Genomic DNA, 72089 nt, shown 5'->3' on the forward strand with positions numbered 1-72089 from the left:
AAAACTGACCATGATGGACATATACTGAAGGGAGAAATAAATCTTTTTGTAAGCGGTGGGGGAAAAAATCTAATTTAGAGCTTCCACTAATTCAATCTAGACTTCCTCCATTTGAGTTAGGAAGTTGGTAAGATATTTTAACTGTTCTCTTTCTGATATTGATTCCTTATACTAGCTCTTCCTTCCTCTACCAGTCTTCCTGACCCACATCCAACACTAGCCCAGCCAATTCCTACTTTCTTATGAGTTTTTGGTTTCACCTTCTCCAGGAAGTCTTCTCTGACCACGGTTGTCTTGTTCACCTCTATGCCAGTCGCTGTCCAGTCGATTCTGACTCATAACGACCCCGTAGGAAACAGAGTAGAACTGCCCCATAGGGTTTCCATGGAGCAACTGGTGGATTCAAACTGCCAACCTTTCGGTTAGCAGCCTAGCTCTTAACCACTGTGCTACCAGGTTTCCTTACCTCTATACTCCTAGCATTTACTGTGGCCCTGATACATAATCAAAGAATAAATTAATTTATCAAAGGCAGTCAATGATGAGTTACTGAGAGGTGGTATAAGTTTTCAATGATGCCTGGAGAATTTCAGGGAGAAGGCGAGATTTTATTTTTAGGAGGTCTGGTTAACTCTAGAAGACCTTTTCTGTTGAAACCACATCACAAATATTTAAAGGGAATGAGAGATTTAACCTAAACTGTTTTTTTTTTTTTTTCCTTCTTCTTCAAGGCACAAGAATGCGGGGAGTTAAAGTCAAATGCCACACTTACCAAGGGACTAATTAACATGGAGTGATTCTGACAGTGGGAGGTTTTTGTTATGTGTTCCGAATGTGGAAGACAGGGTTCTTCTGATGAAGCTTTCACAATCCAGGAGGGGTGGGAGAAGGAGGTACAGGGTCATTGAGAAACTTCCTTTGTAGACCAGACCCGGTTGGATTTAACTGAGATAACTTGATTTATTAAAAGCAGTTAAAAATGGTGCATTTTGAGGCTTTGTGATTGATTTAAAAGTTGGAGCTGCTTCCCTAAAAGCCAGCAATTTGCAATGCTATTGTCGACAGTCTGTGGAAATCTCTTCTGAGAAGAAGGAAGAAGAAGAAGTTGGGGTTTGGAGAGAGGAAATGGTGTGAAATCATGTCGAGGACAGTGGGAGGGAATGGACCAAGAAGTACAATATGATGCTCCCACAGCATTAAGGGCCCACTTGAAGTCTGAGGTCATGAATTTCAAGTACCACTACGAATAACGTTTGTGTGTTTCTCCAGCCATATTCAGCTGCATTGGTACAGGTACTCAAAAGACAGAGCTGAATTTAGCCTGGTTTGTCACCTTGCTGGAGCCCTGGTGGCACACTGGTTAAGAGCTGTGGCTATTAACGAAAAGGTCGCCAGTTTGAATCCACCAGGCACTCCTTGGAAATCCTATGGGGCAGTTCTACTCTGTCCTATAGAGTCGCTATGAATCAGAATTGACTCAACGGCAACAGGCTTGGTTTTTTGGTTTGGTTGTCTTACCAAAGGATTGTTCAGCATCACACAAGCCACCACTAACAGACAGATGGTGGCTATGCATGAGGTACACTGGTCCAGGTCTCCCACACGGAAGGCGAGAATTCTACCATTGAACCACCAATGTCCCCCTGAGTTTCCGTTTAGGGTGATGAAAAACACTTGGAAATGTATAGTGGTGATGGTTACACAACATGGCAAATGTAATTAATGTCACTGAGTTGTAGTTAAAATGCTTAAAATGGCAAATGTTTTGTTTTATATATTTTAACACAATAAAATTTCAAAAAATCCAAACTTTGATAGTGCTTATATTTTAGACAGAGATTCCCAGTGCTTTTTCAGTACGTGAAGATGCCTCTTTCTTTTTAAAGAGAGTCCACATAACCAGTGATAAAGAGCATAGACTCTGGAGCCAGAATTCAGGTTCAAATCCCAGCTTTGCCACTTACCAGCTATATAACTTTGGGCAAGTCTCTTGCCCTTTCTGTCCCTCAGCTTCATTATCTGTAACAGGGATAATAACAGTACTTATAGGAATGTTCTGAAAATTAAATGAGTAATATTTTTAAAGTGCTTAGAAGAGTGCTGGCATGTTAAATTCCCTGGATGGTGCAAATGGTTAAGCGCTCAACCACCAGCCAAAAGGTTGGTAGTTCGAACCCACCCAGAGGCACCTTGGAAGACAGGCCTAGAAAGCAGCTCCTGAAAGGTCACAGCCCTGAAAACCCTATGGAGCAGTTCTACTCTGCACACTTGGGGTCACAATGAGCTGAAATCCACTCAATGGCAGCTAACAACAAGGTGGTACTTGTCTTTTTTGAATCCATGCATTGAGAAAATACTTAACATTAAAAAAAAAAAAAGATTTTTTTCTTTTTTTACCATGAATTCAGTAAGATTTATTAAAATCCTTTGTATTTTTTGTATCACACCTGGAACTGTATAATTTGGCAAAAAAAAAAAAACTGTAGGAAATATGACTTGTTAGTCATAAAGAATGCTTAATGTGAATCTCAGTTATCTAGCACTGCTATAACAGAAATACCACAAGTGAGTTAACAAACAGAAATTTATTGTCTCACAGTTTAGGAGGCTGGAAGTTCAAATTTAGGGCAATACGGAAGACTCTCTGTCAGTTGGCTCTGGTGGAAGATCCTTGTTCCTTGGTGATCTTCATGAAAGGTGGCATCCATCTTCCCCCAGCTCTTCTTCTTAATCTCCTTTTGCAGTAAAACCTGCGAAAGTTGGAAGCTGTGCAAGGTGTAAACCTGTCAGAAAAGGAAAACTCAAATATTTCCCACTAATAGAGAACAATAGAAAAGTGGTAAGACTGCAGCCAGTTGAAGTGGGAAAACTTTCGAGACCTGGAAAAACAAGGCAATCCCAGCAAGTTTCAGCTCTCACATGTGGATGCCTCAAAAGAGATTGACTCAAGACATACCCTACGCTAATATTGCCTCATTAACATAACAAAATCCATTCCCAAATAGGATTATAACCATATGTATAGGAGTTAGGATTTTACAACATATATTTTTAGGGGGCACAATTCAATCCATAACAACATGCAAATGAATTTGCAATAAACCCAAGCAGCTTTGGAGTTCACAATACATGTATACTCTCCAGGCACTGACCCTCAATGTCTGGAAAACCCTTTGTGGTAGAGTCGATTCTCACTCATAGCAACCCTATAGGACAGAGTAGAACTGCCCCTAGAGTTTCCAAGGAGCAGTTGGTGGATTTGAATTGCTGACATTTTGGTTACCAGTTGAGCTCTTAACCACTGCACCACCAGGGCTCCCAATGTAAAGTGGGACTTATAACTGGTAACTGGTCATTTTTAACTGATTGGAATTTTCCCAGAATTTTTATGTGGGAGTTACACTAATATGATCCCCCTTTCCCGCCACTGGAATCATATACCAAGATTGTCCTGTGAAAGTTAAGTAAACAACGCCCACACGTATTGCAGGTTTTTGGCACCCTGGAAACTTAACCCAAGAAATGATTGATTAGACTTTCTGGGAAGCATGCATAGAATGCAATTATGATCAAGAAAATGTAAATCTAATTTTTTCTGTTGCCTGAGAATTAACAGAAGGGGTTAGGCAGGAGCAGAAGTGGGGGATGGTCAGAAAACAAAAGGTGCCAGTGAGCCTCCTGCACCGTGTAGGGGAGAAGGCATCCTGACCTATGAACACATATATTCCAATCTCCTTAACACAAATATCCCTACACTGTGGCGATAAAGACCTGGTGATTTCAATCATTAAAAGCCAGCTGGTTCGGTGGTTGAATTCTCATGTTCCATGCAGGAGATCCAGGTTCCATTCCCAGCGAGCACAACTCCTGCACAGCCACCACCATTTGTCAGTGGGGGCTTTTGTTTTGTTGTGATGCTGAACAGGTTTTAGCAGAGCTGCCAGACTAAGACAAGCTAGGAAGAAAGGCCTGGCAATCTACTTCCAAAAAATCAGCCAATGAAAACCTTATGGATCACAATGGTCCAATATGCAACCGTTTATGGAGATGGTGCAGGGACAGGCGGCATTTCATTTCTTTGTGCATAAGGTCGCCATGAGTCCGGGGCTAAGTCCTTGGCAGCTAACAACGACCACATCTTCAATTGCTCTGTCTGATGCAAGTTGTTCAACAAGCAACATTCTTGTGATAATTGGCTTCCACGTAGGTTTGTCTATGGAGGAAAATATAGTCTGTGGCACTATTTTTTTCATCACAAGTAAATAAATCGGCGTTCTTGATTATTCAGCAGTTGCCAGTGAGTAAATGCATTTAGCATGAGTTCCTGGGGGAATCATCAACTCTGGAAGCCTGGGCAGAATCAGATTCAGCACCCTCAAAAGGACAGACCAAAGGACAAGTTGCTGGAATGAAGGGACCACAGGTACTGCTGCCTGACTCCCAGCTGATGTCCAGAGGTGACATCTCCGTCTCATCTTTTTGTAACCGCAGCACGACCAGGTACAAAACCTCACTCCCAATACTGTTGTAACTTTGAGTTTTCCCTGTAGGAAAAGCCCTCTTCTACATTGTCCTCCCCCAGGAAAGGTGGGCTACTTGAAACTTTGGCAGATGGGCAATGGTGCATTTTCGGCTTGGACCTCTGGTTCTGATTTGGAAAATGCGCCACCTCAATTCTTTATTTAAACTCTTCCCATTACCACTTTCATGCTATATTGATTAATTCAGCTCAACACCCATCTTGAGCATTAGGGAAAGCATTGTTTGGGGATGTATGGCTGTGAAAGGAGCTTACTACAGCCACCGTGAGAACCGGAAAAGGAGCGTTAGCATAGCGTTATGAGAACATAGACTAAAGGGAGGTTAATGCTGACTGAGGATAGATATTTCGCAAGATCTCACGAAGAAACTGACATAAGAGGCCATTATATAATTCCGACAAATGCTTAGATATCGTTTAGCAGAAGCCTCTCAGTGCAGCTTTGAAAAACAGAAGGCACAGGGTTTGGACCGGAGAAGCCCTGGCTGGTCCAGCAGATGGCGCCGGCGCCCTCAGTTCGCCTCCGGGCGCGCAGGGGGCGCTCTAGCCGACCACTTCCTCCGCCTTAACGACCCTTCCTTCCGCCTCCCGAGTACCGCTCTCACCGCTCCGGGGCGCAACTGCGCATGCGACGCCGGCTGGCGCCTGGGCGACATGGCTGCGTCTTCTGGTGCGGAGAAGGAGAAGGAGCGGCCGGGTGGCGGCTCGGGAGCAGCAGGTGGTAACAGCACAAGAGAGCGGCTGCTGTCTGCCCTGGAAGATCTGGAGGTCTTGTCGAGGTAATCCCGCCAGGCTGAGGGCCTGACTGGGGCTGGGCCGAGGCTCCATGACTGACTCGGGAGCTGCAATTGCGCTCATTCCCGGGACTCGGCGGCGAGGGCCGCGCTTGGGAGACTTCTGTGTGGACTCTAAAAGATAGTTCGCGAGTGTAGTGGACTTGAGGTCCGCAATCCTCTGAGACTCCGAGGCGGCATTTTTTTTCCCGCAAGAGGACATTTTAGTAATGACAGTGACCCCGGAACTCCAAGACTGTCAGAGCCTTAGCGGACCGTAGAAATCCCGTAGTCTGAGCCCCCTGGTTCACGGACCCTCTCAAACATTTATGTGACAACTGGGTGCCAGGCGCTCAGGAGATGGTACTGAAGGGGAAGCCAGATGCCGAGTTGGAGGAACCCTTTGTCAACAGGGAGAGACAGATATGTAAACGGTGACCATCGTGCGTAGCCTGTTTTCATCAGAGGTGTGCGCTGGGGCACCCCACCTTATGGACCAGGCGCCTGACCCAGCTGTAATGAGGACAGTGTCCTGGATGGAGAAAGGGCTGGTTGGGAAGAAAGTGTTCACTTATTAGGCGGCAGGTAGATGGAACAGCGTGGGTAAAGACCTGGAAACGTGAGCACGCACGATTTGTTGGTGGAATTGCAGGTTGTCGGGGATGGCTGGAGCGAAGCATGTGTGGCAAAGGTAGGAGGAGAACTGGGAGGTGAGACCGAATGTCGTTGTCCGTATTCTCCCTTAATGGTAGTTGAAGCCATCCTTCAGTGCGTCTCATACTCGTGGATGTTCAAGTTGTAATGTTTTACTCTCTAAAATGTTGCTCACATTTGCCCCCTCACCTGCACCCCACAGTCTTAACTATTTCTTACTCAGTCTGCCAACAGTTTTACTTGCCTTTATGCTTCCATACTTTATTCTTCTATGTTGCCCAAGAGCGGAGTCATCTTTCTAAAATAGGCATCTCATATCACTTCTCTGTTTAAAAATATTTGATAGGTTGGCATTGTCCAATGAGATAAAGTCCAAATTCCTTAGCTTAGTGTACAAGGCCGTTCCCCACCCCCTCTTGCATATCCTTCCCTCCAGCCTGTTGTACTCCCTGGTCTCAAAGCTGGCTTTACTTCCTCATCCTTGGTACCATTCCCATTCCACCTCCAGTTTGGTGCATCATTCATTCATCTTTTGGAATCGCCCTGAAACATCACCTTTTCTGTAGCCAGCATTCCTTGACGATTTTGTTAAATCTTATCTATTGTAATTTGAAATATACTTACCTACTGATAATCAACATTTTATCTTTGCTATAAATTTAGTCTTTGCCACAGCATTACTTACCAACTTACTAGGTCAGCGTGATATTAAGTGATGTAAGAAAAACCTAAAAACAGAGACACCAGAAGTTAAATAGCTTACATGTTTAATGAACTGCTTAGATTGTATTAGACTCAAATACTGCCGGATGACAAATAGAGCGTGTGGGAGTTTCAGCCAGGCAGCGGTCAGTGTGGTGAACAAGAAAATCAGAAGCACAAGGCGGCTGTATTATGTGTTGCCTCTGTGTGAATCATTACACAAAGCAACGCAAGTGCTATTTTCCTCTTTGTCTTTGATGGTTTCGTGATTTGTGGAGGAGAATTTGTCAGTTTCCCCATTAGCTGATCCTCTTGAATGAATACCCACATTATTTCCTAATGAAAAGACATTAGCAAGACAGAGTATTGGTAGTTTGATGTTCTCAGCTGAATCATTCATGTCTCTGCTGTGTATGATTTACTGTCTTTGGGACGGCTAATTGAAGTTTCATATAATTCATATTGAGCACTTACTTTTTGTAATGTACTAAACTCCAAATTAACATCCCATAAACACTTTTCTAAATAGGAGCGAATTTCATTTGAAAAATTTAGTGTGCTCAACCTAACCACATCTCTATGGAGATGTGCCTTTAGAATCACCGATCAGCCAAACTGAGTCTGTGAAATACCTTGAACAGGTAACCATGTTGTTCTGATACAAATCTGTGTTCAGTTAAATTTAGGACAACTAAAGATTAATTGGAAAATACCTGTGTTGCTCCTGTATGAGCCAATTCTTCCTTGAATTCTATCTAGATCTTTCTGCTTGAAATACTTCTTTGAGCTATTTCTTGGAGAATTCTCACCTGAAGGTTGAGTCTAATATTTGGTTGACTTCTAACAACTGTGCTGTGGCATCTTGATGGTGCTGTTGAGTGTGAAATTAATTGAGTTAAGGTATTCTTTATTGTCTGTTCATTTTGACCAACCGTATGGTATGGATGGTATTGATTAAGTTTTCTTTGCATACATTGTGAAGAAGTGACACCCCCTGTGGGAAGTAGTGGCTGCCACCTTTTGTTCTGAGTAGGCCTTGGTCATAGACCTTCAAATCTTTGCCTTAATCTCTCCAATAGACTACTACTTCTCACTCTTCTGCTGTGGAATCCAGTGAATTCTCCTCTGAGCCTTACTTGATGTAACATAGTTTATCTGTTTTGCTGAGTAACCCTAGTATATATTTCATATTCACCAGGGTGATGATCTTTGAGAATTTCTTCTGACATTGGACAACCCAATAGTCAATCTTGAGGTTTTACCTCTGCGTCACTTGCCAGCTGGGCTATGTATCTGAGATGTGTCTTCCTGATGCTGTCGGTACCTGTAGGCATACATATGCTTGGTATCCATGTACTTTTCATAATTAAGTTTAAATTTATCAGTTCTGTTAAATTTGAGACTAAATTGAAATTTTCTTGTGTCTCGATTTGACCAACTTATAGCCTTCCATATTTTTTTTTTCTTGACTACTGAGTATAATATTTACTTTTTGATGAAGTGTGTTTACCCACTGAAGTAGCGAATCATCATTTGAATTTTCTGCAAGAACTTCAGTGTTTCTGAAACGTTTTCCTTCAGCCTTCCAGTTGTACATGATCGACTGAGGTGCCGAGATCTCTTTTGTTTCCTCTAAAAGAAGCTGTAGTTCTTCTGTTGCCTTTTCTCCAGGAGTGCCAAGAAGACCTACTAGTCTCCTCCTCACGGAATCTGCTAACATGTTGGTGATAGACTGCATCTTTCTTGAGGTGCTTTTTTTCTTTTTCCCTGATTTTCTCATGACTTATCTGCCACGTTTTTGTTCATCTCTAAAGAAAGATTGAGTGAAAGTAGATAAGTGAGAATTCACTTCTCCTGGAGATATTTGTGGGCGGTAGTGGAGGAGATGTCACTGTATGGCTTGCCATGGAAGGTTCATCGGAACTTTCCACAGAATGAAGCTGCCCCAGTGTGATTGGCTTTTAGAAAAGCCCCGTAACGTGCTCACTCAGCCCTAGCTGTTCTGTATACTGGTTCTTTGACCCGTGAGATTTGTCATTATCCTGTAACTAGTTTTCATTTTTATGAAAAAAAAAAAAAAAAACTTCTCAGTAATGTAACTTAACTGTGTTTTATGCTCAGCCTCTTGACTTTAGAAAACAGTGGGTTTGGGATTTAGGATATATTTTTAATTGTTAAATGATTATATAACCTTTCAATATATTTCATTATTTTGTACACTAGAATGAGGTAGTCTTTGGAGAAATTTTTTAAATAGAAGCATTTAGATGGATTGTAGTCTAAAAGTTGTACTTAATCTGTTGTTTGGAACTCAGAATTCACTTTCCCACAGAAATCGTCATTGATATTTCCACACCAGCCTGTCAAATCCTATTACCTATAATTTACCTCAAGTGTAGTACTAAATACAGGATCTAAACCCTTTGTAGATGATATTTCTGTGGGAAAATGGGGCTGGATTCTAATTTGGTATGCCAGGAATACAGCTTCTTCCTGTAGCAGCACAGGGCTGTATATCTCAGTCCTGTAACGGAGAGTGATTTCTTCGGTCTGTTTTCACTTTAGGGAAGACAGAGGTTTCCACTTTCTCCTAGTCTGGTATAAAACAATACTAAGTCTTACAGACTCACTCCTTGCTCCTGTGCCTAGGGCAAGCTCTTCTGAGGCTTCCTATGGATTATGCTCCCAGATTCACAAAAAAATCAGAATAGGGCTCATTCCATATCTCCCAACCATCCCCAACCCTATCACCGCCACTCCTTACCCCCAAACAGCTTTTACTTAGACCAAAGTTTCTTAACTGTCTCACCTGTAGGGTACAGGAAAAAGTTGCTATAACATGCTTTTTCATAAAATGTCTGTTTAATTCATCAGCAAATCCTGTCAGCTCTACCTCCAAAATATATCCTATATATGTCCATATTTCTCTCATTTCCATTACTAAACCGTAGTGGTAAGACCCAGTCAGAGCCAGTGTCATCTTTTGCCTGGAACGCTACAAACTGCTGACTTCATTCCTATTCTGGCCCTATTAGAATCTAGTTTTCAGTGTAGCTTCTAGTACAGTGGCTTCTCATGGCTCTTAGAATGAAATACTAGTTCTTTACCAGCTTCCCTGGGTGGTACAAACGGTTAACGCACTTGGCGGTTAACTGAAGGGTTGGAGGTTTGAGTCCACTCAGAGGTACCTCGGAAGAAAGGCCTGGTGGTCCACTTGTGAAAAACCAGCCACCGGAAACCCTTCTGTTCTACTGTGACACACGTGGGGTCACTGTGAATCAGAATCGACTCAAGGGTAACTGGTTGGACCATGAGCTATGAGGACCTATGTCATCTGGCCCCTGTCTGTCTTTATCTTCACATTGTATCCAGTGCTTAGTGTGCTTTGTCCACAGTGCTTCAAACCCATCTTTGGGGCACTGAACCAGCTGTGTCTTCTGCTGAGCATTCTTTCCTCCCAGATCTCATGGCTGGCTTCTCTCATTGAATTCATGTCACTTCAAAGATGTGTCTTTAGAGAGAGCTTCCCTGGCTACCCGATTCAAGTAGCCAACCTACCTCGCCGGACTCCCTACCATAACCCTGCTTTTATTTCTCTTAACTCTTACCACTATAGTTTTATTTATTTTCCTGGTTGTTCCTGTCTCCTATATTAGAATTTAAGTGCATTATTCACTTTTAAAACCCAAGCATCTAGAACAGTGCCTAACACATAGTTAGCACTCAGTAAGTATTTGGTGAATAAATGAACAAGGACTTCCCATTCCCAATCTACTTTTTCTCATTCATACCTAATGGTATGGATAAGTAGTAGTTGTGGAGGATTGGGTCCAACCGTCATCATCCAGAAAAGATGGTATGAGGCTGGCAGGAAGAGAAGCAGGAAACATGAAGGTAAAAATAGCTTGGTGTCAAGAGAAGCAGAAACACTAGGGCTGACTGGAGCAGTGTTGTGAAGCTGTCCCCTCCTGCATAATTTCTGGAAAGTACTGTTTATCAACAAGTTTGAAACTAGTGTATAGATGTTATTGTTGTTAGGTGCCGTTTAGTCAGTTCCAACTCATAGCCAGAACAGAACATTGCCGGTCCTGTGCCATCCTCACAATCGCTATGTTTGGGCCCATTCTTGTAGTCACTGTGTCAATCCAATATAGATACTACCTGCTGCACATTTTTTTTCCTAATCTTTAGAATACTGATTTTCATGTAGGAAAATTGAGCTGTCTATTAATGGAGCATTCTAGAAAGATGCGATTTCATTGCATATGAGAAGCCCCCTTAGCCGGCACATGTGTGGTTAATCAAAAAATTTGGTTGAACTGGAAAATCATTAAAAAATGACTCATGCATTCCTTGATTGTTTTTATTCTACTGTAAAACATAAATTTATGTCATTTACCAATCTTTTCATATAAGATGGGTCAAGAAACTTTTTTTGTAAAGGCCAGATAGTAAATATTTTTGGCTCTGTGGGCCATAAAATTTCTGTCACAGCTATTCAACTCTGCTATTTTAGTGGGAAAGCAGCATTAGCCAATACGTAAAAGAATGTGCATGACGGTGTTCACGTAAACTTTATTTACAGCAGAGAGGTGAATTTAGCATGCGGGCCCCTGATGTAGGTAGGACATACCCATAATGCACTGTCTGCAGTTTCTAGTTTGGCTTCTTTAAGCTAAGATGAGATTTTACACACTTACCTAGCAGTCTTAGGGCAGATGATATCTAGGTTTTTATTACTTTTCCCCAGGTTCTTTACAGTTGTCTTTTGCAGACCTCTATTGAGTCGTTTCCAAAGCTTTCAACTTAGGTTTTCATAGCAACAGTTCTTTTCCATCCCCAATCATATTTGATTGGTATTTATGTAAAGGATCATATTTTATGTAATTATGTTTTTAGCTACCGTCAAGTCAGCCCCAGACTCATGGTGGCCCCACGCACAATGGAGTGAAAGGCTGCCATGAAATTCTGCAGCATCCCCACAATCATTTGGGGATCTGGCTGTTGTTATCCATAGTGTTTTCACTGGTTGACTTTCAGAAGTAGATCCTCCTGGTTAGTCTCAGTCTGAGAGCTCCACTGAAACCTGTTCAGCATCATAGCATCATCATTGATAGCTGGGTGCTCATGAGGTACGTTGGCTGGGAATCGACCAGGATCTCCCGTGTGGAAGGCAGGATTTCTACCGCTTCGTATGAAGTTTTGAAAACAAACACAACTGAGTCTTGGTGAAAGTGTGGTGCAACTGGTGAGAGGCGAACAAGAGGAGAGTAGCCCTGAGTGTTCAGTTCCCCAGAGGGACTGAAGAGTTTTGGTTGAGTCCAGCAAGTCATTTAGGTGGGGGTCAGTTTAGAAACCTCTATTGTATTTGCTAAGGTTTTTTTTGTGTGTGTATTTTTTAGGGAACTTATAGAAATGTTGGCAATTTCAAGAAACCAAAAATTGTTACAGGCTGAAGAGGAAAACCAGGTAAGTGGTTTCTTTCGGAAATTTAAAAAAAAAAGCAGAACTTAGGCAAGCTTTCTGTTTATATTTATTTTGTTTGAGAGCAGGAATATTGGAAATGTTTTAAAGTTATTAATTGAAACTTTTAAATTGATATTTTCTTAACATCATTTACTTAAAATAATTTGCTTAAGAAGAAAATAGTTATCTAAAGGTTTAGCAGTATTTTATTTTCTTTCATTATTCTAATTACTATTATACATTTATTCATTTTTGTCTTCTGAATTAATCAACAAAAGCTTGTTAAATGAAAATTAAAACTATAGGACCAAAAAGTTAATACTCTCATAAACTTAGCCCTTTATTGTAGGCTTGGTTCCCCTAGTACAACTTGAAAATGAATGGAAATAAAAGACTATACCACTGGTAATAGAGGTTATCTTGTGGGTGTTGAGTTTACAAGTAGTTTTTATTTCCGTTATATTTTTCTGTGCTTTCCAATATAAAGTAAACAGATTTTTTTTTTTTCTGATAAAAAATAAGAGAAAATGAATGGGAAGGAAAAACCTTTTCGAAGAAGATACAGGCATTATCTCATAGATACTGCAGGCTTAGTTCCAGACCACCACAATAAAGCAAACACCGCGATAAAGCGAGGCACGAATTTTTTTGGTTTCTCAGTGCATGTAAAACTTACGTTCACACTATACTGTAGTCTATTAAGTATGCAGTAGCTTTATGTCTAAAGAAGCAATGTATATACCTTAATTAAAAAATACTTCATGCCTAAAAAAAAATGCTGTCATCTGAGCCTTCAGGGAGTCCTGATCTTTTTGCTGATGGGAGGGTCTTGCCTCAGTGTTGATGGCTGCTAACTGATCAGGGTGGTGGTTGCTGAAGGCTGGGGTGGCTGTGAAGATTTCTTAAAATAAGACAATAATGAAGTTTGCCACATTGATGGACTCTTCCTTTCACGAAAGGTTTTTCTGTACCATGTGATGTTGTTTGATAGAATTTTACCCATAGTAGAACTTCTTTCAAAATTGGAGTTAGTGCTCTCAAATCCTGCTGCTGCTGTATCAACTAAGTTTATGTAATATTCTAAATCCTTTGTTGTCGTTTCAACACCGTTCACAGTGTCTTCACCAGGAGTAGCTTTCATCTCAAGAAACCACTTTCATTGCTCATCCGTAAGAAGCAACTCCTCATCTGTTAAAGTTTTATCATGAGATTCCAGCAGTTCAGTCACGTCTTCAGGCTGTACTTCTAATTGCTCTTGCTGTTTCTCCCGTATCTCCAGTTACTTCTTCCACTGAAGTCTTAAACCCTCAAAGTCACCCATGTGGGTTGGAATCAGCTTCTTCCAAACTCCTGTTAATGTTGAAATTTTGGCCTCCTCCCATGAATCGTGAATGTTCTTAGTGGCATCTAAAATGAACCCTTTCCAGAAAGTTTTAAGTTTACCTTGCCCAGATCCATCAGAGAAATCACTGTGGCAGCTATAACCTTACAAAATGTATTTCTTAAATAGTAAGACTTAAAAGTCGAAATTACTCCTTGATCCAGTAATGTTGTGTTAGCAGGCATGTAAACATTAATCTCCTTGTACAGCTCTGTCAGAGCTCTCGGGTGACCAGGTGCATTGTTGGTGAGCGGTAATATTTTGAAAGGAATCTTTTTTTCTGAGCAGTAGGTCTCAACAGAGGGCTTAAAATACTCAGTACACCATGTTGTAAACAGACGTGCTGTCGTCCAGGCTTTGTTTTTCTATTTATAGAGCACAGGAAGAGTAGGTTTAGTATAATTCTTAAGGGCTCCAGAATCTTTGGAATGGTAAATGAGCGTTGGCTTCAACTTAAAGTCACCAGCTGCATTAGCCTCTAATGAGAGTCACCCTGTCCTTGGAGGCTTTGCATCTTCTTCAAATATATAGAGAGAGAAGGCTGTTCCATCTGCTTTGAAAACCTGTTGTTTAGTGTGGCCAATCTTCATCAGTTAGCTGGATCTTCTGGACAACTGGCTGTAGCGTCTACATCAGCGCTTGCGGTTTCACCTTGCAGTTTTATGTTATGAAGACAGCTTCTTTCCTTACACCTCGTGAACCAACCTCTGCTAGCTTCCAACTTTCCTTCTGCGGCTGCCTCACCTCTCTCAGCCTTCATAGAATTGAAGAGAGTTAGGGCCTTGCTCTGGATTAGGCTTTGGCTTAAGGGAACGTTGGGGTTGGTTTAATCTGTCCAGACCACTAAAATTTTCTCTGTATAGCAGTAATTTATCATTTGTGTTTTTGCTGGAGTAGCACCTTTCATTTCCTTCAAGAACTTTTTCTTTGCATTTGCAACCTGGCTAACTAGTATAAGAGGCCTAGCTTTTGGCCTGCTTTAGCTTTTGACGTTCCTTCCTCACTAAGCTTAATCATTTCTAGCTCTTGGTTTAAAGTGAGAGACGTGTGACTCTTCCTTTCACTTGAAGACTTTGAGGCCATTATAGGATTATTAATTGGCCTAATTTTAATATTGTTGTATCTCAGGGAATAGGGAGGCCCGAGGAGAGGGAGAGAGATGGAACGGCCAGTTGGTGGAGCAGTCAGAACATATATGACATTTGTTGATGAAGTTCGCTGTCTTACATGGGTGCAGTTTGTGGAGCCCCAAAACAATTGTGATAGTGACATCAAAGATCACTGATCACAGATCACCATAACAGATATAATAATAATGAAAAAGTTTGAAATATTGTGAGAATTACCAAAATGTGACACAGAGGCAGGAAGTGAGCACATGCTGTTGGAAAAATGGGGTCGATAGACATGCTCAACACAGGATTGCTGCAAACCTTGTAAAAAATGCAGTGTCTGTGAAGTGCAATAAAATAAGGTATTCCCGTACAAGATAGAAGAAGAGGCTGTATCCAATAGACCTTTTGTCCCCACCCCTACCCCCTCATTCTTAGTCTTGTGGCTGGTTTAAGAGTTAATCCCCTCAAGGCACAAAGGTCAGATTAGGCGGTAAATGTGTATAAAGCTACCAACTTTATGGGTTTTTTTTTGTTTGTTTGTTTTGCCTTATTTTTAAAAAAAGAACAACAAAATAAGCCACTCATTCTTCAAACTAAAAAACGGGAGCTGAGTATTTTTTAAATTCAATAAATAATAACGTGCGTTGATGTCATTGTATGTAAAGGGTAGAAAGACTGAAAGAGGGGAAGAAGAGCAGATGCCCCAGGGGCTGAGGAAGAAAGACTAGCATCTCCTGCCAACTTAGTTTCTTATTTTGCAGCTAATAAGACCTTCCCAGGGTGGAGGGCTGGCATCCTTTTTTAAAAACTAGCCCATATAAAGTCCACTATATTTAAAAAGTTACAAAAAAAAAATCTAGCCCATAAACCCATTGCCTTGAGTCGATTTTGACTCATAGTGACCCTATAGGACAGAGTAGAACTACCCCCATAGAGTGTTCAAGGAGTGCCTGGTGGATTTGAACTGCCGACCTTTTGGTTAGCAGCTGCAGCACTTAACCACTATGCATCCAGGGTTTCCTTAAAAACTAGCAGCTCTACTAATTACATGTTGTACTTACTGTCTGTGAATTCCATGTAATGTGTATTGTACCTGTCAATACTATAGAGGGACATGCGCATTGGAAAACTTGCTAGCCACTCGTATTTGAATATTCATGATTTTATGTCTCCTTTAAGAGTTAGAAGGGACCTTGGAGCTCTGTGACTTCTCAGGAGATCGATCCCAGGTGGATAAATGAGCTAGAGGTTGATCATCAGCTGGAACTGGAACCTGGGTCTTGAGACTTCTTCTCTCCTGAACAATAAAATCCAAACAAAACCTTTTATTACTGTGTGGTAGTGTACAAATTTGGTCAAATTAACTTCTTGAAAATTGTTATGGAACTAATATGTGTTTTTCATTTTAGTAACTTTTAATATAGTTTTTATGGAAAATGAAAACTTAGCTTTTTCCTCCTGTAATTTAGGAAAAATGGGGAAGGTAGGTCTGTTTAATCAACTCGACAGCAACGGGTTTGGTTTTGGTTTTGAATAGGTCTTTTAAACAAATAGGATACACTTTTAACAGAAAAAGCTCTCTTGTTATTTTAAATAAAATTCTTTTATATATTAATTTTATTGTGTCTTAGGTGAAAGTTTACAGTGCAAATTAGTTTTTCATTGAAAAATTTTGCACACAAATTGTTTTGTGACATTAGTTGCAATCCCGACAATATGTCAGCACTCTCCCCCTTTCCCTTTCCACCCTGGGTTCTCTGTGTCTATTCATCTAGCTTTCCTGTCCCTTCCTGCCATCTGGTCTTTGCTTTTGGGCAAGTGTTGCCCATTTGGTCTCCTATACTTGATTGAACTAAGAAGGATCTTCCTCACATGTGTCACTATTTGTTTTATAGGCCTGTCTAATCTTTGGTTGAAAGGTGGACTTCAGGAGTGGCTTCAGCTCTGAGTCAGCAGGGGTTCCTCCAGTCTCTGTCAGACCAGTAAGTCTGGTCTTTGTTGTTGTTGTTAATTTGAATTTTCTTCTACATTTTCTTCTGCTCTGCCTAGGACTCTCTATTGTGGTCCCATCTGCTTCTTCTGGCCTTAGGCTGGTGCAGGCTGTAGTTCATGTAGCCCCTTAGTCCTTCAGATTAATATTTTTCTTAGGTCTTTGGTTTTCTTCATTCTCTTTGCTCCGAACCTGCTGGGACAAATAGTTGTATCTTAGATGGCTGCTCACAAGCTTTTAGGACCCCAAACTCTACTCACTGAAGTAGGATGTAGAACATTTTCTTTATGAAATATGCCGATTGACGTAGATGTACCCCGAGACCATTGTCCCCAGCCCTCAGCCCCAGTAATCAGTCCCTGAAGGTGTTTGGATATGTCTAGGAAGCTTCTATGATGTTGCCTTGGTCATGTTGTGCTGACTTCCCCTATATTGTGTGTTGTCTTTCCCTTCACCAAAGTTAACCCATACCCATTGCTGTCAAGTCGATTCTGACTCACAGCAACTCTATAGGGACAGAGGAGAACTGCCCCATAGGGTTTCCAAGGAGCAGCTGTTGGATTCAGACTGTGGACCTTTTGGTTAGAAGCTGAGCTCTTAACCCATCATGTCACCAGGGCTCCATCAAAGTTAACAGTTGTCTGCCATCTAGTTAGTAATTTACCTTTCCCACTCCTCCCCTCCCTCGTAACCATCAGAGATGGTTTTTTTTTCTGCTTGTAAATGTTTTTCTTGGGTTTTTATAATAGTGGTTTCATACAATATTTGTCCCCTTGTGATTGACTTATTTTACTCAGCATAATGCCCTCCGGATTCATCCATGTTATGAGATGTTTCACTGATTCATCATTTTTTTTTTATCGTTGTGTAGTATTCCATGGTGTATATGTACCATAATTTGTTAATCCCTTCATCTATTGATGGGCATTTAGTTTGTTTCCATCTTTTTGCTGTTGTGAATAAAGCTGCAGTGAACATGGGTGTGTATATGCCTGTTTGTGTGACGGCTCTTATTTCTCTAGGATATATTCCTAGGAGTGGGATTGGTGGGTATTATGGTATTTCAGTTTCTAGTGTTTGAGAAAGTGCCATATCACTTTCCATAGTGGTAGTACCATTTTGCATTCCCACCAGCAGTGCATAAGAGTTCCAAGCTCCCCGCAACCTCTCCAGCATTTTTTTTCTTGATTCGTGGCAGTAATGTTGGGGTGAGATGGAATCTCGTTGTAGTTTTGATTTGCATTTCTCTAATGGCTAATGATCATGAACATTTCTTCATGTATCTCGTCTCCACCTGAATGTCTTCTTTGGTGAAGTGTCTGTTCATATCCTTTGCCCATTTTTTAATTGGGTTATTTGTCTTTCTGTTGTTGAGGTGTTGAAGTGTTCTGTAGATTTTAGAGATTAGACCCTTGATGCATATGTCATTAAAATAAAATTCTTAATGTGAGGGTGGTGGTTGTAGCTGTCTTGTCTAATGTATGAGGAGAAGTACTGTAAAAATTAGAGGAATTTCATGTCAAAAGGAACTTAAGGATGTGTGTGTTTTTTTAGTTTACCAAATTTCTTAAAATACTTTTAAAATTGATTCTGGATTTTGACTGTGGTTTCCTTTATGAAATATTACCTACTTAGCACAGTAAAGTAAGAGTATTCAGACTACATGTGCGTTCTGTGGTCGGGTGGTGAGTTCTTCCCGTTCATACTCAACATGTATTATATCATGAAACCTCACCACAACCTTAGGCAATAGGTACTATTACCGTATCCCTTTTCCTGCTGAGAAAGTGGGTTCAGAGAAGTCAGGTAGCTTTCCCTGTGTCACTCTGCTCATAAGTAAAAGAATAGAGATTTGAACCCCAGGCTTTGTATTTTAACCTTCATAGTTTTTTGCCATATATTCATACCGCCTATTTATTGATTTACTGTTTTTTGAAATTACTCCTGTTTTTAGAACCCCTTCATCCTAAGCAATACTAATGCGTGAAATCACTGGGTTTTTTTTAAATTTTCATTTTGCTTTAAGCGAAAGTTTACAAATCAAGTCAGTCTCTCACACAAAAACTTATATACACCTTGCTAAATACTCCCAGTTACTCTCCTCCTAATGCACAGCCCACTCCCTCCCTCCACTCTCTTCTTTTCGTGTCCATTCCACCAACTTCTAACCCCTTCTACCTTCTCAGCTCCCCTCCAGATAGGAGACGCCAACATAGTCTCAAGTGTCCACATGATCCAAGAACCTCACTCCTCACCAGCATCCCTCTCCATCCCATTGTCCAGTCCAATCCCTGTCTGAAGAGTTGGCTTTGGGAATGGTTCCTATCCTGGGCCAACAGAAGGTCTGAAAGCCATGACCACAGGGGTCCTTCTAGTCTCAGTCAGACCATTAAGTCTGCTTTTTTATGAGAATTTGGGGTCTGCATCCCATTGCTGTCCAGCTCCCTCAGGGGTTCTCTGTTGTGTTCCCTCTCGGGGCAGTCATCGGTTGTAGCCGGGCACCATCTAGTTCTTCTAGTCTCAGGCTGATACAGTCTCTAGTTTACATGGCCCTTTCTGTCTCTTGGGCTCATAATTACCTTGTGTCCTTGGTGTTCTTCATTCTTCTTTGCTTCAGGTGGGTTGAGACCAATTGATGCATCTTAGATGGCCACTTGCTACCGTTTAAGACCCCAGGTGCTACTCTCGAAAGTGGGATGCAGAGTGTTTACTTAATAGATTTTATTATGCCAGTTGATTTAGATGTCCCCTGAAACCGTGGTCCCCAAACTCCCGCCCCTGCTACACTGGCCTTTGAAGCATTCAGTTTATTCAGGAAACTTCTTTGCTTTTGCTTTAGTCCAGTTGTGCTGACCTCCCCTGTATTGTGTGTTGTCTTTCCAGTCACCTAAAGTAGTTCTTATCTACTATTTAATTAGCGAATACCTCTCTCTCACCCTCCCGCCCTCCCTACCCCATCTCATAACCATCAAAGAATATTTTCTTCTCTGTTTAAACTATTTCTGGAATTCTTATAATAGTGGCCTTATGCAATATTTGTCCTTTTGCAACTGCCTGATTTCATTCAGCATAATGCCTTCTAGATTCCTCCATGTTATAAAATGTTTCACAGATTCATCACTGCAATGCCAGCCTTGTTGAAGTAAGATGGAATCTCACTGTAGTTTTGATTTGCATTTCTCTAATGGCTAATGATCGTGAGCATTACCTCATATATCTGTTAGCTACCTGAATGTCTTCTTTAGTGAAGTGTCTGTTCAAATCTTTTGCCCATTTTTTAATTGGGTTATTTGTCTTTTTGTAGTTGAGTTTTTGCAGTATCATGTAGATTTTAGAGATCAGGCACTAATCTGAAACGTCATGGCAAAAAACTTTTTCCCAGTCTGTAGATAATCTTTTTACTCTTTTGGTGAAGTCTTTGGATGAGCATAGGTGTTTGATTTTTAGGAACTCCCAGTTATCTAGTTTTTCTTCAGCATTGTTAGTAATGTTTTGTATACTGTTTATGCCATGTATTAGGGCACCTGATGTTGTCCCTATTTTTTTTTCCCATGATCTTTATCGTTTCAGATTTTATATTTAGGTCTTTGATCCATTTTGAGTTCCTTTTTGTGTCTGGTGTGAGGTATGAGTCTTCTTTCACTTTTTTGCAGATGGATATCCAGTTATGCCAGCACCATTTGTTAAAAAGACTGTCTTTTCCCCATGTAACTGTTTTGGGGCCTTTGTCAAATACCAGTTCCTCATATGTGGATGGATTTTTGTCTGGATTCTCAGTTCTGTTCCATTGGTCTATCTATCTGTTGTTGTACCAGTACCAGGCTGTTTTGACTACTGTGGTGGTATAATGGGTTCTAAAATCAGGTAGAGTGAGCCCTCCCACTTTGTTCTTCTTTTTCAGTAATGCTTTACTTATCCGGGGTCTCTTTCCGTTCCATATGAAGTTGGTGATTTGTTTCTCCATCTCATCAAAAAATGTCACTGGAATTTGGATCAGAATTGCATTAAACCTATAGATCGCTTTTGGTAGAATAGACATTATTATAATGTTAAGTCTTTCTGTCCATGAGCAAGGTATGTTTTCCCACTTATGTAGGTCGCTTTTGGTTTCTTGCAGAAGTGTTTTGTAGTTTTCTTTGTGTAAGTCTTTTACATCTCTGGTAAGATTTATTCGTAAGTGTTATATCTTCTTGGGGGCTACTGTAAATGGTGTTGATTTGGTGATTTCCTCTTCGATGTTCTTTGTGTTTGTGTAGAGGAATCCAACTGATTTTTGTATGTTTGTCTTTTATCCTAATACTCTGCTGAGCTCTTCTATTCGTTTAGTAGCTTTCTTGAGGATTCCTTAGTGTTTTCTGTGTATAAGATCATGTCATCTGCAAATAGAAATACTATTACTTCTTCCTTACCAATCTGGATACTCTTTATTTCTTTATCTAGCCTAATTGCTCTGGCTAGGACCTCCAGCACAATGTTGAATAAGCATGGTGATAAAGGGCATCCTTGTCTGGTTCCCATTCTCAAGGGGAATGCTTTAAGGCTCTCTCCATTTAGGATGATGTTGGCTATTGGCTTTGTATACTCACTGCCATCGAGTTGATTCCAAACTCTTTGTATAAATGCCCTTTATTATGCCAAGGAATTTTCCTTCTGTTCCTATTTTGCTGAGAGTTTTTATCGTGAACGGGTGTTGAACTTTGTCAAATGCCTTTTCTGCATCAATTGATAAAATCATGTGATTCTTGTCTTTGGTTTTATTTATATGATGGATTACATTGTTTTTCTAATCCAGTCTTTTTCAAGCATGGTATTGTTCAGTTTCCGAGTGTTTGATTTCTTCTCTCTGCTTTTTCTGTTATTGATTTCTACTTTTATGGCCTTGTGGTCAGAGAAGATGCTTCGTAATATTTCAGTGTTTTGGATTCTGATAAGTCTTGCTTTATGACCTAATATGTGGTCTATTCTTAAAAATCCCACATGCACTAGAAAAGAACATACACTTGGCTGCTGTTGGGTGGAGTGTTCTGTATATGTCTATGAGGTCAAGTTGCTTGATCGTGGCATTTAGATCTTCCATGTCTTTATTGAGCTTCTTTCTGGATCTCCTGTCCTTCACTGAAAGTGGTGTGTTGAAGTCTCCTACTATTATTGTGGAGCTGTCTGTCTCACTTTTCAGTGCTGTTAGAGCTTGTTTTATGTATCTTGTAGCCCTGTCATTGGGTGCATAAATATTTACGATGGTTATAACTTCTTGGTATATTGTCCCTTTAATCATTACATAGTGTTCTTCCGTATCCTTTCTGATGGATTTAACTTTAAAGTCTATTTTGTCAGAAATTAATATTGCCACTCCTGCTCTTTTTTGATAGTGGTTTGCTTGATATATTTTTTTCCATCCCTTGAGTTTTAGTTTATTTGTGTCTCTTTAAGGTGTGTCTCTTGTAGGCAGCATATAGACAGATGGTGTTTTTTAATCCGTTCTGTCACTCTCTGTCTCTTTATTGGTGCGTTTAGTCTATTTACATTCAGCATTATTACGGATAGGTAGGAATTTATTGCTGTCATTTCGAAGTCTTTTTTTGTGTGTTGCTGACACTTTCTTTTTCCCACTTAATTTTATGTGCTGAGTAGATTATCTTTATATATTGTCCTTTCCTCATATTTATTGTTATTGATTTTGTTTCTGCTGAGTCTCTCTTTTTTTCTTGTATTTTATTTTGATGTGTAGGATAGTTTGTCTCCTTTGTGGATACCTTATTATTTACCCCTATTTTTCTAAATTTAAACCTAACTTTTATTTCTTTTTATCGCCTTGTCTTCCTCTCCATATGGAAGCTCTATGAGTATATTTCTTAGTCCCTCTTTATTGTTGTAATGTTGTGTTCTTTTAAATAATGATATCGCTGTTTCCCTGTTTTGAACTTTTTTTTATCTTGATTTATTTTTCCGATTTCCCTGTCTGGGTTGATTTTTGATTGCTCTGCCCAGTGTTCTAGTCTTGGATTGATACCTGATAGTATTGATTTTCTAACCAAAGAACTCCCTTTAAGTATTTCTTGTAGTTTTGGTTTGTTTTTTAGGAATTCCTTAAACTTCTGTTAATCTGGAAATGTCCTAATTTCACCTTCATATTTGAGAGACAGTTTTGCTGGATATATGATTCTTGGCTTGCAATTTTTTTCCCTCAATTTTTTATATAAGTCATCCCATTGCCTTCTTGCCTCCATGGTTTCTGCTGAGTGGTCTGAGCTTATTCTTATTGACTCTGCTTTGTAAGTGACTTTTTGTTTATCCCTAGCAGCTCTTGAAATTCTCTTATCTGGTTTTGGCAAGTTTGATTATAATATGTCTTGGTGACTTTCTTTTAAAGTCAGGTTTCCAGGTAGCTGATCATCAAGTGTGTGGTACAGGCTCTGTCCTACAGTCTTAGAGGGGCAGGGGTGATTGGTGTAGGTACCAGTATCTGATTGCAGCAGGAGATCACGCTCTGAACAAGGCAGGGGGCTGAGAATCATCTCCTAAGTGTCCCTGAGGAAAGCATGTCCATGTTCCCTAGAGCGTACAGGTGGGTGGGTTCTGCAGACAGACCATGGGCACCCAAAGTCTTTGGTTGTAAGGACTGGGAGGTTCCAATTATCCTTGCATCCCTGTCGTGGGTGGCTGGGTGACCTGAGTGGAGCCACCAGTCCTTAGGCCCTTGATGTGGGTAGGTGAAGACCCTGTTTAATAGGCAAGTCAGTGTCAAACATCAAACATCCACCTTTCCACTGTAAAGCTGAAACAGTTGCAGTCTGCCAGCAAGGGCCTATTCTCCTGAAACAGGCCCACATAGGTCCATGCAGAGGGGAAAGGTACTCAAAAGTCCCTGGACCGTTTATGCCTGGACAGGAGCTGCCTCTGTCCTGAGCTTTCCCAGTTAGCAGATCTGACAAATTATCTTTTCCCCCAATTGCAAATTTATTCCTTCTCCAAGGCCAGGAGGATGGCTCTAGGTGCTCAACGGGGCCTATCTTGGTGCCAGGGAAATGAACAGCCGCTGAAGCTGGCTTGGGGCCAGGGGTGTGGTAAAATATACGCAAGTACTTAGCTTTTGCGGAGAGCGCTGTTCTTTTCTGGTTCCAGAGGTGTGAGTAGGCTGTGTAGCTGGCTATTTCTCCCTGAGGAAACTGCGGCCAAATGCTTGTACCAACCCGCTGCAGCCGCTCCTGGGAATGGTGCCTGAGGGCTTCGCAATTCAGGTCCAGTGACTCTTCTCCGTTTCTGAACCATCTCTTTCTCCCCCTACCCCTCAGTTCATTTTCTAACCTTGCCTTGGATGTTCAGAGCTCCTAACTTGTCATAAATATATTCGTTTCACTTGTTTTTTTTGGTGTTTGTTGTAAAAGAGCTTGCCAGAAGCATCTGTCTAATCTGCCGCCTTGTGCCTGCCTCTCAAAATCACTGGTTTTGTGTACAAGTTATTTAAAGTTCATAGTACCACCTACAGTCATCTCAAGTACCAAACTTTGGGGGAAACTCCATGCCAGTATACTTCTAAGGATAAATTTTGTCTTTCGTGGGAAATGAATACATCTGCACATTGTGGCATATGGCTAGTTCTGAAAGACGAGTTTGTTTTGTTTTGTAAGAAAAGATAGCACATGATAGAAAAAGTAGCCATTTTCCAAAATAACTGTAGGTAGGCTATTTTAGAGGAGCCCTGGTGATGCAGTGGTTAAAGTGCTCAGTGGCTAACCAAAAGGTTGGTGGTTCAAACCCATCAGCTGCTCCACAGGAGAAAGATGTGGCAGTCTGTTTCCGTAAAGATTACAGCCTTGGATGCTCTATAGGGCAGTTCTACTCTGTCCTGTAGGGTCAGTGTAAGCCAGAATCAACTTGACAGCAGTGAGTTTTGTTTTATAAGGATTAGGTATGTTATTGTGAAGAATGTTAAAATTTTATAGAATAGCGAATTCAAATGTAAATTCTCTGTCTCATTGAAATGTAGCTTTTCAGTAATTTAATCAACTATCATCTGACAGATACTGGAGTTGTTAATTCACAGAGATGGGGAATTTCAAGACCTAATGAAATTGGCTCTTAACCAGGGGAAAATCCATCATGAAATGCAAGTTTTAGAAAAAGAAGTAGAGAAGAGAGACAGTGATATTCAGCAACTACAGAAACAACTAAAGGAAGCAGAACAAATACTGGTAAGTCAACAGAGGCTGTTAAGTCCCTAAGGTGAAAGGGTATTGTTTGATCTGTTTCTGAAAAATAAATCTTCTGTCAGTGTTTTGAGGTGGTTGAAAACTTGAACTTGGCAATCGAAAAATGGCACCGTCATCTGAGTGAAAAGGCATTGTCCATTACCTTTTTTTTACTTTTAAAATACTCTACTTCTTTTGAGCCACATTTTCCTTATTTAACTATTTTACAGTATTGAATTCTAGAAGTGGGGTGTTCCGCTTGTATCCTGGTTTCATATGTGTTTCTGTTATTAATAGGCTAAATCTTTACTTCAATTTTAAAGATATTTTGAAATCAGGAAAATACCTAACAGTTATAAATTGATTAAAATTCACATTAATTTATTTACTCTTCAATCCTGAAGAAGGTGAGAGTTGGGTAGATGTGAAGGTCTGTATTTTTGTTGTTGTTCATGGCTACTGCTACAAATAGGCAATTGATTGGTCATTATTTGCCCAGTTATTTCCCTAAATACTACCTGATGTAATTGTTAGATGGCGGTATTGCAGAAACAACGGAGTTTGATTCTTATGTAGACCAGACATTGTTGGCAGGCTTATCCCTTACGAACCTCTTCAAGACTGTGTTAAAATGGGCTCCGTGGGGCAAGTAGACGCCTGCGTAGTTCAGGGTAAATTAACCACCCCTGCTAAAGAACAATCCCAAGTCAGTCCTTTTTGAAAATGTATTTATAACAAAATCTGCTTTTCTTTGTGAAACTAATGTTTGCTTATCAAAAGAAATTCAGAAAAATGCAAAAGAATAGGAAGAAAAGAAAAAAAAAGTGCCGTTGGTCCCAGTGCTCAAAGATAGCCACTATTAGCAGCTTGGTGTATTTCCTTTCAGTCTTAGGTGTAATCATTTTATAACATATTGCAGGATACTAACTGGCTTCCTGCTACTATTTGTTAAAAGTTAAGCATTTTACAAAATCCTCTTTTAGTTTTCCAACTTTCTGTTAAAAATAATGCCTTGATGAACATTCTTGCAGATAAATCTTTTTTCTTTCTGCATTTAGAGTTATTTCTTTAGATTTCAAAAAATGTAATCGAATCAAAGAAAATGAATGTGAAGTCCATAATAAAACTGAAATTTATGGTTTAGATAATAACATTTATTATCTAAATAATAGATATTTATTATCTATTTTAATAATGGGCCCTGCGCTTCGCACTTCAAATGCATTATCTTACTCTTTGTAACAATTAGGTCAGTGCTGTTACCCAGTTTACAGATGAGGAAGCCAAGACTTTGAATGAGTAACCAACTTGCCCAAGGAGGCTAAAAAATGCAGAGATGGAATTTATACCTAGATCTGTCTGGCTCCACAATCTGTGTTATAGTTGAGAATATTCGTGTATTAACTTTGGAAACCCTGGTGGCATAGTGGTTAAGAGCTATGGCTGCTAACCAAAAGGTCAGCAGTTTGAATCCACCAGGCGCTCCTCGGAAACCATATGGGGGCAGTTCTACTCTGTCCTATAGGGTCGCTATGAGTTGGAATCGACTCGATGGCAATGGGTTTGGGTTTTTTGGTTTTTATGTTAACTTTAGGAGCCCTGGTGGCACAGCGGTTAAAGTGGTCAGCTGCTAACTGAAAGGTCAGTAGCTTGAACCCACCAGTTGCTCCACGAGAGAAAGATGTGGCAGTGTGCTTCCATAAAGATTTACAGTTTTGGAAACCTTATAGGGCGGTTCTGCTCTGTCCTATAGGGTCGGTATGAGTTGGAATCGACTTGATGGCAATGGGTTAGGTTCCGTGGGTATGTTAACTTTATTAGCTTTTTTACCCTTACATGTATCTTAGCGGGTGGAGGTTGCCTGATAGCAGTTATTAAGCATGGAGGTAATACAAATGAATAGCTACCCAAGAATGTGTCTTTTAAATGGAGTAGGGGGAGGGGCTATTTTAAGGTATTTTATCCTACCCATTGCCTCAAACTTTTGAACCAGATGCAGGAATAAAATGATATGTAGTCTAGATCTCTTCTGCATGTTATGACAGAGGACATAAAGAAAAAAAGTTAGTGAATCAATTTATATTGTTTCTAACAACTGATTTATAAATGGAAGACTATTTCATAAATACATTTCTTTCATTAATTGCAACTAATACAAATGATATCCAGCGGTGTTCGAGAGCATTACAAATAAGTTGTGGAGATTCAAATTTTGCATGTTGTTCCTGTGGGATAAATAATCTTATGAATTAGACCAGAACCTATGCTTGATATAGTTAAGAATAAAACCTATTTCTTTTAATGTTGTTTAAATTAGGCAACAGCTGTTTATCAAGCAAAAGAAAAACTCAAATCAATAGAAAAAGCAAGAAAAGGTTAGTACCACGGGAAGACCGGATGACCTGAAAAATCCAAGTTTGGTTTCAAGAAACTGATCTAAGTATTACTGTTGATCATTTGCTGCTGTTGAAAAGATTGTGATAAATTTTCATTACAAAGTGTCCACCGTGTGCTAGCGCTGTGCTCGGCATTGGCAGGGAGGTAGAAATGTCACATCCCTTCCTGGGCTATGAGAAGCAGTGATAGAAAGCAGCTTACGGCTGTGGACACAAATGTGCAAGAATTGTTTATAAATTAATTGGGTTTATAAAACGGAGAAGGGAAGAAAACTACAAGCTGGAACCAAGTCAGATTGAGTTGGATCTAGAAAGACAGGACACACAGAATGAGGGAGCATCTGCTGGACAACTAGAGCAGGACTAGAACCTCCTGAAGTCTGAACTGACAGATGTGGCTTTGGGCGTGTGCACAGTCGGTGGTGCAGAGGCCCTGCGTGGCTTCCTGTCCTCCTTCACTATTTAAAAGCGGTCTGCCCTGGACCTTTCTGGATCTTTTAGTTTTCATACTAAAGTCGAAGTTATAACTAAAATTTTGGTTACCCAAAAAAAACCCTTAACGTGCTGTTAATGATCCATAGATATGATTTACATCTAGTCATCTCAGACTGACTTTTTCACTTTCCTATTCCTTTTTCTTTGGTAACCTGTTTTCTGATTGTTAAATGATGAAAAACAGCTAATGTCCCCCTGAGAGATGGGCTGGGCTTCTATGGCAGGAAACATATGTCCAGGAATGGTGACTATGCAGGCTATCCGAAATCCAGACCCTGGTTATGTTTTGGTTTTAGTCTTCAAAATTTTATACATGTATACACTTAAACACACCACCTTGTTACACTGAAACTGTCCCTGAAGTTTATAAAGTGAAAAGTGAGTTGTTCTCACTTCTCAGAGGTAAACTACTGTTAATATTTGCTGTGAATCCTATATTTTAATATAGGCCATGGGTTTTTTAAACTTGGTTTTTTACAAAACCAATTTATTCTGGATCTATAAATACACATATAACAAGAATAATATAAATAAATACAATATGTATATTTTTAAACAAAACTTATAGTTTACATATTATTTACTATTTTTCACTTAATGAATATATTGTGGACATCTTTCTACTTTGGTCTCCTTAGAGCCATGTTAAGCCTCTGTTAAGTGGTGGAGTGTGTGAACTGTCCTTTTTTCCTAATAGCATGGCTGTCGTTTGGAGATGAAGCACTCTCTTTCTTCTAGTTTATTTGTGTTCATTTGCTTTCAGAACAGTAATAGTGTTTATTGATAGTTGATAATTAAGATTATTGAGCATTATGACACCAGTCTAGCGATTAGATTTTCGAACGCCGGGTGATTTTTCTTAACAACTATCCTGCTCTTTATTTTGGAAATAGATACAGCTTAAATGTATAGCATACATGTAGGTGACTCAGAGTGTCTTATTTTGAAATAATTTAAAGTTAAATGCGATGGGCAACTCTGATGTCAGCACTTACAAACTTGAATGTTTACCAGACTAATATGTCACACTGTCCACTTACCTTTCTCAGGTGCTATCTCCTCTGAAGAAATCATTAAGTATGCACATAGGATTAGTGCAAGTAATGCTGTCTGTGCCCCGCTGACCTGGGTTCCAGGTAAAAATAATTTTTTTTAAACTAGATATGTGTGGTTTGGGTAATTCTTAGGAGACTATACCCGAAAGTAGGAAATTAGATTTAAACGTATTTATCCTTGGAAACATCTACTATATACTTTCACATTTTTGCTCCGTTATAAGTAATAATATAAGCAATGGGTTTTATAAACTTGGTTTTCTACAAAGCCCTTGCCACTAGGGACCTCATTTCTTTTCATTTTTTAAATAATAAATTAATAATATAAAAAAGTACAAGATAATATGTGGTGATTCTAAAGCTACAGATTTGTATGCCTTCCAAACCCAGGCTGGCTAGAAGCCAACCCTTTAGAGCCATTAGAATTTCCAGAAAGGTTCCCACCTGGAAAACAGACAATCCCAACCCTTAGGATGAAACACCCAGTAACATGCAGGACGGTAAAGAGCTGAAGATCTGAATGTTATTCCTGTTCCACTCAGGTTGTCTTCTGGTTCAAAAGCTAAATGTGACAGCAAACAGAGGAGAGGAAAAAAGAGGGACTAAAGAGTAGCTGGAATGTTTAGAAACAGCAAAGAGAGTTACAAGCTGCAGCTGTATTGACAGTGGAGATGGAGGTAGAACAGGACTGGTTTTGGAGGAATAGGAGATCATTATCTCAACTTCAGTAACCCATGAGGGTGGGATTTTACCTGCAAAGACAGTAAGGCTAACTACAGTGTTTGGGGTGACAGAAGAGACTTTTTCAGTATTGGAATTTGCAAGGGAAGTCAGTGGGCTGCTGCCATGTTACCAGGCTCACCCTGAGGAAGTGAGGGTCATATCTTGACTATTTTACCTCGATTATTTACCACTGCTTTTTGGAATATGAAATAATACAACAGCAGACAGATTATCAGGAAGTTAATCCGTTATCCAGGCACTATATTAGACTGTAATTTTTTGCTCAAAGTTCTGTTAGAAGTTAGATTCAAGCACTAGAAAGATATGCAACCTGGTCGGATGATTGCTAAAATGACATCCTCCTTAAACTATTGAAATGGAGAGAACTACTTCTTGAATAATGCAGATACTGAGGGAGACACCTGTAGACTATCCTGTCCAATCTAGCAGAAAACAGGGACAGTGTTTGCATGGTGCCAGAGAGCTCAAGAACATGGATAATGAGGAGGATGACCTTTTCCAGAATAAGGGGGAGTGTCTTACAAGAAAAGTGCTTCATGTATGTTGATATACATGAATCTATGTTAAAATAATGACTGGGACTTGAGCTGGTGTGATAATGCGCTGGTGTTATTTTAGGGTTAGGCATATTTATGAGTAGTAACATCTATAGGTATATTTTCATCGTCTCACACTTCCTGATGTTGATAATCATACTCTGAGTCGTCAAGAAATGCTTAGGCTTGCAAGCAGCCATCTGAGATTCATCAGTTGGTCCCATCCCACCTGGAACAAAGGAGATTGAAGGAAACCAAAGACACAAGGAAAATATTAGCCCAAGAGACTAAAGGACCACATAAACTAGACTCCACCGGCCTGAGACCAGAAGAACTAGATGGTGCCTGGCTACCACCAATGACTGCTGTGACAGGGAACACAACAGAGAGTCCTGGATGGAGTAGGAGAAAAGTGGGGTGCAGAACTCAAATTCATGTAAAATAACCAGACTTAATGGTCTGACAGAGACTGGAGGAATCCCTGAAACTGTGGCTGTCAGGCATTCTGTTAACCCAGAACTGAAACCATTCCTGAAGCACACTCTTCAGACAAAGATTAGACAGGACTCTAAGACAAAAAATACTAGTGAAGAGTGTGCTTCTTAGTTGATTCAGATACACAAGACCAGATGGGTGGCTCCTGTCCGGAGGCAGGATGAGAAGGCAGGAAGGGACAGGAACTGGTTGAACAGACACAGAAAACCCAGGGTGGAAAGTGGGAGTGTGCTGTCACATCGTGGGGATTGCAACTAATGTCACAAAACAATATATAAATTTTTTTGAGGAATTAGCTATAAACTTTCACCTAAAGCACAGTAAAAAAAAGAAAAACTTAGGTTCTATTCTATAGTCTGATTAATAAATAAGAAAATATGTTATGTATTTTTAAAAGCATAGTTAAATTAAAATGCCCCTCTTAAAGATAATCTTTAAGTGTTCAGAAAACTTGTCTGTCCAAAACAACTAATCCCCAAAGACAGCCAAGATTTTCTGATAATTCTTTTTTTTTTTAATAATTTTTATTGTGCTTTAAGTGAAAGTTTACAAATCAAGTCAGTCTGTCACATGTAAGCTTGTATACACCTTACTCCATACTCCCACTTACTCTTCCCCCTAATGAGTCAGCCCGCTTCCTCCTTCCAATCTCTCCTTTCCTGACCGTTTTGCCAGTTTCTAACCCTCTCTACCCTCCCATCTCCCCTCCAGACAGGAGATGCCAACACAGTCTCAAGTGTCCACCTGATACAAGTAGCTCACTCTTCATCAGCATCTCTCTCCAACCCATTGTCCAGTCCATTCCATGTCTGATGAGTTATCTTCGGGAATGGTTCCTGTCCTGGGCCAACAGAAGGTTTGGGGACCATGACCACCAGGATTCTTCTAGTCTCAGTCAGACCATTAAGTCTGGTCTTTTTATGAGCATAATAGAACTATTTTGCCAGTTGACTTAGAAGTCCCCTTAAGCCATAGTTCCCAAACCCCCGCCCTTGCTCCACTGACTTTCGAAGCAGTTTACCCGGAAATTTCTTTGCTTTTGGTCCAGTCCAGTTGAGCTGACCTTCCGTGTATTGAGTATTGTCCTTCCCTTCACCTAAAGTAGTTCTTATCTACTAACTAATCAGTAAATAACCCTCTCCCACCCTCCCTCCTTCCCCTCCTCGTAACCACAAAAGAATGTGTTCTTCTCAGTTTATTCCTCATTTTCATAGTAGTTGAAGTCATGTTTGCTGAGTTGTTATGTTTTTCTTGGTTTTTATTTTGAGTTATGGAATTGTTAGACCTCTTTGTGGTTGCCTTAATATTTACCCCTATTTTTCTAAGTAAAAACCTAACTTGTATTGTCCTATACAGCCTTGTTTTCCTCTCCATATGGCAGTTCTATGCCTCCTGTAATTAGTCCTTCTTTTTGATTATTGTGATCTTTTACATATTGACTTCAATGATTCCCTGTTTTGAGCATTTTTTTCTTTTTAAAATTAATTTGTTTTTGTGATTTCCCTATTAGAATTGATATCAGGATGTTCTGTTCTGTGACCTTGTGTTGTGTAGGTATCTGATATTATTGATTTTCTGACCAATTTCCTTTAGTATTTCTTATAGCTTTGGTTTGGTTTTTGCAAATTCTCTAAGCTTGTGTTTATCTGTAAATGTTTTAATTTCACCTTCATATTTGAGAGAGAGTTTTGCTGGATATAGGGTCCTTGGTTGGCAGTTTTTCTCCTTCAGTGCTCTATATATGTCATCCCATTGCCTTCTTGACTGCATGGTTTCTGCTGAGTAGTCTGAACTTATTCTTATTGATTCTCCTTTGTAGGAGACCTTTCTTTAATCCCTGGCTGCTTTTAAAATTTTCTCTTTATCTTTGGTTTTGGCAAGTTTGATGATAATATGTCTTGGTGATTTTCTTTTTGGATCAATCTTATATGGGGTTCGATGAGCATCTTGGATAGATATCCTTTCATCTTTCATGATGCCAGGGAAGTTTTCTGCCAACAGATCTTCAACTATTCTCTCTGTATTTTCTGTTATCCCTCCCTGTTCTGGAACTCCAGTCACACGCACGTTATCCTTCTTGATAGAGTCCCACATGATTCTTAGGGTTTCTTCAGTTTTTAAAATTCTTTTATCTGATTTTTTTTCAACTATATTGGTGTCAATTGCCTTATCCTCCACCTCTCCCACTCCACATTCCAATTGTTCGATTTTGCTCCTCTGACTTCCTATTGAGTTGTCTAATTCTGAAATTTTACTGTTAATCTTTTGGATTTCTGAATGCTGTCTCTCTATGGATTCTTGCAGCTTATTAATTTTTCCACTATGTTCTTGAATAATCCTTTTGATTTCTTCAACTGCTTTATCCATGTGTTCCTTGGCTTTTTTCTGTAGATTGCCTTATTTCATTTTGGAGGTCATCCCTGATGTCTTGAAGCATTCTGTATATTAGTTTTTTATATTCTGCCTCTGGCAATTCCAGGATTGTATCTTCATTTGGGAAAGATTTTGATTCTTTAATTTGTGGAGTTGTAGAAGCAATCGTGGTCTGCTGCTTTATGTGGTTTGATATCGACTGCTGTCTCTGAGCCATCTATAAGATATTGTAATGATTTATTTTATATTTGCTTACTGAGTCTTACCTTGTCTTGTTTTCTTTCAATATACATAGATGGGCTACTAGATTGCGCTGTCTTGATTGTTGTAGCCCTTGAATCACTTATGTCCTATTACCAGCTGGTTTGGGCTGTTACCAGCTATATAAGCCTAAGAGTCCATTCACTATTCTTGAGTAGAATCTGATTTTGGGTCACCAAGTGTGCGGTGCAGACTGTCACCTATCCACCTAGAGGAGTAGTGGTGGTAGTTGTGTGCACCAGATTCTAATAGCAGCAGGGGGCACACTCCGGTGGGGGCAGGATGCTGACAGGCTTCCCCCAAGTGCCAGTGAGGTAGGTTGTGTCTCTGTTCCTAAAGCACTTTGGTGGGTAGGCTCTGCAGCTGTACCTTAGGCACCCAATGCAAGTACCTCTACAGATTGGCAGGTGTCACCATCTTCAGACCCCTATGGCAGGAGGCTAGGTAGTCTGGCGGGAGCTTCAGCCCTCAGTTCCCTGTTGTGGGTCATTGAGGGCTCTGTTTAATATGCAGAGATGTCAGACCTGGGAAACTTGTCTTTCCAGTAATCTGCTAAAACAATTACAGTCAGATCCCTATCAGAATAGCCTTTGCATTATAACAGCCACCTTGTTTCCTGTAGGGATGAAAGCCCAAGACTGTGGATCTCATATGCTTGGCTGGAGGTGGTTCTGTATTTTTAGTCCAATTTTGGGAAGTCAGGGAAGGATTTTTGGTCCCTGGGTTTTTTGTAGCTGCTTCTCTCAGGCCAGAAGAATGGGTTAGGAAAAGACAAAAAAAAAAAACAACACACAGAGCACTTCACTCTCTGGCTCAGGAAATTCCGATGTTAATGAAGCCGCCTGGGAAGGGTAGGGGAGGGATCAGATAGATTGGAGAGAGTAGCACCCCGGAATATAGACAAAGTTACTTATCTTGCTTGGTGATGACTGTTTTATCTGAGATTCCCGAGGGGTGTGTAGCCTGTATGCGTTGGCTGGGTCGAGATTGCCCCCGAAGGTCAGGCTGCGTCCTGTGCTTGAGCTGTCTCAGAAGCCGTGGTCAGTTCCTCCGTTCCCAGTCCAAAGCCCAGCGCCAAGGTTCCCTGGCTGGGACACCGCACTCCAAGCTCCAAAACCAGTCACTGTCTCCCGGTGACTTCTCCTCCTGTCAGCTGCGTCGCTGTGCTGCCTGCATGCACTGGCTGGGCTTTCCCCAAGGTCACTTCTGGGGACTAGGGCTGCGTCCTGTGTTTGCGCTGTCTCAGGATGCTGTGCTCAGTTCCCCTCGCCCAGTCCAAAGCCCGGCGCCAAGGTTTTCTGACTGGGACGCTGGCTCCAGGCTCCGAAAACAGTCATTGCTTCCCCGTGGTTGCTCCTTCTCAGTCTCTGTCACTCAGGTCAATTCTTTAGATCTGTGTTTGATGTTCAGGGTTCGTAGATTGTCACGTATGTGATCGATTCACTTGTTTTTCTGAGTCTTTGTTGCAAGAGGGATCCCAGGTAGCTTCTACCTAGTCAGCCATCTTGGCCCTGCCTCCGCTGATAATTATCTTTTAATGGGCCAAGAAATGCTGATCTCACCAACTCACCATACCAGATCAAATGGTATGCAGAACGAGGGCTTTGAACTAGTTCGTTCCAGTTCAAACCCTGCTGCGAATTTGTATTTCTAACAAACTCCCAGGTGATGCTAATGCCACTGATCAGGGACCAGTTCGTAGGACCACTAGTAGAGCAGTGGTTCTCTAAATTTATTATACATAAGAATCACCTGGGGATCTTGTTAAACTGTGGATTCTGATACAGTGTATCTGGGGATGGAAATGCAAATTCTCAGCAGGGGTTTGAACTGCTGTGCAGAGCCAATGACTAGCAGTGCCTGTGTGGGAGACATAATATTGCAGATGTGAATAAAATGTAGCTTGAAGTTCCCTCAAATAGGAAACCCCTTAGCATGAGAGACCAGGGAGCTAGGAACACCAGAGATGTATTTGTAGTCTTTGGGAGAGCGACATCACCATGTCTTCACTGGGTTCTCTGCTGTGTATTGGTGACAATTAGGGAAGGCTTTGTAGCTTTGCACTTGTGTCATTCTCCTGGGATGGGTTTCATTAGCACTACTGTACATTATCAAAGGCCAACATTAGCTCTACTGCGCATTATAAAAAGAAAAGTTAAACTGGAAATAAATTACAGTGTCCCACTATACCTCTGGAAATGGAAATGCATTGAATTCCCAAATCTGGTCTTTCAAAATTATTTGACTGATACTTTTATTTTGTTGGGGGAATGCAATAACACTTGTCTTATTAATTTGTGAGCTCTGAGTTTTCTGTCTCTTGTATTTATAAACACTACTTTTGTGGTGGGGGTAGGCAAGAGCTTTGCTGTTTTTTTTCGTACCATATCTGGGGATAGTTGAGTAATATAGAGTTGATGAGAAATACAACCAAAAAGCGGGCCCAAATCTAGCCATGTTTTTATCAACCCAAAAGTGCTATTTCAGATGCGTTTTCATTTATGTGATTGGAAATGAACATTACTGGTTCCTGGTACTCCACTGCAAAGTTGTAGAGATGAATCTTTAAATGATAGATCAAAGGGATTATCTTATAAAAAAAAGTATCAGAGTACCATTGTTATTTTCTTAACAGAAAATGCAGGTAAGTTAAAAGAATCAAGATCATTATAATTAAATTGTTCTTTGAAATATCTGCTACTGTGACAGGCTTTTCTCTCATCTTTTTTTATATATAAAGGATAGTATATTACTGTGAGGATTCAGATAAGAAATAAGAAGGCATGCATTTTTAAATTAATATCCTGTGCTCTCTTAAACAATTGATAAAGTGACCCTCATATTCCAAAACTGAAAACGTAGCTTGAGTTTTTCAAAGTGCACCAAGGAAAATTAATACTTTGGAGAAAGCATTATGCTTGTTTTTTATATGATTGAATTAAAAGCAGTCTTTATTTCTTAGGGGACCCACGGAGACCGTACCCAACAGATTTAGAGATGAGAAGTGGATTGTTGGGTCAGATGAACAATCCTTCCACTAATGGCGTGAATGGGCATTTACCAGGTGATGCACTCGCAGCAGGCAGATTGCCAGGTAATGTTACCCAGTGATTCGAACTGCCGACCCTTTGGTTAGCAGCCGTAGCACTTTACCACTACGCCGCCACGGCTTCCATGGTAATGTTAGAAGCACATTTTCAAACAGACCCAGGTTTTTCAGACATGAAAGTGGTGGGATAATTTGGGGTAAACAAGTTTAAGGTTCCAGACCCAACTCATTTTAATAGCTAGATTCTCTGCCAGGTCACCCTGTTCTCTGGTTATTCTAGTTTAAAGACTCTTCTAGATAAAAAAAAAGATGGAGGTTATAAAATTACAATAGGCTGTCATCTTTATCTCGCTGGTTCACAGTATGTCATCTTCCTCAAGCATTGGTCCTCTCCTTTATTATTGCTGCATTTTTAAAAAGTTGTGAAACATACTACTGAAGCAGAAAAATATAGGAAATACATGTGTTCAGTTTAAAGAATAAAGTGAGCATACTCCTGAATAGCCCCCAAGTTAACAAAATGAGTAAAAATAGCTTTTTATAGACTTCTTTTAATAACTTTATGAAATAGCGTTTTTGTGAGCCTCAGTTCCCTCAGATTTAATCCTCCTAAATTTTTTCATACAGGCTTGTGCTATTTTTTTATATTTATTTTATGTTTCCTGTCTTTTATCTTTTGTAGGTGACTTGTTTGATAGAACATTTGGAAAGTAGGAAAAAGCATACAAAGAAAAACATTACCCCTCTTTCTTTTGCTGTGTGTTTTATATTGTTAAAAACAAGCTCTAGATACTGCTCTTCTTGCTTAACATCACAGTGTGAGACGACCTCTATGTTATTAAAAATACTTTGTAAGCATCATTTTTGTTAGCTACATAAAGTAGAAACTCTGACGAACTCACTGTGCATATATTACTTCTCTTTGCTATCTCATCTTTTGTTTTTAATTTTACTTATTTTGTTGTTGTTGCTGAGAATATACACAGCAAAAGATACACCAATTCAACAGTTTCTGCATGTACCATTTAGTGACCTTGATTACATTCTTCGAGATGTACAACCATTCTCACCCTCCTTCTCTGAGTTGTTCCTCCCCCATTAACATAAACTCGCTGCCCCCTAAGGTTTCTATCTGATCTTTCAAGTTGGCAGTTGTCAATTTGATCCCATATAAATAGTTCTTAAAAGAGCATAATGCTCAAGGCAGACATTCTTTACTAGTTAAGCTAATCTCATCTTTTTCATTGTGATTATACTGCATTATGTGCCAGTCACAGTCCAGTCAGGAGACAGAAGCCACACTGGTAATCTGAGCAAGGGACTTTTAAAGAATTCTTAACTGGTAACAAGGTATTAACTATTAAAGGGTAAAGATAGGTATTTTTAAAAAAAACAAGAACAGCTGTTTTGGGAGCAGCCACTACATCTACAAGGCAGAGTTCCCAAGGAAGGGAGAAACTTAGAAGAGGCTTCTCCCCACCCCATCCCAAAGCTGATACTTAGACTTCAATGAGATGGTGTGGCTGTGACCCACTGGATGGCAGAGAAGTTAGATAAGCTACCAGAGCCAGAGCTGACAAACAGGAAATTACCCACTGGGGTGCTGGGGAGACTTGCTCAGATGCCATTGAAACTTTCTAGGGGGTGAGCAGCACTTGATGTCCTGCACACCAAACAGCACAGGAGAAAGAAGGAAAAAACACACCGGAACCCGTAAGAGAAGCCTATTCCCCCTGCAGAGTCCCTCCTTGACTGACAATGCCTAACACTGCCAGCTGGCAAAGGAGAAATGCTCTTGTGGTCCAACTCTGCTGTCACACAGCTGGGGAAGGGTGAATTTGAAGCTAAGGGACAAATACATTGGTAACTGGCACGCCTGTCTAGTTAGTGCCGTACCTGTTTCTCTTGCCTTTTTGTGAAATCTACCTTCTTTCTTTCAGTCTTGAACTTTACCTGTTAATGTGCCATCTTGCCTTTCTTCGAAAATGTAGGTTCTTAATGTGTCTTGGGTACTTATTTCAAAGCTGTCTTTCACAGATGCCTTGCCAATCAGCTTCTTTTTGATCAAAATCATCTACATTAGCAGTTCCTCTGTCTCCTAAGAAATTATTCAAACCTATGATGATAACCTGTTGCCGTTGAGTCAATTCCAACTCTTAGCAACCCTACAGATAGGAGTCAGGTGATGATAATACCTAATACTGTATTATTACCTATTTATAAGATAATATAGAATAATATATATAACCTAATATATATTATCATGTATGTGCAGATAATACATACATAAATACATGACACATTTGATTTGCAATTGTGAACATCTTGCAAGAGAAAAATATGTCAGCTGATTGTATAGTTACGTATAGAAGAGTATGATTTTTTAAAAAACAACAGTTACCTCGTTGCTAAAGCATCATACTTTCACTTGATAAATTTGCTCTTTATTAATTTGACCAAATGTGTATTTTGATTTCAAGCCTTAAAGAAATATTTCCTTCAAATTGTTTGCATAAAGAGTAATTAAGAAGTAAATTAATTACAAGTAGAAATATTCTCACATGTGCATCTTTCTTTCTCCAGATGTCCTTGCTCCACAGTACCCGTGGCAGTCCAATGACATGTCAATGAACATGTTACCACCAAATCACAGTAACGACTTTCTGTTGGAACCTCCTGGGCATAATAAAGAGAATGAAGATGATGTAGAGGTTATGTCAACAGACTCCTCAAGCAGTAGTAGTGACTCTGATTAAAAAAAAAAAATAGAAGACAAAAAGCATACAGAAGTGAATACTGTAGAACTCTGTTCCTTACACAATAGCAGGGAAATGTAACCTGCAAACAGGTAAGAATAGCCAGATAAATGTTGGCTATTGTTGGATTGTGCAACCTGGTAAAAACTATGAGGACTTTATTTTTTTGAGCCAAAAATCATGGTTTCAGTTCTAATCCACTAGGCAAATATCTAGGGAAAAATCCACATTTGCTGTTGAAAAAAAGGTTTATTCAGTTGTTCAGTGCTTTCTTACCCTGTTCTGTTGCAGTTGGGTTAGTCTTGAGCGTAGTAGCTCTGGAAATAAGATTTGAGGGAAATGATCCATGCACATATCAATAACAGAACTCATGTAATTACTTAGAAAGGATAAAAAAAAGTGGATCACTGAGTAAGCGTCATATTTAAAAATAACAAAAATCCTCATTTGAAAATGAAGGCTACTGGCCCTTGTTTCAGGAACCAGAGAGATTGTTACACAGTTTGTAATTATTGTAATTTTGTAAATAAACTCATTTTGTTGTACTCTGTGCTTTTATTTTGTTTAAGTACACTTTAAGTATAAGTTGGGAATTATTTCTGTAAAATCCAGTTACACTTTATACATTTGTTGTTAGGTGACGTGGAGTCGTCCTGACTCATAGTGACCTTAAGTACAAAACAACAAAACGCTGCCCGGTCATGTGCCATCTTCACGGTTGTTGCTGTGTTTGAGTCCATTGTTGAAGGCACTGTATCAATCCATCTCGTTGAGGGTTTTTCTCATTTTCACTGACCCTCTACTTTACCAAGCATGATGTCCTTCTCCAGGGACCGCTCCCTCCCGATAACATGTCCAAAGTGTGAGACAGGCTCACCATCCTCACTTCCCAGGAGCACTCTTGCATTACTTCCTCCGCAAGAGTCTTGTTCCTTCTTCTGGCAGTCAATGGTATATTCAGTATTCTTCACCAACACCATAATTCAGAGGCAGTCTTCCTTATTCATTGTCCAGCTTTAGCGTGCATATGAGGCAATTGAAAACACCACAGTCAGGCACACCTTAGTCCTCAAAGTGATATCTTTGCTTTTTAACACTTTAAAGATGTCTTTTGCAGCAGATTTGCCCAGCACAGTATTTCATTTGATTTCTTGACTGCTACTTCTGTAGGCATTGATTGTGGATCCAAGTAAAATGAAATCCTTGACAACTTCTGTATTTTATCCATTTATCATAATGTTGCTTGTTGGTCCACTTGTGAGAATTTTTGTCTTAATATTGAGGTGTAATCCATACTGAGGGCTCTGGCCCTCCAACTTCGTAAGTGAGCGTTTCAAGCCCTCTTCACTTTAAGCAAGCAAGATTGTGTCTGTCTGCCTATTGCAGGTCGTTAATGAGTCTTCCTCCAGTCCTGATGCAACATCCTTCATATATAGTCCAGCTTCTCGGATTATGTGCTCAGCATACAGATTGAATGAGTATGGTGAGAGGATACAACCCTGACTCACACTTTTGCTGATTTTAAACCACACAGTATCCCCTTGTTCTGGTTGAACAACTGCCTCTTGGTCCTCATGATTACAATTCAGTGTTCTGGAATTGCCATTCTTCACAATGCTATCCATATTAAGATCCGCATAGTCAAAGGCCTTTGCACAGTCAATAAAACACAGGTAGAAATCTTTCTGGTATTCTGTTTTCCGCCAAGATCCATCTGACATCGGAAATTATGTGCCTCGTTCTACATCATCTTCTGAATCCGGCTTGAATTTCTGGCAGTTTTCCTGTCAATGTACTGCTGCAACTGCTTTTGAATTATCTTCAGCAAAATTTTACTTGTGTGTGATATTAATGACATTGTTCCATAATTTCCACATTCTGTTGGATAGCCTTTTTTTGGAATGGGCACGTAAATGGATCTCTTCCAGTTGCTTGGCCAGATGGCCATCTTCGAAATTTCTTGGTGTAGATGAGTGAGAACTTCCAGTGTTGCATCTGTTCGTTGAAACACTTCAATTGGCATTCGATCAATTCCTGGAGCCTTGTTTTTTGCCAGTGCTTGGACCTTTTCCTTCAGTACCATCAGTTCTCGATCATATGCTCCCCCTGAAATGGTTGAACATGAACCAGTTGTTTTTGATACAGCGACTGTGTATTCCTTCCGTCTTTTGATGCTTCCTGCGTCTTTCAATATTTTACCTGTAAAGTCCTTCAGTATTGCAACTTGAGGCTTGAGTTTTTTTCTTCAGTTGTTGCAGCTTTAGAAATCCCTTTTGGTTTTCTAACTCCAGGTCTTTGCACATTTCATTATTAAGACTTTACTTTGTCTTCTTGAGCTGCCCTTTGATATCTGTTTAGCTCTTTCACTCCATTATTTCTTCCATTTACTTTAGCTACTCTATGCTCATGAGCAAGTTTTAGAGTCTCTTTTGACACCTATCTTTTCTTTCTTTCCTGTCTTTTTAATGACCTTTTGCTTTCTTCATGTATGATGTTCTTGATGTCATCCCACAAGTCATCTGGTCTTCAGTCATTAGTGTTCAGTGTGTTAAATCTATTGATGGCCTCCACATTCAGGTGGAATATATTCAAGGTTGTATTTTGGCTCTTGTGGACTTGTTTTAATTTTTTTCAGCTTCAACTTGAACTTACATATGAGCAATTGATGGTCTGTTCCACAGTCAGCCCTTGGCCTTGTTCTGACCAAAGATTTTGAGCTTTCCATCCTTTCTTTCCACATATGTAGTTGATTTGAATCTCGTGTTTTCCATCTGGTGAGTTCCATATATATAGTCACTGTTTACATTGTTGAAAAAATGTATTGCAGTGAAGAAGTCGTTGGTCTTGCAAAATTCTGTCATGCGATCTCTGGCGTCGTTTCTGCCATCAAGGCCATAGTTTCCAACTACAGATCCTTTTTTGTTTCCCACTTTTGCATTCCAATCACTGGTAATTGTCAATGCACATTTGATCAAATTTCAGTCTGCAGAAGTTGGTAAAAATCATTTTCCTCATCTTTGGCATTAGTGGTTGGTGCATAAATTTGAATAATAGTCATATTAAGTAGTCTTCCTTGTTGGCATATGGACATTATCCTATCAATGACATCGTTGTACTTCTGGATATATCTTGAAATGCTCTTTTTGATGATGACTGTGATCCTATTCCTCTTGAGTTTGTCATTCCTAATGTAGTAGATGAAAACCCTGGTGGCGTAGTGGTTAAGTGCTACAGCTGCTAACCAAAGGGTCGGCAGTTCGAATTTGCCAGGCGCGCCTTGGAAACTCTATGGGGCAGTTCTACTCTGTCCTATAGGGTTGCTATGAGTCAGAATTGACTCGATGGCACTGGGTTTGGTTTGGTTTTTTTTAACATAGTAGACCATGTGATTATCTGATTCTAAATGGCCAGTATCAGTCCATTTCAGCTCACTAATGCCTAGGATATCAATTTTCACTTGTTCCATTTCATTTTTAATGACTTCCAGTTTTCCTAGATTCATATTTCATACCTTCCACATTCTAATTATTAATGGATGTAGCTGTTTCTTCTCATTTTGAGTCACGTGACATCAGCAAGTGAGGGTCCCGAAAGCCTTATTCCATCCACATCATTAAGGTTGCCTCTACTTTGAGGAAGCAGCTCTTCCCCAGTCATCTTTTGAGTGCCTTCCAACCTGAGGGGGTCATCTTCTGGCACTATACCAGACAATATTCCACTGCTATTCAAAAGGTTTTCACTAGCAAAAAAGCAAACATCCTAAATGTCCAATAAAACAAATTATGGCACATCCACATCATGGAATATTAGCCATTAAATCTGTCAAAGACTGTATCCACATAGTATAATGAACAAAGCAAGGTTTAAGATTAGATATTGTATCATTCATTCATTAAAACAGACTGGAGGGAATTACACCTGGTGTCCTGGTTCTGCTGCTGCCCTTTATCTGCTGATGCTTCTCGTCTGTGCCGTTTCTGGTGTTAACGGCTCTCCTTCCTACTGAGCCATCAAGAGAATTGTCTTTGATATCCATAATTTCACCAACAGTCTCTTCAAGGGACTCTAAGCTTTTACCATTAGGCACTTTAAAGTTTTTCCAGCCTCTAGCCATTACTCAACTCCCAAACAACTTCCACATTGTAGGTATCTGTTAGAGCAGCACCCCACTCCCCTGGTGCCAAGTTCTGTCTTAGTTATTCAGTGCTGCTATAACAGAAATACCACAAATGGATGGATTTTACAAACAAATTTATTCTCTCAGAGTCTAGGAGGCTAGAAGTCCAAATTCAGGGCACCAGCTCCATGGGAAGGCTTTCCCTCTCTCAGCTCAGGGGGAAGGTCCTTGTCATCAATCTTCCCTTGGGTCTAGGAGTTTCTCAGCGTAGGGACCCTGGGTCCCAAAGGCTCTTTCTTGGTGATGTGAGGTCACTCTCCGCTCTTCTTCTCTCTTTCACAAGATATAACCTAATCCTGTAGATTGAGTCCTGCCTCATTAACATAACTGCCTCTAATCCTACCTCATTAACATAGAGGTTAGCATTTACAACACATAGGATAATCATATCACATCACAAAATGGTAGTCAACCACACAGCACTGGGAATCTAGCCTAGCCAAGTTGACACACATTTCGGGGGGAATCTATTTCTGGTGTTTGTGCATCATTAGTTCTGGTTGGTATTGAATTTGTGCCATATACTAGGGCCTCTAGAGTTGTCCCTTTTTTTTATTATTTATTTATTGTGCTTTAAGTGAAAGTTTACAAATCAAGTCAGTCTTTCATACAAAAAGTTATACACACCCTGCTGTGTACTCCTAGCTGCTCTCCCCCTAATGAGACAGCACATTCCACCTCTCCACCTTGTATTCCCTGTGTCCATTCAACCAGCTCGTGTCCTCCTTTTCCTTCTCATCTTGCCTTCAGACGGGAGTTGCCTACATGTTGACCATGTTGATCATGACCTCCAGGGTCCCTTCATTCTCAATCAGACCATTAAGCCTGGTCTTTTTATGAGAATTTAAGATCTGCATCCCACTGTTCTCCTGCCCCATCAGGGATTCTCTGTTGTGTTCTCTGTCAGGACAGTGATCCGTGCTAGCTGGGCACCATCTTGTTATTCTGGTCTCACGATGATGAAGTGTCTGGTTTATGTAGTCCTTTCTGTCTGTTGGGCTCATCTTTACCATATGTCTTTGGTGTTCTTCATTCTCCTTTGCTCCAGGTGGGTTGAGACCAATTGATCCATCTTAGATGGCCACTTGCTAGCTTTTAAGACCCCAGACACCTCTTGCCAAAGTGGAATGCAGAACATTTTCATAATACATTTTGTTATGCCAATTGACCTAGATGTCTCCTGGAACCATGGTCCCCAAACCCCCATCCCTGGTTCTCTGCCTTAGAAGTGTTCGGTTGTATTCAGGAAACTGCTTTTGGTTTAGACTAGTTGTGCTGAACTCCGGAACATGCTAAAAGGGCGCTGGGAGAAGAGAGAAGAAATGGGAGGGACCTTTGGTATTAGGTGTAAGCATTGGATTTGCTTCCTATGAGGAGCAGAATAGTTGTGGTTTCTAAAGCAAGCACTGTAGAGGCTGACTGGGGGCATTCTTCCTTTCCTTGACCTCCACACTCCTGCCTTTCTCTTCTTGCATGAAACCTTCTCAATTTCTCTGCCTTTCCCTCCTCTCCGTTCTCTCATTCCTGTCCCAGGTTTTTTTTTTTTTAATAATTTTTATTGTACTTTAAGTGATAGCTTACAAATCAAGTCAGTCTCTCACATATAAACTTATATACATCTTACTACGAACTCCCATTTACTCTCCCCCTAATGAGTCAGCCCACTCCCTACTTCCAATCTCTCCTTTCATGACAGTTTTGCCAGTTTCTAACCCTCTCTACCCTCCCATCTCCCCTCCAGACAGGAGATGCCAACACAGTCTCAAGTGTCCACCTGATACAAGTAGCTCACTCTTCATCAGCATCTCTCTCCAACCCATTGTCCAGTCCATTCCATGTCTGATGAGTTGTCTTCAGGAATGGTTCCTATCCTGGGCCCACAGAAGGTTTGGGAACCATGACCGCCGGGATTCTTCTAGTCTCAGTCAGATCATTAAGTCTGGTCTTTTTGTGAGAATTTGGGGTCTGCATCCCACTGATCTCCTGCTCCCTCAGGGGTTATCTGTTGTGCTCCCTGTCAGGGCAGTCATCGGTTCTGGCGGGGCACCAACTAGTTCTTCTGGTCTCAGGATGATGTAAGTCTCTGGTTCATGTGGCCCTTTCTGTCTCTTGGGCTCATAGTTATCGTGTGACCTTGGTGTTCATTCTCCTTTGATCCAGGTGGGTTGAGACCAATTGATGCATCTTAGATGGCCGCTTGTTAGCATTTAAGACCCCAGATGCCACATTTCAAAGTGGGATGCAGAATGTTTTCATAATAGAATTATTTTGCCAATTGACTTAGAAGTCCCCTTAAACCATGGTCCCCAAACCCCCACCCTTGCTCCGCTGACCTTTGAAGCATTCAGTTTATTCCGGAAACTTCTTTGCTTTTGGTCCAGTCCAGTTGCACTGACATTCCATGTATTGAGTATTGTCCTTCCCTTCACCTAAAGCAGTTCTTATCTACTAACTAATCAGTAAAAAACCCTCTCCCACCCTCTCTCCCTCCCTCCCTCGTAACCACAAAAGTATGTGTTCTTCTCAGTTTATACTATTTCTCAAGATCTTATAATAGTGGTCTTATACAATATTTGTCCTTTTGCCTCTGACTAATTTCACTCAGCATAATGCCTTCCAGGTTCCTCCATGTTATGAGATGTTTCACAGATTCCTCACTGTTCTTTATCAATGCGTAGTATTCCATTGTGTGAATATACCACAATTTATTTAACCATTCATCTGTTGATGGACACCTTGGTTGCTTCCAGCTTTTTGCTATTGTAAACAGAGCTGCAATAAACATGGGTGTGCATATATCTGTTTGTGTGAAGGCTCTTATTTCTCTAGGGTATATTCCAAGGAGTGGGATTTCTGGGTTGTATGGTAGTTCTATTTCTAAATGTTTAAGATAACGCCAGATAGATTTCCAAAGTGGTTGTATCACTTTACGTTCCCACCAGCAGTGTATAAGAGTTCCAATCTCTCCGCAGCCTCTCCAACATTTATTATTTTGTGTTTTTTGGATTAATGCCAGCCTTGTTAGAGTGAGATGGAATCTCATCGTAGTTTTAATTTGCATTTCTCTAATGGCTAATGATCGAGAGCATTTTCTCATGTATCTGTTAGCTGCCTGAATATCTTCTTCAGTGAAGTGCGTGTTCATATCCTTTGCCCACTTCTTGTTTGGGTTGTTTGTCTTTTTGTGGTTGTGTTTTGAGAGAATCATATAGATTTTGGAGATCAGGCGCTGGTCGGAGATGTCATAGCTGAAAATTCTTTCCCAGTCTGTAGGTGGTCTTTTTACTCTTTTGGTGAAGTCTTTAGATGAGCATAGGTGTTTGATTTTTAGGAGCTCCCAGTTATCTGGTTTCTCTTCATCATTTTTGGTAATGTTTTGTATTCTGTTTATGCCTTGTATTAGGGCTCCTAACGTTGTCCCTATTTTTTCTTCCATGATCTTTATCGTTTTACTCTTTATATTTAGGTCTTTGATCCACTTGGAGTTAGTTTTTGTGCATGGTGTGAGGTATGGGTCCTGTTTCATTTTTTTGCAAATGGATATCCAGTTATGCCAGCACCATTTGTTAAAAAGACTGTCTTTTCCCCAATTAACTGACACTGGGCCTTTGTCAAATATCAGCTGCTCTTATGTGGATGGATTTATATCTGGGTTCTCAATTCTGTTCCATTGGTCTATGTGCCTGTTGTTGTACCAGTACCAGGCTGTTTTGACTACTGTGGCTGTATAATAGGTTCTGAAATCAGGTAGAGTGAGGCCTCCCACTTTCTTCTTCTTTTTCAGTAATGCTTTACTTATCCGAGGCTTCTTTCCCTTCCATATGAAGTTGGTGATTTGTTTCTCCATCATATTAAAAAATGACATTGGAATTTGGATCGGAAGTGCATTGTATGTATAGATGGCTTTTGGTAGAATAGACATTTTTACTATGTTAAGTCTTCCTATCCATGAGCAAGGTATGTTTTTCCACTTAAGTAGGTCCTTTTAGTTTCTTGTAGTAGTACTTTGTAGTTTTCTTTGCATAGGTCTTTTACATCTTTGGTAAGATTTATTCCTAAGTATTTTATCTTCTTGGGGGCTACTGTGAATGGTATTGATTTCGTGATTTCCTCTTCGATCTTCTTTTTGTTGATGTAGAGGAATCCAAGTGATTTTTGTATGTTTATCTTATAACCTGAGACTCTGCCAAACTCTTCTATCAGTTTCAGTAGTTTTCTGGAGGATTCCTTAGGGTTTTCTGTGTATAAGATTATGTCATCTGCAAATAGAGATAATTTTACTTCCTCCTTGCCAATCCGGATGCCCTTTATTTCTTTGTCTAGCCTAATTGCTCTGGCTAGGACCTCTAGCACAATGTTGAATAAGAGCGGTGATAAAGGGCATCCTTGTCTGGTTCCCGTTCTTAAGGGAAATGCTTTCAGGCTCTCTCCATTTAGAGTGATGTTGGCTGTTGGCTTTGTATAGATGCCCTTTATTATGTTGAGGAATTTTCCTTCAATTCCTATTTTGGTGAGAGTTTTTATCATAAATGGGTGTTGGACTTTGTCAAATGCCTTTTCTGCATCAATTGATAAGATCATGTGGTTTTTGTCTTTTGTTTTATTTATATGGTGGATTACATTAACGGTTTTTCTAATATTAAACCAGCCTTGCATACCTGATATAAATCCCACTTGGTCATGGTGGATTATTTTTTTGATATGTTGTTGAATTCTATTGGCTAGAATTTTGTTGAGGATTTTTGCATCTATGTTCATGAGGGATATAGGTCTGTAATTTTCTTTTTTTGTGATGTCTTTACCTGGTTTTGGTATCAGGGAAATGGTGGCTTCATAGAATGAGTTAGGTAGTATTCGGTCATTTTCTATGCTTTGAAATACCTTTAGTAGTAGTGGTGTTAACTCTTCTCTGACAGTTTGGTAGAACTCTGCAGTATAGCCATCCGGGCCAGGGCTTTTTTTTGTTGGGAGTTTTTGATTACCGTTTCAATCTCTTTTTTTTGTTATGGGTCTATTTAGTTGTTCTACTTCTGATTGTGTTAGTTTAGGTAGGTAGTGTTTTCCCAGGAATTCATCCATTCTTCTAGGTTTGCAAATTTGTTAGAGTACAATTTTTCGTAATAATCTGATATGACTCTTTTAATTTCAGTTGGGTCTGTTGTGATGTGGCCCATCTTGTTTCTTATTTGGGTTATTTGTTTCCTTTCCTGTATTTCTTTAGTCAGTCTGGCCAATGGTTTATCAATTTTGTTAATTTTTTCAATGAACCAGCTTTTGGCTTTGTTAATTCTTTCAGTTGTTTTTCTGTTCTCTAATTCATTTAGTTCAGCTGTAATTTTTATTATTTGTTTTCTTTTGGTGCCTGATGGATTCTTTTGTTGCTCGCTTTCTATTAGTTCAAGTTGTAGGGACAGTTTTCTGATTTTGGCTCTTTCTTCTTTTTGTATGTGTGCATTTATTGATATAAATTGACCTCTGAGTACTGCTTTCTCTGTGTCCCAGAGGTTTTCATAGGAAGTGTTTCATTCTCGTTGCATTCTATGAATTTCTTTATTCTCTCCTTAATGTCTTCTATAACCCAGTCATTTTTGAGCAGGGTATTGTTCATTTTCCAAGTATTTGATTTCTTTTCCCTGATTTTTCTGTTATTGATTTCTACTTTTATGGCCTTGTGGTCTGAGAAGATGCTTTGTAATATTTCAATGTTTTGGATTCTGTAAACCTTTGGTTTATGACCTAATATGTGATCTATTTTAGAGAATGTTCCATGTGCACTAGAAAAAAAACTATACTTTGCAGCTGTTGGGTGGAGTGTTCTGTATAAGTCTATGAGGTCAAGTTGGTTCATTGTAGCAATTAGGCCTTCCGTGTCTCTACTGAGCTTGTTACTCGAAGTCCTATCCTTCTCCGAAAGTGGTGTGTTGAAGTCTCCTACTATAATTGTGGAGGTGTCTACCTCACTTTCAGTTCTCGTAAAGTTTGTTTTATGTATCTTGCAGCCCTGTCATTGGGTGCATAAATATTTAATATGGTTATATCTTCCTGGTCAATTGTCCCTTTTATCATTATGTAGTGTCCTTCTTTATCCTTTGTGGTAGATTTAACTTTAAAGTCTATTTTGTCAGAAATTAATATTGCCACTCCTGCTCTATTTTTGATTGTTGTTTGCTTGGTATATTTTTTCCCATCCTTTGAGTTTTAGTTTGTTTGTGTCTCTAAGTCTAAGGTGTGTCTCTTGTAGGCAGCATATAGACGGATTGTGTTTCTTTATCCAGTGTGGGACTCTCTGTCTCTTTATTGGTGCATTTAGTCCATTTACATTCAGCGTAAGTATAGATAAGTATGAGTTTAGTACTGTCATTTTGATGCCTTTTTGTGTGTGTTGTTGAGAATTTCATTTTTCCACTTAGTTTTTTGTGCTGAGATGTTTTTCTTTGTAAATTGTGTGTTCCTCTTTTTCATAGTAGTTGAATTTATGTTTGCTGAGTCATTATGTTTTTCTTGGTTTTTATTTTGAATCATGGAATTGTTAGACCTCTTTGTGCTTACCTTAATATTTACCCCTATTTTTCTAAGTAAAAACCTAACTTGTATCATCCTATATCGCCTTGTTTTCCTCTCCATATGGAAGATCTATGCCTCCTGTATTTAGTCGCTCTTTTTGATTACTGTGATCTTTTACATAATGACTTCAATGATTCCCTGTTTTGAGCATTTTTTTTTCTTTTTAAAATCAATCCTAATTTGTTTTTGTGATTTCCCTATTTGAGTTGATACCAGAATGTTCTGTTCTGTGACCTTGTGTTGTGTTGGTATCTGATATTATTGATTTTCTGACCAAACAATTTCCTTTAGTAATTCTTGTAGCTCTGGTTTGGTTTTTGCAAATTCTCTAAGCTTCCGTTTATCTGCAAACGTTTTGATTTCACCTTCATATTTGAGAGGGAGGTTTGCTGGATATATGATCCTTGGCTGGCAGTTTTTCTCCTTCAGTGCTCTATATATATCATCCCATTGTCTTCTTGACTGCATGGTTTCTCCTGAGTGGTCTGAACTTATTCTTATCGATTCTCCTTTGTAGGAGACCTTTCTTTTATCCCTGGCTGCTTTTAAAATTTTCTCTTTATCTTTGGTTTTGGCAAGTTTGATGATAATATGCCTTGGTGATTTTCCTTTTGGGTCAATCTTAAATGGGGTTCGATGAGCATCTTCGATAGTTATCCTTTCATCTTTCATGATGCCAGGGAAGTTTTCTGCCAACAGATCTTCAGCTATTCTCTCTGTATTTTCTGTTATCCCTCCCTGTTCTGGAACTCCAGTCACACGCATGTTATCCTTCTTGATAGAGTCCCACATGATTTTTAGGGTTTCTTCAGTTTTTAAAATTCTTTTATCTGATTTTTTTTCAACTATATTGGTGTCAATTGCCTGATCGTCCAGCTCCCCCACTCTGCATTCCAATTGTTCGATTTTGCTCCTCTGACTTCCTATTGAGTTGTCTAATTCTGAAATTTTACTGTTAATCTTTTGGATTTCTGAATGCTGTTTCTCTATGGATTCTTGCAGCTTATTAATTTTTCCACTATGTTCTTGAATAATCCTTTTGATTTCTTCAACTGCTTTATCCATGTGTTCTTGGCTTTTTTCTGTAGATTGCCTTATTTCATTTCGGAGGTCATCCCTGATGTCTTGAAGCATTCTGTATATTAGTTTTTTATATTCTGCCTCTGGCAATTCCAGGATTGTATCTTCATTTGGGAAAGATTTTGATTCTTTAATTTGTGGAGTTGTAGAAGCAATCATGGTCTGCTTCTTTATGTGGTTTATATCGACTGTTGTCTCCAAGCCATCTTGCTTGGTGATGACTGTTTTATCTGAGATTCCCGATGGGCATGTAGCCTGTGTGTGCTGGCTGGGTTGAGATTGCCCCCGAGCGTCAGGCCCGCATCCCTTGCTTGTGCTGTCTCAGAAGCCGTGGTCACCTCCTCCACTCCCAGTCCAAAGCCCAGCGCCAAGGTTCCCTGGCTGGGACGCTGCACTCCAGGCTCCAAAACCAGTCCCTGCCTCCTGGTGACTTCTCCTGTCAGCTGCATCATTGCAGTGCCTGCCTGTGCTGGCTGGGCTTCCCCCGAGGTCACTTCAGGGGGCTAGGGCTGCGTCCCGTGTTTGTGCCATTCCAGAAAGCTGTGCTCAGCTCCCCTGCGCCCAGTCCAAAGCCCAGCACCAAGGTTTTCTCTCTGGGACGCTGGCTTCAGGCTCTGAAAACAGTCGCTCCTTCCCCGTGGTTGCTCATTCTTTCGTTAGCCGTGTCAGTGTGTAGGCTTCTTGCACTGGCTGTCTACCGAGGGTACCCCAGTGGGCTAGGTGTTAGGGCTTTGTCCCATGCCTGCTCCACCTCAACAAGCCGCAGTCAGCCCCGCCACTCGGCACCAGGGAACCTCGAGGGCTCAAGACTGTGGAGTGGGATGCCGGTTCCAGAGGCGGTCACTGCTTCAGGGTGCAGCTTTTCACTCCCGTCACTCAGGTCAACTCTTTATATCTGTGTTTGATGGTCAAGGTTCGTAGATTGTCATGTATGTGATTGATTCACTTGTTTTTCGAGTCTTTGTTGCAAGAGGGATCCGAGGTAGCTTCTACCTAGTCAGCCATATTGGCCCTGCCCCCTAGTCCCTATTTTTTTCTGCCATGATCTTTATTTTTTTAGGTTTTCTATTTAGGTTTTTGATCTTTTTGAGTTAGTTTTTGTGTATGGTATGAGGTATGGGTCCTGTTTCATGTTTCTACAGATTGACATCCCATCTTGCCAGCACCATTTGTTAAAAAGACTGTGTTTTACCCGTTTAATGGACTTTAGTCCTTTGTCAATGATCAGCTGACAAGAGTATATGGAGAGGTGGGGCCAAGATGGCAGAATAGACACTTCTGGTGGTCCCTCTTAAAACAAAGACCCCCCAAAAGAAGTGAATCAATTATATATGACAAGCTAGGAGCCCTGAATATCAAAGGCAAAGATGAAGAAATAGGACTGAGTGGCAGGGGGAGGGAGAGACAGTTCAGAAGCAGCAAGGAGTTGCCAGACCTGACTCGGTGGAAACCGGTGCCCTGGAGGCTCAATTCCCTAGTGCCACCACAGTAGGGCTAGCAGTAGCATTCGGGATGTGGTTTCCTCAGTGGGAAAGAGCAAGCAGCACAGAGTCTACTCACGCCTCCAGAATCAGCAAAGAGCGCTCTCGGCAAAAGTTAAATACTTGTGTCTAATTTACCAGTTGAAACAAAAAGCACCCCTTTCGAAAGAACTCTCTTCTGTTTATCTGATCCCTCCTCCCTGTGCTCCAGCCCAAGTAGGCTTCAGTGGAGGTTGCTTTTCCTGGGCCTGAGATAGGTCCTGCTGCATGCCCTGAGCCTTTCTGGTCTTGGAAAAGGAAATTAACAAATGGGGAAAAAATAATCTGCCAGCTCCCCTAAACTGGGAACTCAGAGCAGAAGTGGCTCCTTTGCCTGGGCCCAGGTACAAGCGGTCCACCAACTTTGAATGCCTTTCACCCCTGCATGGACCTGTGTGGGCCCATTTCAGCAGTTCAGACTCTCGTTGGCATAGTGCAACAGTGTATGTGCCTGAGGTCTGACTTCAACTACTTCAGCTGTATGGTGGAGAAGCAGAGTTTTGATGTTTGACATCGCTCTGCCTATTAAGCAGGGTCCTCACCTACCCATATCAGGGGCCTAAGGACTGGTGGCTGCACCCATGCCACCTAGCCACCCACAACAGGGGTCCAAGGATAAGTGATGCCTCCCAGTCCTTACAGCCAAAAGCATTGGGTGCCCATGGTCCAGCTGCAGAGCCCATCTACCTGTGTGCTGTAGGAAACAGAAATGCACTTTCCTCACAGGCACTCGGAGGATAGCTTTCAGCCCTTTCCCTTGCTCAGAGTGTGACCCCCTACTGCAGCCAAGACCTGTGCCTACACCAATCACTCCTGCTCCTCTAAGACTGTAGGTGAGAACCTGCACCACATACTTGGTGACCGACTACCTGGACACCTGAGCTGATTCCATACAAGAATACCTGATAACAGCTCTAGCCATCTGGTGACAGGATGTTAGAGCTTCAAAGGCACCAATAATCAAACTAGCTCACTTGAGCAGGCTATTTAGGCATGTGAAAACAAAGCAAGAAGCTAGGACACAGTAAGCAGACATAGAACAATACAATAACTTACAGATGGCTCAGAGACAACAGTCAATGTCAAATTACATAAAGAAGCAGACCATGTACACCTCAAAAGCTCCCAAAACAATCAAGGAATTTTCTGGACAAAGAGCTATTCCTGGAATTACCAGAGGTAGAATACAAAAGATTAATATACAGAACTCTTCAAGAGATCAGGAAAGAGATCAGGCAAGACACAGAAAAGGCCAAGGAACACACAGATAAAGCAGTGGAGGAAATGAAGAAGGTTTTCCAAGAGCATAATGACAAATTTAATAGGCTGCAAGAATCCATAGAGAGAGAGCATTCAGAAATTCAGAAGATTAATAATAAAATTTCAGAATTAGACAACTCAATAGAAAGTCAGAGGAGCAGCATTGAGAAAATGAAAGTCAGAGTTAGTAGGATTGGAGATAAAACACTTGGCACCAATATATTCTAAGAAAAATCAGATAAAAGAATTTTAAAAACTGACAAAACCCTAAGAATCACGTCGGATTCTATTAAAAGAAATAACCTAGGAGTGATTGGAGTACCAGAACAGGGAGGGAGAACAGAAAATACAGAGAAAATTGTTGAAGATTTGTTGGCAGAAAACTTCCCTTACATCGTGAAAGATGAGAAAATTTCTGCCCAAGATGCTCATCGATCCCCACATAAGGTAGATCCCAAAATAGAATCACCAAGACATATTATAATCAAACTTACCAAAACCAAAGATAAAGAGAATTTTAAGAGTTGCTAGGAATAAATGAAAAGTCACACACAAAGGAGAGTCAATAAGAATAAGCATGGACTACTCAGCAGAAACCATGCAGTCAGTAAAGCCTTGAAGGAAAAAACTTGCCAACCAAGAATCATATATCCAGCAAAACTTTCTCTCAAATATGAAGGTGAAATTAGGACATTTCCAGATACACAGAAGTTTAGGGAATTTGCAAAAAAAAAAAAAACCCAAAACTATAAGAAATACTAAAGGGTGTCCTTTGGTTAGAAAATCAATAACATGAGATAACAACACAAGGCTAGAACACTGGACAGAGCAACCAGATATCAACCCAGATACAGAAATCACAAAAATAAGTCAAGATAAAAAACACACAAAACAGGAAAACAGTGATGTCACTATGTATAAGATGAAAACATTAAATCAGTAAAGAGGGAATGAAAAAGGTAGTCATACATCTTCCTATGGAGAGGAAGTTAAAGCAATAAAAAGAGATAAAAGTTTGGTTTAAACTTAGAAAAATCAGAGTACATGTTAAGGCAACCACAATGGAGACTAACAGTCCTACACATCAAAATATAATACAAGAAAAACATAAAGACTCGCAAAACGAAATCAACAACAATGAAAAAGAGGAAAAGACAATATATAAAGAAAAACTGCTCAACACAAAAAATTTAGTGGAAAAAAGAAACTCAACAACACACACACACAAAAAGATCAAAATGACAGCACTACACTCATAAAAAAAAAAATACCTATCCATAATTACACTGCATGCAAATGGACTAAATACACCAAAAAAGAGACAGAGAGTGGCAGAATGGATTAAAAAAAAAAATCCGTCTATACACTGCCTACAAGAGACACACCTTAGACTTAAGGAAACAAACTGAAACTCAAATAATGGAAAAAAAGTATATCAAGGAAACAACAATCAAAAAAGCACAGGAGTGGCAATATTAATTTCTGACAAAATAGACTTTAAAGTTAAATCCACCATAAAGGATAATGAAGGACCCTATATACATATTAAAACTTCAGTATACCAGGACAATATAAACATAAATATTTACTCACCCAATGACTGGCTTCAAGATACATTAAAAAAAAAACTCTTAACAGCATTGAAAAGCGACATAGACAGCTCCACAATAATAGTAAGAGACTTCAGCACAACACTTTTCGTGAAAGAGCATCCAGAAAGAAGTTCAGTAAAGACACGGAAGATCTAAATGCCACAGTCAACCAACTAGTTCTCATATACGGACCAATCCACCCCACAGCAGCTAAGTATACATTCTTTTCCAATGCACGTGGAACATTCTCCTGTATAGACCACACATTACACCATAAAGCAAGCCTTAACAGAATCCAAAGCATTGAAATATTAAAAGCATCTTCTCTGATCATAAAGCCACAAAAGTAGAAATCAATGACAGAAAAAGCAGGGAAAAGAAACACATGGAAACTGAACAATACCTTGCTCAAAAACTACTGAGTAACAGGAGAAATTAAGGACAAAATAAATTCATGGAATCCGATGAGAATGAAAACACTTCCTATCACAACTTTTGGGACACAGCTAAAGCAGTCATCAAGGTCAATTTATAGCCATAAATACATCCAAAAAGTAGAAAGGGCCAAAATCAAAGAATTATCCCTACAACTTTGACAAATAGAAAGAGGACAACAAAAGAAACCCTCGGGTATCAGAAGAAAGCAAATAATAAAAATTAGAGCAGAAATAAATGAAATAGAGAACAGATAAACAATTGAAAGAGCTACCAAGTCCAAAAGCTGGTTCTTTGAGAAGATCAACAAAATCTATAAACCACTGGCCAAACCAACGAAAGAAAAATAGGAGAGGAAGCAAATAACCCAAATAAGAAATGAGGTGGGCAATATCACAACAGAACAAATTGAAATTAAAAGAATCATATCAGATTACTATGAAAAACTGTACTGTAACAAATTTGAAAACCTAGAGGAAATGGACAAATTTCTAGAAACACACTACCTATATTAACTAACATAAACAGAGGTAAAATAACTAAATAAACCCATAACAAAAGCAGAGATTGAAAAGGTAATTTAAAAAACTCCCAGCAACAAAAAAAGCCCTGGCCCTGATGGATTCACTGTAGAATTCTACCAAACTTTTAGAGAAGGGTTAACACCACTACTACTAAAGGTATTTCAGAGCATACAAAAAGATGGAACCCTCCCAAACTCATTCTATGAAGCCAGCACATCCCTGATACAAAGCCAGGTAAAGACACCACAAAAAAAGAAAATTACAGACATGTATCCCCCATGAACTTACATGCAAAAATCCTCAACTAAATTCTAGCCAATAGAATTCAACAACATATCAAAACAATAATTCACTGTGACCAAGGGGGATTCATACCAGGTACACAGAGATGGTTTAAAATTAGAAAAACAATCAATGTAATCCATCATATACTTTAGACAAGAACAAAAGACAAGAACCACAGGGACTTATCAATTGTTGCAGAAAAGGCATTTGACAAAGTCCAACACCCATTCATGATAAAAACTTTCAGCAAAGTGGGAATAGAAGGGAAATTCCTCAACAAAATTAAGGGCGTTTATACAAAGTCAATAGCCAACACCATCCTAAATGGAGAGAGTCTGAAAGCATTCCCCTTGAGAACGGGAACCAGACAAGGATACCCTTAATCACCACTCTTATTCAACATTGTGCTGGAGGTCCTCGCCAGAGCAATTAGGCTAGATAAAGAAATAAGGGCATCCAAATTGGTAAGGAAGAAGTCAAATTATCTCTATTTGCAGATGACATGATTTTACACACAGAAAATCCTAAAGAATCCACAAGAAAACTACTGAACCTAATAGTTCAGCAGACTATCATCATACAAGATAAAAAAAAAAAAAGTTGGATTTCTCTACACTAACAAAGAGAACGTCGAAGAGGATATCACCAAATCAACACCATTTACAATAGCCCCCAAGAAGATAAAATACTCAGGAATAAATCTAACCAGAGACATAAAACACCTATACAAAGAAAACTACAAGACACTACCGCAAGAAACAAAAGGAGACCTACGTAAGTGGAAAAATATACCTTGCTCATAGATAGGGAGACTCAACATTGTGAAAATGTCTATTCTACCCAAAGTGACCTATAGATACAATGCAATCCCGATCCAAATTCCAATGATATTTTTTAATGAGATTGAGGAACAAATCACCAATTTCATATGGAAGGAGAAAATGCCTTGGATAAGTAAAGCATTATTGAAAAAAGAACAAAGTGGGAGGCCTCACACTACCCAATTTTAGAACCTATTACACCGCCACAGCAGTCAAAACAGCTACTGGTACAACAACAGATACACAGACCAATGGAACAGAATTGAGAATCCAGACATAAATCCATCCATGTATGAGCTAAAAAAATGAGCAGCTGATGTTAAATGGTGGAAAAGACAGTCTCTTTAACAAATGGTGCTGGCATTACTGGATATCCATCTGCAAAAAATGAAGCAAGATCCATACCTCACACCATGCACAAAAACTAACTCAAAATGGATCAAAGACCTAAATATAAAATCTAAAACAATAAAGATCATGAAAAAAAAAGTAGCACAATGCTAGGAGCCCTAATACATGGCATAAACAGTATACAAAACATTACTAACAATGCACAAACACCAGAAGAGAAACTAGGTAACTGGGAGCTCCTTAAAATCAAACACTTGGAGGCGGAGCCAAAATGGTGGAATAGACAGACAATTCCATTGAGCCCTCTTTACAACAAAGACTTGAAAAAAACAAGTGAAACGAGTATATTTGTGACAAGCTGGGAGCCCTGAGCATCAAAGGCAGGCTTAGACAACGAACTGAGGGGCAGGGGGACAAAGAGACCGTTCAGAAGTGGAGAGGAGTTACTGGACCTGAATTGTGGGGAGCCCTTAGGAACCATTCCTGGAGTGGCAGCAGTGGCAGTGGCGGTGGACTGGTACTAGCATTCGGCTGCAGTTTCCTCAGGGAGAGGCAGCCAGCCACACAGCCTACTCACACCTCCGGAGCCTGAGGAGAACGGCGCTCCCGGCAAAAGCTAAGTGCTTGTGTATATTTTACCATACCCCCCCCCCCCACACACCCAAGCCGGCTTCAGCGGCTGAATCCCTGGGCCTGAGATAGACCTTGGTGAGCACCTAGAGCCATCCTCCCAGCCTTGGGGAAGGAAAAACTTTGCAACTGGGGGGAAAAGATAATTTGCTAGCTCCATTGACTGCAGGAGCTCAGGACAGAAGTGGCTCCTGTCCAGGCATAAACTGTCCGTGGACCTCGAGCACCTTTCCCTTCTGTATGGACCTGTGTGGGCCTATTTTGGGAAAATAGGCCCTAGTTGGCAGACTCCAAACAGTTCAACTGTGTGGTGGAGAGGTGGGTGTTTGACATTTAACATTGCCTATTAAACAAGGTCCTCACCTACCCACATCAGGGACCTAAGGTCTGGTAGCTCCACTCAGGTCACCCGCAACAGGTGTCCAAAGATAACTGATACCTCCCAGTCCTTACAACCAAAAACACTGGGTGCCCATGGTCCCTCTACAGAACCCACTCACCAGCATGCTCTAGGGAACAGAGACGTGTTCTCCTCAAAGACACTTGGGGGTCAGTTCTCAGACCCCTGCCTTGATCAGAGCATGACCCCCTGCTGCAATCAGGTACCGATATATACGCCAATCACCCCTACCCCTCTAAGACTGTAGGACAGAGCCTGTAACACATACGTGATATCAGCTACCTGGAAACCTGAGCTGAATTCATACAAGAAAACTAAATGGACTCCTAGACTCATATACCTGATAACAGCTCTAGACAGCTGGGGACAGGACACCAGAGCTCCAAAAGTGAAAATAATCAAGCTAGCTCACTCAAGCAGCCCATAGAGGTATACCAAAACAAAACAAAGCATGCAGGTATGACATAGTGAGCAAGCATAAACTAATACAATAACTTATAGATGGCTTGGAGAAAAGTCAATAAGGAGTCACATAAAGAAACAGACCATGATCAACTCAACAGGCTCTCAAAACAAAGAATCCAGGGATCTTCTAGACGAAAGTGCATTCCTGGAATTACCAGACGCAGAATACAAAAGTTTAATATACAGAACTGTTCAAGACATGAGGAAGGAAATGAGGCAATATGCAGAACAAGCCAAGGAACACACAGATAAAGCAACTGAAATTAGAAAGATTATTCAGAAACGTAATGAAAAGTTTAATAAGCTGGAAAAATCAATAGACAGCAAACAGAAATTCAGAAGATTAACAATAAAATTACAGAATTAGATAACTCAATAGAAAGTCGGAGGAGCAGAATTAACCAAGTAGAAGCTAGAATTTCTGAACTCGAAGATAAATCACTTGGCACTAATATATTTGAAGAAAAATCAGATAAAAGAATTAAAAAATGAAGAAACCTTAAAAACATGTGGGACAGTATCAAGAGAAATAACCTACGAGTGATTGGAGTACCAAAACAGGGAGGGATAACAGAAAATACATAGAAAATTGTTGAAGATTTGTTGGCAGAAACTTCCCTGATATTGTGAAAGATGAGAAGATATCCATCTAAGATGGTCATCGAACTCCACATAAGGTAGATCTTAAAAGAAAGTCACCAAGACATATTATAATCAAGCTTGCCAAAACCAAAGATAAAGAGAGAATTATAAGAGGAGTAAGGGATAAATGAAAAGTCACCTGCAACGGAGAGCCAATAAGAATAAGCTTGGACTACTCGGCAGAAACCGTGCAGGCAAGAAGGCAATGGGATGACATGTTTAAAAAACTGAAGGAAAAAAATTGCCTGTCAAGAATCATATATCCATCAAAACTGTCTCTTAAATATGAAGGTGAAATTAAGACATTTCCAGATAAACAGAAGTTGAGGGAATTCGTAAAAATCAAACCAAAACTACAAGAAATACTAAAGGGAGTTCTTTGGTTAGAAAATCAATAATATCAGGTATCAACCCAAGACTAGAACACTGGGCAGAGCAACCAGAAGTCAACCCAGACAGGGAAATCCAAAAAAAAAAACCAAGGAAGATTAAAAAAAAAAGCCCAACACAAGGTAACGGCGATGTTATTATATGAAAGAAGACAACATTAAAAGAATAAAGAGGAACTAAAAAATGTAATCGTACACCTTCCATATAGAGAGGAAGATATGGCGATACAAAGAAATAAAACTTAGTTTTAAATTTAGAAAAATAGTGGTAAATAATAAGGTATCCACAAAGCAGACAAACAAAATAAAATCAAAATAAAATACAAGGGAAAAATACAGACTCAGCAGAAACAAAACAACAACAAATATGAGGGAAGGACAATATATAAAGAAAATCTACTCAGCACATAAAATCAAGTGGGAAAAAGAAACTGTCAACACACAAAAAAAGACATCAAAATGATAGCACTAAATTCATACCTATCCATAATTACCCTGAATGTAAATGGACTAAATGCACCAGTAAAGAGACAGAGAGTGGCAGGCTGGATTGAAAAACAAGATCCATCTATATGCTGCCTATAAGAGACATACTTTAGCCTTAGAGACACAAACAAACTAAAACTCAAAGGATGGAAAAAAATAATCAAGCAAACAATAACCAAAAAAGAGCAGGAGTGGCAATATTAATTTCTGACAAAATAGACTTTAAAGTTAAATCCATCAAAAAGGATAAGGAAGGACACTATATAATGATTAAAGGGACAATACACCAAGAAGATATAACCATATTAAATATTTATGCACCCAAACACACTCTATCAGCACTGAAAAGTGAGATAGGCAGCTCCACAATTTTAGTAGGAGACTTCAACACACCACTTTCGGTGAAGGACAGGACATCCAGAAAGAAGATCTAAATGCCACAATAAACCAACTTGACCTCGTAGACGTATACAGAACACTCCACCCAACAGCAACCAAGTATGCTTTTTTTTCTAGTGCACATGGAACATTCTCTAGAATAGACCACGTATTAGGTCATAAAGCAAGCCTTAGCAGAATCCAAAACATTGAAATATTACAAAGCATCTTCTCGGAGCATAAGATCATATAAGTGGAAATCAATAACAGGAAAAGCAGGGAAAAGAAATCAAACACTTGGAAACTGAACAATAACCTGCTCAAAAAAGGCTGGATTATAGAAGACATTAAGGATGGAATAAAGAAATTCAGAGGATCGAATGAGAATGAAAACATTTCCTATCAGAACCTTTGGGACACAGCAAAAGCGGTGCTCAGAGGCCAATTTATATCAATAAAAGCACACATCCAGAAAGAAGAAAGGGCCAATATCAAAGAACTATCCCTACAACTTGAATAAATAGAAAGAGAGCAACAAAAGAAACCCACAAGCACCAGAAGAAAACAAATAAAATTTAGAGCTGAACTAAATGAAATAGAAAACAGAAAAACAATGGAAAGAATTTACAAGACCAAAAACTGGTTTTTTGAAAAACTCAACAAAATTGATAAACCATTGGCCAAACTGACAAAAGAAAAACTGGAGAGGAAGCAAATAACCCAAATAAGAAATGAGATGAACGATACTACAACAGATCCAACTGAAATTAAAAGAATCATATCAGATTACTATGAAAAGCTATACTTAAACAAATTTGAAAACCTAGAAGAAATGGATGAATTCCTAGAAACACACTACCTACCTAAACTAACACAAACAGAGGTAGAACAACTAAATAAACCCATAACAAAAAAATGGCTTGAAAAGGTAATTAAAAAACTTCCAACAAAAAAAAACCCTGGTCCGGACAGCTTCACTGCAGAGTTCTACAAAACTTTCAGAGAAGAGTTAACACCACTACTACTAAAGGTATTTCAGTGCATAGAAAAGGATGTAATACAACCAAATTCATTCTATGAAGCCACCATATCCCTGATATCAAGACCAGGTAAACACATTACAAAAAAAGAAAATTACAGACCTATATCCCTCATGAACATAGATGCAAAAATCCTCAACAAAATTCTAGCGAATAGAATTCAACAACATATCAAACAAATAATTCACCATGACCAAGTGGGATTCATACCAGGTATGCAGGGATGGTTCAACATTAGAAAAACAATTAATGTAATCCACCACATAAATAAAACAAAAGACAAGAATCACATGATTTTATCAATTGATGCAGAAAAGGCATTTAACAAAGTTCAACACTCATTCATGATAAAAACCCTCAGCAAAATAGGAACAGAAGGAAAATTTCTCAACATAATAAAGGGCATTTATACAAAGCCAACAGCCAACATCACCCTAAATGGAGAGAGTCTGAAAACATTCCCACTGAGATCGGGAACCAGACAAGGATGCCCTTTATCACCACTCTTATTCAACATTGTGCTGGAAGTCCTAGCCAGAGCAATTAGGCTAGGTAAAGAAATAAAGGGCATCCAGATTGGCAAGGAAGATGTCAAAGTATCTCTATTTGCAGATGACGTGATCTTATACACACAAAACCCTAAGGAATCCTCCAGAAAACTACTGAAACTAATAGAAGAGTTCAGCACAGTATCGGGAGACAAGATAAACATACAAAAATCAGTGGGATTCCTCTACAGCAACAAAAAGAACATCGAAGAGGAAATCACCAAATCAATGCCATTTACAGTAGCCCCCAAGAAAATAAAATACTTAGGAATAAATCTTACCAGAGACGTAAAAGACTTATACAAAGAAAACTACAGTACACTTCTGCAAGAAATCAGAAGAGACTTACTTAAGTAGAAGAACATACCTTGCTCGTGGATAGGAAGACTTAACATTATAAAAATGTCTATTCTACCAAAAGCGATCTATACATTTAATGCAATTCCGATCCAAATCCTAATGACATTCTTTAATGATATGGAGAAAGAAATCACCAACTTCATATGGAAGGGAAAGAGGCCCTGGAAAAATAAGGCAAAAGAACAAAGTGGGAGGCCTTACTTTACCTGATCTGAGGACCTATTATACATACACAGTAGTCAAAACAGCCTGGTACTGGTACAACAACAGATACATGGACCAATGGAACAGAATTGAGAATCCAGACATAAATCCATCCACATATGAGCAGTTGATATTTGAAAAAGGCCCCAAAACAGTTAAATGGGGGAAAAGACAGTCTTTTTAACAAATGGTGCTGGCATAACTGGATATCCACGTGCAGAAAAATGAAACAAGACGCATACCTCACTCCATGCACAAAAACTAACTCAAAATGGATCGAAGACCTAAATATAAAATCTAAAACGATAAAGATCATGGAAGAAAAAATACGGACAACGATAGGAGCCCTAATACGTGGCATAAACAGTATACAAAACATTATAAAGAAGGTGGAAGAAAAACTAGATAACTGGGAGCTCTGAAAAATCAAACACTTATGTTCATCCAAAGACTTCACCAAAAGAGTAAAAAGACTACCTACAGACTGGGAAAAAGTTTTTAGCTATGACATTTCTGATCAGTGCCCGATCTCTAAAATCTACATAATACTGCAAAAACTCAATTACAAAAAGACAAATAACCCAATTAAAAAATGGGCAAAAGATATGAATAGACACTTCACTAAAGAAGACATTCAGGTAGCTAACACATATATGAGGAAATGTTCACGATCATTAGCCATTAGAGAAATGCAAATTAAAACTACAATGATATTTCATCTCACTCCAACAAGGCTGGCATTAATCCAAAAAACACAAAATAATAAATGTTGAAGAGGCTGTGGAGAGATTGGAACACTTATACACTGCTGCCGGGAATGTCAAATGGTACAACCACTTTCGAAATCGATTTGGGGCTTCCTTAAAAAGCTAGAAATAGAACTACCATAAGATCCAGCAATCCCACTCCTTGGAATATATCCTAGAGAAGTAACAGCCTTTACACGAACAGATACATGCACACCCATGTTCATTGCACACTGTTTACAATAGCAAAAAGATGGAAGCAACCAAGGTGCCCATTAACGGGTGAATGGATAAATAAATTATGGTATATTCACACAATGGAATACTACACATCGATAAAGAAGAGCGAGGAATCTGGGAAACATTTCATAACATGGGGGAACCTGGAAGGCATTATGCTGAGTGAAATTAGTCAGTTGCAAAAGGACAAATATTGTATAAGACCCCTAGTATAAGAACTTGAGAAATAGTTTAAACTGAGAAGAAAACATTCTCTTGTGGTTACAGGCTGGGGGGGGGGGGTAGGTAGGATGGGAGAGGGATATTCACTAATTAGATAGTAGATAAGAACTACTTTAGGTGAAGGGAAAGACAGTACACAATACAGGGGAGGTCAGCACAATTGGACTAAACCAAAAGCAAAGAAGTTTCCTGAATAAACTGAATGCTTCCAAGGCCAGCGTAGCAGGGGCAGGGGTCTGGGGACCATGGTTCCAGGGGACATCTAAGTCAATTGGCATAATAAAATCTATTAAGAAAACATTCTGCATCCCACTTTGAAGAGTGGCGTCTGGGGTCTTAAACACTAGCATGCAGCCATCTAGGATGCATCAATTGGTCTCAACGCAGCTGGATCAAAGGAGAATGAAGAACACCAAGGACACAAGGTGATTACGAACCCAAGAGACAGAAAGGGCCACATGAACCAGCGACTACATCATCCTGAGACCAGAAGAACTAGATGGTACCCGGCTACAGCCAGTGACTGCCCTGACGGGGAACACAACAGAGAACCCTGCTGGGAGCCAGGCTGCAAGGGCGGCCCCTCTGCACCCACTGCCCCCAGCATAAACATTGAAGAATTCCTGAAAAGTCAGGAAGAGCCAGGCTGCAAGGGCAGCCTCTCTGCACCCACTGCCCCCAGCATAAACATCGAAGAATTCCTGAAAAGTCAGGAATATCTCTGTCATCTGTGTTATGTTTCTATTTCATTTTCAGCCTATATATAGCAGAATGTATAAGCATAAAATTCCATTATAGATTTAGGGACCTTTGGACGGGGGGCGTCCTACTCATAATCCCCTGGTGAAATCTCGGGTAGGGACAGCCCGTGTGTTACTTGGGGATCAACATGAAGTTGTCTTAGGGGAAAAACAAATAGCTCGACTATGGAAAACAAGAATAGGATGGTGAAATCCTGGTATTTACCAAGGCCCTTTTTTGTGATTAAACCACCACCCACACATGACCCCATAAAAGTGGAAAAACAAAAGGTAGTGAGTTCTCTCAGCCAATCTCTCAGCCAATTACAGGTCAACTTTCTCGTCCACCCCGCTCACTGCTGCGCTTGACTGGTCTTTGGGTATAGAGATTGGGCTAATTGTCCTTGGCATAATCGTGGACAATATGACGTAACCCAAAGTGGCTGGGCTTCAGGAACTTGACCACCCTGGACAAGATGGACAAAGCCTATGTAACAATGATTTTGCAAAAAGATTAATTGTTATAAAAACTGTGGAAGGTATTGCAAGATTAAGCATAAGTGTAAAGCAATATGAAGTCAATTATTATTTTGTGTAAAAATATATCAACAAAATATTCTCTTCAATTAAACAAAAAACTCATTGTACTTGTGTATGTATGCGGAACTGTACTATGTGTCACTTGGAAAATTATGTCTCTGGGAAATGATGTTTATGATTATATCTTGTACTGCCCCTTTATTGATCATGCGATGTTATGCTTTTGTAAGCTTATGATATAAAAGACCATGTAAAAAATAAAGAGCAGAGCCTTCTTTTTCTGCGGAATGAAAATATAAGACACACTACCTCTCATTCTTTTTCGCCGAACTCTACCCCTCCTCTGGTAACCCTGTTCATTGCTGAGGCTGGCCCCCGGCAACTGGCGCCCGAACAGGGACCTGAAGGTAAGCAACGTCGTCTCGGGGTAGATAGGGCTGTTGCCTAGAGCTAGAAAAGCTCCCTTTAGCCACCCCGTCGTTAGAGAGGACGGGGATAGGAAAGGAAAGATAGGCAAAACATATGAGAAGTTGTTAGACCCCTGTATAAGCAGGAGAATACTAGAAAAACACTATGGGACAAACATCCTCTGCAGAAAGAAAACTGTTTATTGATATCATCACGTGTATGCTCAAAAAAAGGGGAACCGCAGTGACTAGAAGCCAAGTAGCTCGGTTTTTACATTTTGTTCAGGAACAATGCCCCTGGTTCCCAGAGGGAGGCTCGGTTAATTTGGACATATGGAAAGCTGTGGGAGAACAGCTACAAAAATATTATACTAGATGTGGTCCTGAGGGGGTGCCTGTTGATGCTTTTGCACTATGGATGCTTATCAGAGATACTCTTGACCCAGCTCCCGATTCTGTTAAAGCATTCCAAGTACTAGACAATCCTGACTCTGACCCCACTTTAGAGGAGGAAGAAACACCTCTGCTTCAGAAACATCCTTCTGTAGTGTCTACCCCTTCGGCTCCTCCCTTTGTTGGTCTGTCTAATCCAATCACAAATGACACTCTGAGCCCGGAGGAGCAAGTTGATCTAAAGGAGGAGGCTGCTAGATATCATCAAGATGAGGATATTGTTCTTCCTTTACGAAAGTTGCAAATTGAGTCACAGCCTCCAAAGTATGAGGTTAAATCATTGACCTTTACTCCTCGAAATAGAGTACCTTTACCTCCCCCACCTCCTTCTCTGGCAGGAAAATCAAAAATCAAAGCAGCCTTAAAACAAGGCTTGTCTGAGGGAGACCCTACCCTCCCTTTGTGCTTTCCAGTACATTATAGCGGGGAATTTGATGAGGATGCAGAATGGACTCCTCTTTCTTATAAATTCCTCAAGGAGGTTAAAAATGCCTGCAAAGAATATGGACCCCTGTCTCCATACACATTGTCGTTAATAGATATTCTGTCAACCAGCTGGATGACTCCTTATGATTGGTATCAACTGGCAAAAACCTGCTTACCAGGGGGTAGTTTCTTGTTATGGAAAATGGAAAAGACCTGACCCATTAATCTCTTGTGGAAGAGGCTATGCTTGTGTTTTCCTACAGGACAAAACTTCCCCTTTGTGGATACCCGACAGACTCATCAGACATGCAAGACCCAAAAACCACCAAAAATCCTCCAACACTTCCTCCCTCACTGCTCACAAACCTAACACCTCCCACGACTATTCTGAGAAATCTGTCTCTTGAAAATGCTCCATTTACACCCCCACCTTCACCTGTCCCTAGTTCCTCCTCTTCATCTTCTACTCCACCCCTTCTCACTGACTTTATACAACCCTCTACAAACCTCAACAACTCTTCATCTCGAGACAAAGTGCGGTGGAGAAGCCGGAGATATACTCCCTATTCAAGAACCCATCAAACCATTGCGGCTGAGCCCCCAACTTGGGGCCAACTCAAAAAACTTACTCATCTGGCTCACACCTTAACCGTGGATCAACATATTCCCGTAAATGCGGGTACTCTTTTTGTGGCTATGCTCGCTATCATTTCCTGCCAGGTATGTGTTGTTACGGCTGATATACATTGGGCTTATGTCCCAAAACCTCCTATATTTCATCCCGTCACCTGGGAAGATCCTTCCCCCTCTGTATTTACTAATAATTCTGCATTACTGGGGGGCGAAACCATATTTTGGAACCCTCAGGGCTTTAATTCTAATTATTCCTATTCTGGTGTGTCAGATAATCCTCCTATTTGTATTCAATTAAGAAATTTGCGAAAAACTATCCCTGGCTGTATTCCTTTTGACTTCAAATCAATGATTACTGACTCACCTAATGGAAATTAAAACCAACAGCCTTACAGATTATTATGGGCTCTACGCCTCATCCTTCCAGAAAAAACTGACTTTCTTAAAGGTATCCCAAAAGTACACACTCCTCTTTTTCCTACCTGTGATAAGTCGCCTCCTGAGGATTCTAAGAGCAATCAAGATTGGGCTATGATTGACCCTTCAAAAGGATTTCCTATTTGGAGAAATTGTATGTATAATTCACAAGTTGTATATGCTTTGCCTAAAATGTCTGCACGTCTTATTGATTGTAGTATTTTAAATCCTGAAGATGATTATCGTCTATTTTTACAATCAGCTCGATATCGTTTTAATTGGCAAGATACCTTAGTCCCTCTCCCACAAAAAGTTAATCGTTGGCATATAAATGGATGGGTTCCCCCTATTCTTTCTACCTTCACGGGTAACATACATCCATCTTTGTGGAGACTGGCAACTGCTGCCGGCAATGTCACTTTGTCCCGTCCTTTTAATAATGAGAGTTTTGATATTCAAGCTTGTGTACCTGCTCCATATGTGTTATTAATTAGCCGCAACAATCACTCTAGTATTGTTATAGAAAACAAGAAAACACATTATGTTAGTTCTTGTGAAAATTGTATACTGACCAGTTGTATAAATCCTGCAATTCCTGTCGAAAGTATGATGATTTTACAACAGCCAAAATATATTATGATTCCTGTACATTTACAAGAAGATTGGTATGATGATTCAGGCCTAGAAGCCTTAAAACAAGCTTCTGCTATTTTATCTCGAGCCAAACGGTTTGTAGCAGCTTTAATACTGGGGATTTCCGCTCTCATAGCTTTAGCAACTTCTCTTTCACTTTCTGCTATGGCGTTAACACAACAGATTCATACTGCAAACTATGTAAATAATTTAAGTAAAAATATTACTTTAGCCTTAGCCACACAAGAAGCCATTGATAGAAAATTACAACAAGAAGTTAATGCCCTTGAAGAAGCAATTCTATATATAGGACAAGAAATCACTAATCTCAAAGTGCGACTTACTTTGAGATGCCATGTAAGTTTCAAATGGATTTGTGTTACTCCACTGCCTGTAAATACTACCATACATAATTGGGAAAAAATCAAAAATCATATCCAGGGCATATGGAATCATTCCGATTTGAGTTTTAATATTGACAAATTACATATGGAAATACAAGATATTACAAATGCAGAAAAAGATTTTTCCTCTTCTCAAACAGCCAAACAATTTATTGATTCCTTAAATTCCTTTATTCAAAAGCATAGTCTTAAAAACATTCTGTTAAACACGGGTATTTCTTTATGTTTATTCTTGATTTTGTTGTTCTTTCTTCCAGTCATCTTCCGAATCTTAAATCAAGCTATCCAAAAGGTGGCTTCAGATCTTCATCTAGCGAAATTAAAAAATAAAAAAGGGGGAGATGCTGGGAGCCAGGCTGCAAGGGCGGCCCCTCTGCACCCACTGCCCCCAGCATAAACATTGAAGAATTCCTGAAAAGTCAGGAAGAGCCAGGCTGCAAGGGCAGCCTCTCTGCACCCACTGCCCCCAGCATAAACATCGAAGAATTCCTGAAAAGTCAGGAATATCTCTGTCATCTGTGTTATGTTTCTATTTCATTTTCAGCCTATATATAGCAGAATGTATAAGCATAAAATTCCATTATAGATTTAGGGACCTTTGGACGGGGGGCGTCCTACTCATAATCCCCTGGTGAAATCTCGGGTAGGGACAGCCCGTGTGTTACTTGGGGATCAACATGAAGTTGTCTTAGGGGAAAAACAAATAGCTCGACTATGGAAAACAAGAATAGGATGGTGAAATCCTGGTATTTACCAAGGCCCTTTTTTGTGATTAAACCACCACCCACACATGACCCCATAAAAGTGGAAAAACAAAAGGTAGTGAGTTCTCTCAGCCAATCTCTCAGCCAATTACAGGTCAACTTTCTCGTCCACCCCGCTCACTGCTGCGCTTGACTGGTCTTTGGGTATAGAGATTGGGCTAATTGTCCTTGGCATAATCGTGGACAATATGACGTAACCCAAAGTGGCTGGGCTTCAGGAACTTGACCACCCTGGACAAGATGGACAAAGCCTATGTAACAATGATTTTGCAAAAAGATTAATTGTTATAAAAACTGTGGAAGGTATTGCAAGATTAAGCATAAGTGTAAAGCAATATGAAGTCAATTATTATTTTGTGTAAAAATATATCAACAAAATATTCTCTTCAATTAAACAAAAAACTCATTGTACTTGTGTATGTATGCGGAACTGTACTATGTGTCACTTGGAAAATTATGTCTCTGGGAAATGATGTTTATGATTATATCTTGTACTGCCCCTTTATTGATCATGCGATGTTATGCTTTTGTAAGCTTATGATATAAAAGACCATGTAAAAAATAAAGAGCAGAGCCTTCTTTTTCTGCAGAATGAAAATATAAGACACTCTACCGCTCATTCTTTTTTCGCCGAACTCTACCCCTCCTCTGGTAACCCTGTTCATTGCTGAGGCTGGCCCCCGGCAGAACCCCTGAGGGAGCAGGAGAGCAGTGGGATGCAGACCCCAAATTCTCATAATACCAGGCTTAATGGTCTGACTGAGACTGCAAGGACCCTGGTGGTCAAGGCACCCAGACCTTCTGTTGCCCCAGGACAGGAACCATTCCCAAAGCCAACTCTTCAGACAGGGATTAGACTGGACAATGGGATGGAGAGGGATGCTGGTGAGGAATGAGCTTCTTGGATCAGGTGGACACTTGAGACTATGTTGGCATCTCCTGCCTAGAAGAGAGATGAGAGGGTGGACGGGGTTAGAAGCTGGCGAAATGGACACGAAAATACAAAGTGGAGGGAGGCAGCGGGCTGTCTCATTAGGGGGAGAGTAATTGGGAGTGTATGGTATGGCAAGGTAAAACTGCGGAAAATCAGAGCAAGTCCACGAGAGCGAAAATATGACTTTGAGTATATCCCACCTGAATTTAGAGACCATCTGAAGAAAAGATTTGATGCATTGAACACTAGTGAATGAAGACCAGACAAGTTGTGGAATGACATCAAGGACATCATCCATGAAGAAAGCAAGAGGTCACTGAAAAGACAGGAAAGAAAGAAAAGACCAAGGTGGATGTCAGAGGAGACTCTGAAACTTGCTCTTGAGCGTTGAGCAGCTAAAGCAAAAGGAAGAATTGATGAAGTAAAAGAACTGAACAGAAGATTTCAAAGGGTCTCTTGAGAAGACAAAGTAAAGTATTATAATGACATGTGCAAAGACCTGGAGATGGAAAACCAAAAGGGAAGAACATGCTTGGCATTTCTCAAGCTGAAAGAACTGAAGAAAAAATTCAAGCCTGGAGTTGCAATAGTGAAGGATTCTATGGGGAAAATATTAAACGACACAGGAAGCATCAAAAGAAGATGGAAGGAATACAGAGTCATTATACCAAAAAGAATTAGTTGGTATTCAACCATTTCAAGAGGTGGCATATGATCATGAACCGATGCTACTGAAGGAAGAAGTCCAAGCTGCTCTGAAGGCATTGGTGAAAAACAAGCCTCCAGGAATTGATGGAATACCAATTGAGATGTTTCAACAAACAGATGTAGTGCTGGAGGTGCTCACTTGTCTATGCCAAGAAATATGGAAGACAGCTTCCTGGCCAACTGACTGGAAGAGATCCATATTTATGCCTATTCCCAAGAAAGGTGATCCAACCGAATGGGGAAATTGTAGAACAATATCATTAATATCACATGCAAGTAAAATTTTGCTGAAGATCATTCAAAAGCGGCTGCAGCAGTATATTGACAGGGAACTGCCAGAAATTCAGGCCGGTTTCAGAAGAGGACTTGGAAGCAGGGATATCATTGCTGATGTCAGATGGATCCTGGCTGAAAGCAAAGAATACCAGAAGGATGTTTACCTGTGTTTTATTTACTATGCAAAGGCATTTGACTGTGTGGATCATAACAAACTATGGATAACACTGCGAAGAATGGGAATTCCAGAACACTTAATTGTGCTCATGAGGAACCTTTACATAGATCAAGAGGCAGTTGTTCAGACAGAACAAGGGGATACTGATTGGTTTAAAGTCAGGAAAGGTGTGCGTCAGGGTTTTATTCTTTCACCATACCTATTTAATCTGTATGCTGAACAAATAATACGAGAAGCTGGGCTATAT

At 40.0% G+C, this 72089-nt stretch overlaps 1 protein-coding gene across 2 annotated transcripts; it reads left to right on the forward strand.

Moving 5' to 3' along the window:
• The first annotated feature begins 5165 nt into the window (after positions 1-5165).
• MED4 (mediator complex subunit 4) lies at positions 5166-39515 on the forward strand. 2 transcript variants are annotated; one of them, XM_049853106.1, is made up of 7 exons: positions 5166-5319; positions 12072-12138; positions 24643-24813; positions 27128-27185; positions 28751-28837; positions 36128-36259; positions 38798-39515. In XM_049853106.1, the coding sequence occupies exons 1-7, from the start codon at positions 5195-5197 to the stop codon at positions 38968-38970; spliced, it is 813 nt and encodes a 270-aa protein (XP_049709063.1). In that variant the 5' UTR covers positions 5166-5194; the 3' UTR covers positions 38971-39515. The 2 variants fall into 2 exon arrangements, with proteins under 2 accessions (XP_049709063.1, XP_049709064.1); XM_049853107.1 differs by lacking the exon at positions 5166-5319 and adding an exon at positions 5327-6004.
• Positions 39516-72089: the final 32574 nt, after the last annotated feature.

The sequence above is a fragment of the Elephas maximus genome, chromosome 14 (genome assembly GCF_024166365.1).
Source record: "Elephas maximus indicus isolate mEleMax1 chromosome 14, mEleMax1 primary haplotype, whole genome shotgun sequence".
NCBI lineage: Eukaryota > Metazoa > Chordata > Mammalia > Proboscidea > Elephantidae > Elephas > Elephas maximus.

What these genes read in the sequence shown, in the direction of transcription:
- MED4 (XM_049853106.1), top strand. Translation starts at nt 5,195, where the DNA reads ATGGCTGCGTCTTCTGGTGCGGAGAAGGAGAAGGAGCGGCCGGGTGGC. An exon ending in AGGAAGCAGAACAAATACTG is followed by an intron (nt 24,814 to 27,127) that starts GTAAGTCAACAG and finishes TGTTTAAATTAG; the next exon opens with GCAACAGCTGTTTATCAAGC. An exon ending in CGCAGCAGGCAGATTGCCAG is followed by an intron (nt 36,260 to 38,797) that starts GTAATGTTACCC and finishes TTCTTTCTCCAG; the next exon opens with ATGTCCTTGCTCCACAGTAC.